Consider the following 72089-nt stretch of genomic DNA (forward strand, 5'->3'; position numbering starts at 1 on the left):
ATCGCCACCTCTATGACGGCTCGCGATGATTTGATAGCTCGACACCGAACCCCCGTGTGTTCATATAGGAAACGGTTCGCGCCTGCGCTGATTTGACAGAAGCGATCGCCCGCCTCGATGGTCGACCGTTAAATTTGGGGGGGACACTTTTGAATCACCACTGTCACGTCGGTTCGTCGGTGATAAAACCATATGCCATAAGTTTAATATACCATAGATGACCATAAATCAACAATACCACATACATTGTTCGTTTCCGTTCCAGATTTATTGTTCTACTGTTCTCTAACCATTTGCTATGCAGTGAATTGCTTGAAAAACGGGATAGTAAATTGACCGTATCCTTTACTGTTTTGCGAAAAAATTGTTCGAGAAAACGAGCCATTTTTTATGGTAACCTATCTTAACCGCCTATACCTCATACTGTAATTTGGCGGATTACCATTTGTCAAACTGGCAAATCTGTACGTGGTATGGTTAGCTTACTGTTATCTCGGACAGTTTGAAAAATGGTTAAATGACAATTGTTAATAGTCATCTACAATATGAGAAACGTTGCATTTACAGTTTGTGAATATGCGGGTTTTTTTTTAAGAAACTTTTGTAGAGATTCCTTGAGAAATTTCTAGAGAGCTTTCTTAAGATATTCCTTGATTAATTTCTCCAGGAATTCTTTTGAATAAATTTCTATGGGTTGCTTCTTAAACTCCAGCAAGAAAAACTTTACACTCTTTTTTTGTTTTTGTTTAAAAAACTATCGAAAATTTCTTGTCGACGGATAACTCCATCATTATATATCCCCACGGGTTCTTTGAGATATTCATTCAGAAATATTTCCAAAGAATTTCTACGGAAATTCCTTAAGAAATATCTGAAGAATTTTTTTTCTGGGACCTCTGCAAATGTTTTCTAATGCGTTCCACCAAGAATTTCCCGAAATGTTTCTTCAGTTATTTCCCCAGGAAGTTCTTGAGAAACTCCTTCTAGGATGTAAAAAAAGAAAATCGGGTTAAGTACTGTTCCTTTCAATTCCACTAAGAATTTGCATCCCTTGACAGATACGTATTTCGACCTTAACTGTAAGGTCGTCTTCAGTGTCTCGTACTTGACTCGACTGGACTTGACTGGAGTCGAGTCAAGTACGAGATACCGAAGATGACCTTACAGTTGAGGTCGAAATACGTATCTGTCAAAGGATGCAAATTCTGAGTGAAATTAAAAGGAACAGTACTTAACCCGATTTTCTTTTTTACTTACCACTAACTTTACTTCCTCTAACTCTTTCTTTCAAAATTTCCTGCTTAGATTTCTTCAAAAAATCGTATGTGAAGATATACCTATCTCCAGAGATTTTTTCAAAATAAAGATGCAACTTCATGGAGTTTTCCTAAGAAAAAAAATTCTGAAATTCTTCAAATAAATTATTCACAAATCCTAAAGGGATTTGTTGGAAAACTCTTCCCAGGGTTCTCCAAGATTTTTTTGAGAAATTCGTTCAGTGATTCCTGCAGAAACTCCTTCATGTTTTTTTAGAAAAAATGAAAAAAAAAAATATCTTGATAAACTTCTGGAATAACTCTATCAATGAAAGAATTCTTGAGAGATTTCAGAAAAGTGAATCCTGGAAAATCCGTGGAGTAATTTCTGGAGAAATCTCTTAAAAATGCAGACATTGCAGGCAAAGGTACTTGTGGATTTTTTGAGAAATTCTTCATTGATTTTTATTCATCGAAAAAAAAATTCTCTGCAGTTTATGAAGAGATTACTTGGAAGAATTCGTTAGAACCAATAAAGAAATTTAAAAAAAATAGAGAACCCTCCACAAACATTCTTTGAAACATTTCTAGAAAAAAAATCTTCAGAAATTGTTTATAAGTTGAAGTTCTACAGCAATTGTTGTGAGAATATATTGAAAAAAAAAAATCCTGAAGAAAGGTCTGAACAAACCCAAAGCAGTGCCTGGAGAAATACCTCAAGGAACTATTGGATAAACTCCTGTAGGAACTTTACAGAAAAATCTTTTGGGAATTTCTAGAGGAATTTCCAAAAAAGACCATAAACAAATGGAGAAATCCTTTAGGTAGAAATTTAAGCAATAATTTCTGGAATGGTTCATGAAGTTTATTTTTTGATAATCTTTCTATTTCTGTGTATTTTAAATTATGCAAGTTCTTCATACAAACTGGAAGTTTCTGAATTTCTAATAGAATCTCTGAATGTTTGTTAAAGGAAAATATCTCCTGGAATTGCATCTTTTCAAGATACGTGACAAGAAAATCTTGGCGAAACCCCTGGAGAAATTCATTGATAAATTTTCGGAGAAATGCTATAGAAAAACTCCTGAAAAAAAATTTGGAGGAATTTCTTTAAACATATTGAAAAAAGTATATTAAGAAATACAAACATAACTTACGTTGCAATCCCTGAAGGAATTTTCTCTTTAATTCTTTAAAGAATCCCATGAGGATTTTCGAAAGGAATTTCTGCGGAAACTCGTGAACCAACCTTGGTTGTAACAATAAAATTCATCGTATTTTTATGATATTTTTTATCAGGGTTTTTTATAATGCTAATATGAAATCAAATGGCCAAATATTGACCATAAATAGGCCGTATGAATAAAGTTGAGTAAAAACTCTTTACTAAATCTATGTGAAACCGTGGAACAAATCTCTGTGAAACTTCACAGAGGTCTGAGTAAAGAGTATTTACTCAGCTTTATTCATATGGCCTAATGTCTTTATGTTATCGTGCCCTCACCGACCAACCCGAGGTTGTCCGTGAGGGACTTTATTCTGTCATGCCCTCACCGACCAACCCGAGGTTGTTCGTGAGGGTCTTTATTGTCATGCCCTCACCGAGCAACCCGAGGTTGTCCGTGAGGGACTTTATAATGTCGTGCTCCAAAAAATGTTCCTATCTGACTTTACACGGTGAAAGGGTCTGTGTCAATGAACTACCTGCATCGGTTTCCGACACATTTCACCGCGAGAGGCGCTTCAAGCATACCATAACTCTATCGGAAACTAATGGAAACTACGACATGTTCCATTAAATTCCAACAGATGGCGACACGATAGTGTATACAAGTCTACAGTGATTGCACTAAACTAGGGACGATAGTATTTTAATGAATTTTTGTTACTTATTGAATTTTAAATGGAAATTTTAAAGACCTTTTAGTGCATTGTTTCCAATATCTATTGTATTTTTTTATAAAACACACCACATGTAATTATTTTTGTTAAAAATGAGCTTTTCAAATGATTAAATATTTTATTTTGTTCCGAAAATGGTGCAGTACGGTAAAGCTGCCGATGGAAAAAAATGACAGCTCATTTGTGTGGGCAGCGGGCAGCCGAACAACGTACTGTAAACACAAGAATCGTGAACAAACTGAAACGCAAGCATTTTGGTAGAGTTCCGCGGGTGATAAAAAGCATAAAAACATGTTTTATGGAAGAACGCGCGATGCGGAAATATGCAAATACTTTGCCATTGGTGTCCTGAAGGTGGAAAGCAGGTAAATCTTGTGATGCCGTCATTATTCATGGCCAAACAACACTAATTTTCAACATGACTTTTAGATCGATTAACAAGTGCCTCCGAGAATCCAAACAGTCTAAACTGACTGGAATCGAAACGATAGAACCGTTCAACCATCTTACAAGTACCAGGAACGTTGACCCAGGAGCGGCCCAAGTTCAAAGGAACGAGCAAAGTGGTAGTGAAGAACTTTAAGATCCGGAACTGATGCTGGTGTTTCCACCGACGTTGCTTCAATCTCTGGCTGTGGATAAGCTTGACATATTACCTGGATAGGGCTTACCGGTACAATCTGTGGCATGACGGACGTGTTCCAATCACACCGACAGTGTATAATAGAACTGTACGTGGTACGCTGAACCATTGCCCCTTCACATTTTGGACATCTACGAACCGGTTCATTCATCGACGACTGCTGGTAGTCCGACTGCTATTGAAAGCAAGTGAGCAGAAAATAAAACGATTCTTGTTGAAAAATGAATAAAATCAATATAAAAGTTATTGTAAATATACAATTCCAACTCCGCTGTAATGCAAATCCATATCACATTTCTCCAACTTTCATTGTACAATTTTTGCTTGTCATCGAATCCTCTCGTCTCGGGAAACCAGTTTACAGGCGGCAATCATATTAAGAACAGAAATTAGCTTCTGAAACAACTACAGAAATTTTTTGAAAGATCAGATCAAATCCAAAATCAAATGTTTTTGCATAACTTCGCAACTTGGGAGGTCTAAGTGAATCTAATTAGTGAAACAATTTATGATTAAGCGCAAAAAAGAATTACTTTTGAAATAATAAATGCGTCACCTCGCAGCCTGGGAGAACTTGGTGAACCTGGCTTGGCTATTTTGGTTAAATGCAAGAATCGCTTACACACCTTTTCAAAGTTTTAAGAAAGAATGTTTCAAACGTGCTTATTCTGCTCGGCGTGCGACGTGACAAAAGTCGTGTCGCATGTGTCACCCGATTCCCGTAGGCGGATGCGGTGACAAGAGTCGGTGTGGGTGAACACCGATGAACTCTCACCGCATTCCCACAGCCGTTTCAGATCGACAAATAGACGAGTGCACCGATGAACATTGAGTTCACTGAGCCTGAAAATTTTTGACAGCACAGCGGGGTCGACTCTCAACAACTTCTACTCAGAGATGCATCACCAAAATTTGTGATAATTTTTTTCTTCGATTTCTTACATGAATTTACATTTAAAGTTATGCATATGCATAGTGTTAATGCACTAGCCCATATTTTGCAACTTCATCGCGAAAACTAGATGCAATAAATTAAACAAATTTTCAGCTGGGTAGAAGTTGTTGAGAGTCGACCCCGCTGTGGTGTCAAAACTCGCGGCCCGAGTGAACTTTCAGCGGGCGGTGCACTCGTCTATGTCGCATTCAAGTGACGTTTGAATGTGAGATTTGTCGTAACCTCGGGAGGTGTCGACAGCTCAAACAAAACTAGTAAAACATAAATAAACGGACATAATCGGTAAGTATTTTTATAAATTTGGCTTAATCTTGTTATTTCTTTTGATATTTCATATATTTTTCAGATGGAACGGTGCATCGGCTAACCAACTGCTGGTGATCCAGTGGGCAGCAGGTGAAAACAGCGCATAATCATCCCACCATCGCGAAGGGAAGGAAAATCGTGAAGTTGCCCAGGAGCCTGTGCTGATCATCGTTTGGGATCAACTCGCAGAGGAACGTAAGGCGAGGAGCGATCATCGTCTGCAGCACAAAATGTGGAACTTTATAAGCATAAACGAATGGAAAACGCCGGAACACTGGAAGTGAACTCGCCAACGGAGGTGCGAACTCCTATCTGTCTCTTCCAACCATCAGTCTGTCTTCGCCTCGAGAAAATTGCCGGGAAGAGCAAATCCGTTCTACGCCGAGCAGTCTCCGAACGGATGTTTGGATTTCGCCAACAGGATCGCAGGATGCAACCAAACCTCGGAGATGTTGGGGATCGTTCCAAGGAGCAAACGGATGGCATTCGGGATCGGGTTTGCGTGCTGATCGATGGAAATAGGAGCTGCATGGCAGAAGATTCTCGATATCAGAAGAAGCTTTGTGCCAGAAGGAGCCTAGCAGAAATATATTTATACTGAGATGGTAGCGATAACACTCAGTGCCTGCGGAGGGGATAAAAGCCATTCTGTATAATTTGTCGTTTCAACAAGTTTTGTCTACCTTGTTGAAGCTACAATAGTATCTGGCTAAGTCACAAGATATTTTTCTCTATGGCTGTTTCTCTTTTGAAGAACATCGACTTTTATATATATTTAAATTTTTATAAATACGTGAATAAGGTCATCCTCATTTCCCATATTCTTGGCAAGTTGAGTCTAAACCCTAGTAGGATGTTCGGGTCAATATGGTCCAGACAGGCTCGCTGAACGTGCACTAACATCTTAGCAGGGTTAATGGTTTATGTTGGCAAAGTCAACCTTCTGGCAACCGAGCTGGCAACGACCATTTGAGATTTTTTTTTTGTCAAGAAGAAAATTCTTTTCGGGAATTCTTCAAAAATATTCATGGGATTTTTCTCCAAGAGCTTCTGCTGGGCTACGTCCAGACTCGTTTAACAGCTGATCTTGGTGTGTGCGGAAAATGCTTCAAACAACAACTTGAACCCATTTTTTTAGAGAACATAGATAATCTAAAATATTACCAAGATCTTGATTGAAACTAATAATCCAGGTCTAAAAAATCCTGAAAAATGATGGACGTCACATTTGAATTGTCCCCAGGGGGCACCTCTGGAAAACATTTGTTAAGGTCCGAACGCAATGCCGACCGAAACGGAACGGGAACGGAAGGTGGTTCGTACTAATTCCCTTAGCAGTGACTCAGAAAAACATGCAGAAATTCCTCGGATATTTTTCCGGCAGTTGATCCTCCAGGAATTTCTCGGGAGTACCTCCAGAAGCTCCACGGGAATTTCAGCAAAAGTTCCTCCAGGAGTTCGTCGGGAATTTCTCCAGTAACCCATCGGCATTTTTTAAGGAGTTCCTTTGGAATTCCTCCAGGACTTCCTCGAGAATTTCTCTAACAGTTCCTCGGCATTTTTTTCCAGAGGTTGCTCGGGAATTCATCCAAGAGTTTCCAGGAAATTCCTCTAGGATTTTACCGGATATTTCTGCAGGAGTTCCTCGGGAATTCCTCCAGGAGTTCATCGGGAATTCCTCCAGGAGTTCCTCCAGAAGGTTCTCGGGAATTCCTATAGGAGTTCCTCGGGAATTCCTCCAGTAGTACCTCGGAAATTCCTCCAAGAGTTCCTCGGGAATTCCTCCAGGGGTTCCTTGGGAATTCGTCCATGAGTTCCTTGGGAATTTCTCCAGAAGTTTCTTGGGAATTCCTATAAGAGTTTCTTGAAAATTCCTCCAGGAGTTCCTTGGGAATTCCTTCAGGAGTTCCTCGGGAATTTTTTCAAGAGTTCCTCGGGATTTCCTCCAGAAGATTATTGGAAATTCATCCAGGAGTTCCTTGGAAATTTCTCCAAGGGTTCCTTAGAAATTCTTCCAGGAGTATCCTAGAAATTCTTGTATGAGGTCCTTAGAAAATCCGCCAGGAATTTCTTGAAAATTCCTTCAGGAGTTCCTCGAGAATTTCTCCAGGAGTTCTTCCGGAATTCCCGAGGAACTTCTGGAAGAATTTCCGAGGAACTCTAGGAGCAATTTCCGAGGAATTCCTGAAGGAATTTTCAAGAAACTCCTGGCGGAATTTCTAAGGACCTCTTAAAAGAATTTCTAGGGAACTCCTGAAGGAATTTCTAAGGAACCCTTGGAGAAATTTTCAATAACCTTCTGGAGGAAATCCCGAGGAACTCCTGAAAAAATTCCCGAGGAACTCCTGAAGGAATTCCCAAGGAACTCCTGGAGGAATTTTCAAGGAACTCTTAGAGGAATTCCCAAGAAACTCCTGGAGAAATTCCCAAGGAACTCATGGACGAATTCCCAAGGAACCCCTGGAGGAATTCCCGAGGAACTCTTAGAGGAATTCCCAAGAAACTCCTGAAGAAATTCCCAAGGAACTCATGGACGAATTCCCAAGGAACCCCAGGAGGAATTCCCGAGGAACTCCTGGAGGAATTCCCGAGGAACTCCTGGAGGAATTCCCGAGGAACTCCTGGAGAAATTCCCGAGGAACTCCTGGAGGAATTCCCGAGGAACTCCTGGAGGAATTCCCGAGGAACTCCTGGAGGAATTCCCGAGGAACTCCTGGAGGGATTCCCGAGGAACTCCTGGAGGAATTCCCGAGGAACTCCTGGAGGAATTCCCGAGGAACTCCTGGAGGAATTCCCGAGGAACTCCTGGAGGAATTCCCGAGGAACTCCTGGAGGAATTCCCGAGGAACTCCTGGAGGAATTCCCGAGGAACTCCTGGAGGAATTCCCGAGGAACTCCTGGAGGAATTCCCGAGGAACTCCTGGAGGAATTCCCGAGGAAATCCTGGAGGAATGCTCGAGGAACTCCTGGAGGAATTCCCGAGGAACTCCTGGAGGAATTCCCGAGGAACTCCTGGAGGAATTCCCGAGGAACTCCTGGAGGAATTCCCGAGGAACTCCTGGAGGAATTCCCGAGGAACTCCTGGAGGAATTCCCGAGGAACTCCTGGAGGAATTCCCGAGGAACTCCTGGAGGAATTCCCGAGGAACTCCTGGAGGAATTCCCGAGGAACTACTGGAGGAATTCCAGAGGAACTCCTAGAGGAATTTTCGAGGAACTCCTGGAGTAATTTCTGCTTTTTGTATAAATCCCAGTGAAAATAGTATTGGATGGTTTTATGAATTCATTATAATCGATTTGAAGCTACATATCTGTAAGACGACGAAGCAACCCGGATGAATTGAGCAGAACGCTGGTTCAAAGCAGCCTAATAATAATTGGTGTGCCTGAACATTGGCAAAAAGTATCCTTTCATGAACACCAAATATATATATATATATTTTAAAACGATTTTGTGAATTTATTTTCATTAATTACAGTATCCACTCATGCGATGTTTTGTAATATGTTAAAGATGAATCATTTATCCTTCTTCAGTGCGGCCGTTCTTGCATTGCGTATTAAATACAATGCATGCACGACATGCAGGAACATTTGAGAGCCCATATTTGGGTCTGGTACCTCCAAACGATCTCCTAGTCATCAAGTACAGAACTAGTTGTGGAGCAGAAATCCGACTGCAAATCCTCCCGGGAGTGTTGCCTTGAAGTCCTCCTGCTTGTCGTGTATGTGGTGCTCACGATAAACGTGCATGCCAGCTCCGAATCGTCATTTCCCGGGGGCTATATTATAACATTCCGATGTGTTCTCCTATTATGTATTTAACTGCAAATTCCTCCGCAACACAACTGACTGCCGACTCGTTGAAAACTCTTCCTTTTCCATGGTGGCCACTTCCATCTGAGAATTAAATTTCACAGAAATCTAATGTAGGTAAATAATAATCATCAAATTGCGTACAATTTACGACTCACCTTAGCTTATTTAGATCCGTTTTCATGATCTGATGTTATTTTGTGCAATCTAAACTAAAAATCTTGCAAACTTTTCAAAATTGAAATCGTTTTCAACAAATCAAAACATAAAAACAAGACCACATTCGAAAACTGAATAAGGGCGAAGTGTCGTAACCGGTTGAGTTGTTGAAATGGTTATGAAAATTATAATACACTTTTATGAAACGGCCGTACGCACCTAATTAAGAGTTATTTGAAATTATTTGATAGTTTTCCATACATTTCAGCTGAAAATCTTCGAAATAAACGGTAATAAAACAAAACTGTTTTTCTTGTTTTCATTGAATTCGTCAAAATCTAAGCTTTCACCCGAAACACAGTCGGCCTGACAGTTCTTCGCATGAACTACACGCTTGTTGTGGTTCATCCCCTTTGTCGCATCAGAAATGAAGCTCTCACCTCACGCGACACGACAACCAGAATCGAGTGACAAGAGTCGTGTGACGACGAGGTGAGAATTGTCGTATCGTGTCACACGCCGCGCAGAATAAACGTGAAAAACTGGACCAGTAATGCGTCACCTCGCAGCCTGGGAGAACTTGGTGAACCTGGCTTGACTATTTTGGTTAAACGCAAGAATCGCTTACTCACCTTCAAAGTTTTAAGACAGAATTTGTTTCAAAAACTAGATCAGTAACGCGTCACCTCGCAATCTGGGAGAACTTGGTGAACCTGGCTTGGCTATTTTGGTTAAACGCAAGAATCGCTTACTCACCTTCAAAGTTTCAAGACAGAATTTGTTTCAAAAACTAGATCAGTTATACGTCACCTCGCAGCCTAGGAGAACTTGGTGAACCTGGCTTGACTTTTTTGGTTAAACGCAAGAATCGCTTATACACCTTTACAAAGTTTTAAGAAAGAATATGTTTCAAAAACTGGACCAGTAACGCGTCACCTCGCAGCCTAGGAGAACTTGGTGAACCTGGCTTGGCTATTTTGGTTAAATGCAAGAATCGCTTATACGCCTTTTCAAAGTTTTAAGACAGAATTTGTTTCAAAAACTGGACCAGTAATGCGTCACCTCGCAACCTGGGAGAACTTGGTGAACCTGGCTTAGCTATTTTGGTTAAACGCAAGAATCGCTTACACACCTTCAAAGTTTCAAGACAGAATTTGTTTCAAAAACTGGACCAGTAATGCGTCACCTCGCAATCTGGGAGAACTTGGTGAACCTGGCTTGGCTATTTTGGTTAAACGCAAGAATCGCTTATACAACATTTTTCATAATTTAATGATAGAATATGGTTCAATATCTGAGCAAGTAATGCGTCACCTCGCAACCTGGGAGAACTTGGTGAACCTGGCTTGGCTATTTTGGTTAAATGCAAGAATCGCTTATACGCCTTTTCAAAGTTTTAAGACAGAATTTGTTTCAAAAACTGAACCAGTAATGCGTCACCTCGCAACCTGGGAGAACTTGGTGAACCTGGCTTAGCTATTTTGGTTAAACGCAAAAATCGCTTACACACCTTCAAAGTTTCAAGACAGAATTTGTTTCAAAAACTGGACCAGTAATGCGTCACCTCGCAACCTGGGAGAACTTGGTGAACCTGGCTTGGCTATTTTGGTTAAATGCAAGAATCGCTTATACGCCTTTTCAAAGTTTTAAGACAGAATTTGTTTCAAAAACTGAACCAGTAATGCGTCACCTCGCAACCTGGGAGAACTTGGTGAACCTGGCTTAGCTATTTTGGTTAAACGCAAAAATCGCTTACACACCTTCAAAGTTTCAAGACAGAATTTGTTTCAAAAACTGGACCAGTAATGCGTCACCTCGCAATCTGGGAGAACTTGGTGAACCTGGCTTGGCTATTTTGGTTAAACGCAAGAATCGCTTACTCACCTTCAAAGTTTCAAGACAGAATTTGTTTCAAAAACTAGATCAGTTATACGTCACCTCGCAGCCTAGGAGAACTTGGTGAACCTGGCTTGACTTTTTTGGTTAAACGCAAGAATCGCTTATACAACATTTTTCATAATTTAATGATAGAATATGGTTCAATATCTGAGCAAGTAATGCGTCACCTCGCAACCTGGGAGAACTTGGTGAACCTGGCGTGGCTATTTTGGTTAAATGCAAGAATCGCTTATAGGCCTTTTCAAAGTTTTAAGACAGAATTTGTTTCAAAAACTGGACCAGTAATGCGTCACCTCGCAGCCTAGGAGAACTTGGTGAACCTGGCTTGGCTATTTTGGTTAAACGCAAGAATCGCTTACACACCTTCAAAGTTTCAAGACAGAATTTGTTTCAAAAACTGGACCAGTAATGCGTCACCTCGCAATCTGGGAGAACTTGGTGAACCTGGCTTGGCTATTTTGGTTAAACGCAAGAATCGCTTACTCACCTTCAAAGTTTTAAGACAGAATTTGTTTCAAAAACTAGATCAGTAACGCGTCACCTCGCAGCCTAGGAGAACTTGGTGAACCTGGCTTGACTTTTTTGGTTAAACGCAAGAATCGCTTATACACCTTTTCAAAGTTTTAAGAAAGAATATGTTTCAAAAACTGGACCAGTAATGCGTCACCTCGCAGCCTAGGAGAACTTGGTGAACCTGGCTTGACTTTCTTGGTTAAACGCAAGAATCGCTTATACACCTTTTCAAAGTTTTAAGAAAGAATATGTTTCAAAAACTGGACCAGTAACGCGTCACCTCGCAGCCTAGGAGAATTTGGTGAACCTGGCTTGACTTTTTTGGTTAAACGCAAGAATCGCTTATACAACATTTTTCATAATTTAATGATAGAATATGGTTCAATATCTGAGCAAGTAATGCGTCACCTCGCAACCTGGGAGAACTTGGTGAACCTGGCTTGGCTATTTTGGTTAAATGCAAGAATCGCTTATACGCCTTTTCAAAGTTTTAAGACAGAATTTGTTTCAAAAACTAGATCAGTAACGCGTCACCTCGCAATCTAGGAGAACTTGGTGAACCTGGCTTGGCTATTTTGGTTAAACGCAAGAATCGCTTACTCACCTTCAAAGTTTCAAGACAGAATTTGTTTCAAAAACTAGATCAGTTATACGTCACCTCGCAGCCTAGGAGAACTTGGTGAACCTGGCTTGACTTTTTTGGTTAAACGCAAGAATCGCTTATACACCTTTACAAAGTTTTAAGAAAGAATATGTTTCAAAAACTGGACCAGTAACGCGTCACCTCGCAGCCTAGGAGAACTTGGTGAACCTGGCTTGGCTATTTTGGTTAAATGCAAGAATCGCTTATACGCCTTTTCAAAGTTTTAAGACAGAATTTGTTTCAAAAACTGGACCAGTAATGCGTCACCTCGCAACCTGGGAGAACTTGGTGAACCTGGCTTAGCTATTTTGGTTAAACGCAAGAATCGCTTACACACCTTCAAAGTTTCAAGACAGAATTTGTTTCAAAAACTGGACCAGTAATGCGTCACCTCGCAATCTGGGAGAACTTGGTGAACCTGGCTTGGCTATTTTGGTTAAACGCAAGAATCGCTTACTCACCTTCAAAGTTTCAAGACAGAATTTGTTTCAAAAACTAGATCAGTTATACGTCACCTCTGTTCGGCGGAATCACGGCAGAGGCGCAAACGACGGGAATAATAGCGAAAAGGGAACACCATGCGAAATAAAGGAACACGAACACGGAGTACTTTTAACTACGTCTTTATTCGCGGAACACTTGTACAGTTGTGTCGGTCGATTGAAAACTTTTCTCTCTGCTGCGCAGCGGTGCGCTGGCTCTCCACGCAGTCGCCGCGTCGATGACGATTCTACACACAGTGAAAGGGGTGCGTTCGCGCACGATGAATGTCGTCAGGGTTGAACTCCCAACACTCCTCCTCGCGAACTCATCCCTGGAGTCCATCTTCGGTTAAACCCATTTCTGTAGCAAACTTTCTGACCTTGGTCGATCCTAAAGGCTTGGTCAAAACGTCCGCTAACATTTCGTCTGTAGGACAATAGCGTAACTCGATCTGCTTCTGCGTAACCAATTCCCTGGTGTAATGGTAACGCGTATCTACGTGCTTTGATCTCTTCCTCTGTTGATCCAATACAGCAAAGTCCAGGCAACTGCGGTTATCCTCGAAAATTACTGTCGGTTTTGTCTGCTCTTCGTTCAACTCCTTGAGCAAACCTCGTAGCCATACAGCTTCCTGAGCAGCCTCTGATAGGGCCACATATTCTGCCTCCATGGTAGACATAGTGACACAGGTTTGCTTCCTACTCGTCCAGCTTACAGTTGCTCCTCCTAAGCCAAACAAGAATCCGCTGCATGACTTCCGGTCATTTGCATCGCCCGCCCAATCAGCGTCACTATAACCCACAAGCTTCCATTCAGCAGTTCCTCCAAGCTTCAATTTATAGTGCCTTGTGAAAATTAAGTAACGCAGAATACGCTTAGCCTCCTTCCAATCCAGTTCCGTAGGGCAACTTAACTTCCGGCTCAGTATGCCAACACTGACAGCTATGTCCGGTCGGCTGTGTGACGCCAGATACAACAACGATCCGATGAGGCTGTGGTACTCAAAATTGTCCTTCAGCTGCTTACTGTCATTGCAAATTTTGAAATATCCAGGATCCAAGGGATACTTCGATCCTTTAGCTCCACCCATACCGAAACGCTCCACAATCCTATCGATGAACGCTTCTTGACTCATGGGTAGTACGGAGATCGCAAGAAATTTCTTGGCCTATCTCGATGCGTGGAAAATTCAGGCAAGGAATCGCTCAAGAAATAATAAAGCATCGCTTTATTCCGGATCCTAGTACGGAGCTGAAACGAAACGTCAAATCAAATAGGGCTTGCTGTGTTAAATTTCTTGACCATTCCGATCACGGAAAAATAATGCACTGAACGAAAATTACTTGAGTGATTCCGGTTGAAGTGCATACCTCGCATCAGGCTGTACCATCCTTTCGAATCCTTGCACACTTGTATCCCAAGAAAGTAGTTTATGTCTCCGAGCTTCACGATCTTGACTCTCTGTTGCAGCTCTGCTTCGATGGCATTTATCATCTCCTCCTGCTTGCACAACACCAGAATGTCATCTACGTAAATGAGCAGATACATCCATTCCGTACCGATTAGCTTCTTGTAGAGACAGGAATCAGACTTACACTGACTGAAGCCTAATTCCAAGAGTATAGCCGTAATTGTTTGATGCCAGACCCTAGCAGCCTGCTTTAACCCGTAGATACTTTTACGGAGTCTGCACACTTTCGTCGAGTTTCGGTGATCGATGAATCCCGGTGGCTGCCGCATGTATATTTCCTCGCTCAAGTTTCCATAAAGATAAGCGGTCTTTACGTCCAAATGTCTGACAATCATTTTACGCTGGCCCGCAATCGCAAGAAGCACTCGAAATGTCGCTTGCATCGCCACAGGGGCGAACACCTCGGTGAAGTCCGATCCAAACTTTTGGGTGTACCCCTGAGCGACAAGCCTTGCCTTGAATCTTTCCACCTTTCCTTCCGCATTCAGCTTTTTACGAAAAACCCACCTGCATCCTACAACGTTGTGTCCGGGCGGCGGATCCACTAGTTCCCACGTGTTGTTAGACATCAAGGACTCCAACTCTTCTCGCATCGCTTGTGACCACTCCTCCTTTTCGGCGCAACTGGTAGCTTCCTTGTATGTTGCAGGTTCAAACTGCTCCACCGCAACCAGTCCCAGCTCGTAATCTCTCAGCCGCGCTGGAACGACGCCTCTCGTTTCTCTGCGCGGAAGTACTCGCCGTCCTCCGCAAGCACCTTCCTCTTCACGGTCTATTTCTTCACTTTCTTCTTCATCTTCTTCTGTATTCACAATGGGCCTTACAGGTACCGGTTTTGCAAGTTCCTCCCCAACACTCTTCGGTTGTTCACCCAACACAATCTCACCCTGCATTTCCAGTTTTTCAATAAACTTAACATCCCGGCTTATGGTAATACGATCACTACTTTTGTCCAGAAAACGGAACGCTTTATGTTCATTTGAGTATCCCACAAACACTAACTTTCTTGCCTTCACTTCCATCTTCTTTCTCTTCTCCGCTGGTATTTGGACCCACGCCTCACATCCAAAAATCTTGAAATGCTCGTAGTTCGGTTTCTTGCCATACCACTTTTCAAACGGACTCACTTCGACGGACCGGGTCGGAAGACGGTTCTGTAGATATGTCGCCGTCAACACCGCTTCTCCCCAGTACCTTGGTTCCATGTCCGCATCCCGCAGCATGCACAGAGTCATCTCCTTCAGGTAGCGATTCTTTCTCTCGGCCACCCCATTTTGCTGCGGAGAGTAGGGGGCCGTGAATTGACTCACGATACCTTCTTTCCTGAGAAAATCCTATAGATCGCTGCAAACATATTCCCCTCCTCCATCGGACCTGATGATTCGGGGTGCCTTGCCGATTTGCGTCTTGCAAAATCTAACAAAATCCTTCACCTTTTCCGCCGCATCAGATTTCTTTCGCAGTAGATAAATGAAAGTCATCCGAGTGTAATCATCTATCAATGTGAGAAAGTATTTATTCCCACTAGGTGTTTCCTCCATTGGCCCACTCAAGTCGGTGTGGACCAGATCCAACTTTTCCTTCACCTCATGGTCAGCATGCTTTGGAAATGGAATCCGAGACATTTTCCCCTCCATACAGGAACTGCAGACTGTTCTCACGCCACAGTCCACGAGCTTCATCCCCTCAGCATAGCCCTTACTGGAAATCATCCGTACCACCTCTGGATCCCGATGTCCGAGCCGCCGATGCCAGGTATGTTGGCAATCAGCAGTGTGCGATGGGTGGACACTCACCATCGCCTGATTCGGTGTGCACAGCTTGTACAAACTGCCGTGACGCATAGCTAGCGCCGAAATTTCCCCCATTCGGTTTCGAATCTCGCAGCGGTTGTCGGAAAATACTACATCAAAACATTTGGAAGCCAGAGTACTCACCGATACTAATCCGCTCGTCAGCTTTGGAACAAAAAGGACATCGCTGAGCACAATGTCGACAGGATTACCTTTACCGTCGACACCAACGATACTTCCGGAGCCAGTTCCAGAAACTTCCGCTTTCTCTCCATCCGCCAGCATAACACTAACGCCAGCCGTTTCTTCTAGTGTCGAAAAGAATTTCTTGTCCCCGGTCATGTGGCGCGACGCCCCGCTGTCCACAAACCAGGCGGTCGGTTCTCCGTGACCAACCATCCAAGCAAGAGGTCCACTGTCAACACTAGCTTGTTTCACTTTTACTTCTTCTTTTTGCTTCACTTCTTCCACTCTTCGTCCATCAACTGAACCTTTCTTCAACAACCGGCAGTTTCGCTTTAAATGTCCCGGCTTTTTGCAATGGAAACATTCACGCGTTTCCATGCCACTGCCCGCACTAGCACCACCGCGATTTTTCTTGAAATCCGTACGCAATGCTTTTTCACTGTTTCCCGACGCAACACCAGCACGCTCGCGACGCTTCTCCGCTTCGGCCAGGAGCTTCGATTTCACCAAGTCCAAAGTTAGCTCCGCGATAGGCCGCTGCTCTAACGCCGTCGTCAATGGATCATACGATTCAGGCACCGAGCAAAGCAAAATTGCTACCTGCCACTTTGCGGGAATTCCGTCACCCGTATCCGCGATACGCTGCAGCAAGTCGGTAAAGTCCTGCAGATGTTGCTCCATGTCACCATTTTCGGAAAGTTCCAACCGCGTCAACTTTTTGAGCAAATACACTTCCGAACCTTTATCGTGATATTTCTTCAGCGCGTCCCAAGCTTCTTTCGCCGATGCACAATTCCGGATCAAACTTGTCTGACTGTCATCAACACACAACCCAATCGTTGCTCGCGCTTTCAAGTCAAGCTTTTCCCACGCGTTGGTCACCGGCACTGGCCTCGCACTGTCGATCACACACCACATTTCTTCACGGATGAGCAACATCTCCATTTTGAATTTCCATGATTGATAATTATGGTTACTCAACTTCGGGAGCGAGAAGCGTTGGTCCGCCATTTTCTTCTTCGCTCACGGAATCACTCTTCGCGATGAAAATTCCTCACCGCGGAATCACTATCGAATCTTCCTTTTCACTAATCACTTCTCTGGGCCAATAACCTGTTCGGCGGAATCACGGCAGAGGCGCAAACGACGGGAATAATAGCGAAAAGGGAACACCATGCGAAATAAAGGAACACGAACACGGAGTACTTTTAACTACGTCTTTATTCGCGGAACACTTGTACAGTTGTGTCGGTCGATTGAAAACTTTTCTCTCTGCTGCGCAGCGGTGCGCTGGCTCTCCACGCAGTCGCCGCGTCGATGACGATTCTACACACAGTGAAAGGGGTGCGTTCGCGCACGATGAATGTCGTCAGGGTTGAACTCCCAACAACCTCGCAGCCTAGGAGAACTTGGTGAACCTGGCTTGACTTTTTTGGTTAAACGCAAGAATCGCTTATACAACATTTTTCATAATTTAATGATAGAATATGGTTCAATATCTGAGCAAGTAATGCGTCACCTCGCAACCTGGGAGAACTTGGTGAACCTGGCGTGGCTATTTTGGTTAAATGCAAGAATCGCTTATAGGCCTTTTCAAAGTTTTAAGACAGAATTTGTTTCAAAAACTGGACCAGTAATGCGTCACCTCGCAGCCTAGGAGAACTTGGTGAACCTGGCTTGGCTATTTTGGTTAAACGCAAGAATCGCTTACTCACCTTCAAAGTTTCAAGACAGAATTTGTTTCAAAAACTAGATCAGTTATACGTCACCTCGCAGCCTAGGAGAACTTGGTGAACCTGGCTTGACTTTTTTGGTTAAACGCAAGAATCGCTTATACACCTTTACAAAGTTTTAAGAAAGAATATGTTTCAAAAACTGGACCAGTAACGCGTCACCTCGCAGCCTAGGAGAACTTGGTGAACCTGGCTTGGCTATTTTGGTTAAATGCAAGAATCGCTTATACGCCTTTTCAAAGTTTTAAGACAGAATTTGTTTCAAAAACTGGACCAGTAATGCGTCACCTCGCAACCTGGGAGAACTTGGTGAACCTGGCTTAGCTATTTTGGTTAAACGCAAGAATCGCTTACACACCTTCAAAGTTTCAAGACAGAATTTGTTTCAAAAACTGGACCAGTAATGCGTCACCTCGCAATCTGGGAGAACTTGGTGAACCTGGCTTGGCTATTTTGGTTAAACGCAAGAATCGCTTACTCACCTTCAAAGTTTTAAGACAGAATTTGTTTCAAAAACTAGATCAGTAACGCGTCACCTCGCAATCTGGGAGAACTTGGTGAACCTGGCTTGGCTATTTTGGTTAAACGCAAGAATCGCTTACTCACCTTCAAAGTTTCAAGACAGAATTTGTTTCAAAAACTAGATCAGTTATACGTCACCTCGCAGCCTAGGAGAACTTGGTGAACCTGGCTTGACTTTTTTGGTTAAACGCAAGAATCGCTTATACACCTTTTCAAAGTTTTAAGAAAGAATATGTTTCAAAAACTGGACCAGTAATGCGTCACCTCGCAGCCTAGGAGAACTTGGTGAACCTGGCTTGACTTTCTTGGTTAAACGCAAGAATCGCTTATACACCTTTTCAAAGTTTTAAGAAAGAATATGTTTCAAAAACTGGACCAGTAACGCGTCACCTCGCAGCCTAGGAGAATTTGGTGAACCTGGCTTGACTTTTTTGGTTAAACGCAAGAATCGCTTATACACCTTTTCACAGTTTTAAGAAAGAATATGTTTCAAAAAACTGGACCAGTAATGCGTCACCTCGCAGCCTAGGAGAACTTGGTGAACCTGGCTTGACTTTTTTGGTTAAACGCAAGAATCGCTTATACAACATTTTTCATAATTTAATGATAGAATATGGTTCAATATCTGAGCAAGTAATGCGTCACCTCGCAACCTGGGAGAACTTAGGAAACAGCCTGGAACATTTTTTGTTAAACACAATATTTTTTTTTTCTATGTGTTGCGTCACCTTGTACCTGTGATAATTTCTAAGTAACAGCAAGAATCCATTATGCACTATTTGAAAACTTCAACTTTGATGAAGTTTGTTAATTTACCCTCGGAGCTTCGGATATTTTAAAGAACCCAGCAGGACATTCTACCACCCCTCCCCCCCTAAAGTACGTTTAATTGCTTCTTAAAATTATAAATGGTATTATAAATTGATTAATATGAATCATTTCTGACTTGTCCAATAATGACGTTGACCAAGATGACGATATATGTGATGTTGCTTCGCGCCATGTACATCAGTAAGTCGGCTCCAGAGGCACGCCATGTACATAGTTTGGTGTCCGGATCTATAAATATTCAACAGCCATGATTGCCATAAGAAACAGAGAAAAAATGTATTTATATTGAACGGGAGCAAATTCTTCGCTTTAAAATAGGTTGTTAACTACATATAGTAAGGGGATTCACTAATTTTACAGAATAGCTTATCCTTACAAAACTGTTTTTAAAGGATTTTTTCCAGACTTCGAAAATAGTTTTTCCGACTTTTCACCGATTTTCCTCAACAGTCGAAAATTTTTTGGAAAACCATTTTCATTTTGTATTTTTTTTTTAATTGCTGCGAAAATTTGCTTATGATTTCACAAAGTAGGTAGTGTCTGTGGAAAATGTTTGTTTTCCAATGGAGTTTTCCGGGAAATTAGGTGAACCAGATGTTTTTCAATTAAGTTTTTGTTCATATATATATGAGAACTACTTATAAAATAAAAAAAAAATCATTAAGGCGGCACGGGACGACGTGTAATTTTTCCTATCTTCCCTCTCTTTCTAACAATTTGCCTCGCGATTCTTAAGAAGCAAATATCAATTTCCACTGCACTGACGTAGCTGAAACTTTAGTCGATTGTGCACCACAACTGAGCAAATGAACGATCAAATTTCTAGTCAATTATATGAAGTAGAAGTTGAGATTTGCATCTTACTAGCAACAGAGCAATGGCGGACGATTCAACCACCGTCCCGTTTGTAGGAACCAGGGCATTCAAGGATTATAATAATAACTGTTTCTTTACAAATTCACTTTATGTATTTATTCACCGCTCGCAGATTCACACACGTTCGACCTCTCGCTTCGTTCCTTACTCGATATCTCTCAACCTGACGTACACACGGCGCCTGCCTATCGATCTACCACTCGCAGGGTTGCCTAACCTGGTCTGTCTTCGCAAAGGGCCAATGCACGTTAAGACCCTACACCCCCCCTACACATTAAAGTCATCAACTTTGTTGATATGGTATTCATCCAAATAAGCTGGCCGACGATGCGCGCGAACTGATGGTTCTCGTTTGTTAGATTCCTCCGTTTGAACTTTTCTCCTCTCCTGGTATGGTTCCTGGATATGACCAGACACCTGCTGATCATCCTCGTTGTGATGACTCGATGAATCTTCGAGGAAATTTTCCGCGGCAGTGCTGCATGGCAGTGGCTTAAGATGGGCTACGTTTCGATGCATAACCCGATCGGATTCCCTTGATCGCAGTGTAGCATCCGCTCCATTGAGTTCAACGATTTCGTATTCTTCAGATCCAAATGTTCCACAAAGCTTGTTCGCCTTTTGCAACCGCTTAGCAACAACAGTATCTCCCACTCTCAGCTGCGATGGTTTTGCTAGACGGCGTGAATCTGAGTATTCGGCTCCCTTAAGCTTCCTCTCCCAATCTTTGTCGGGTATCTCTTCCACATCCGTGCGCACAGATGTCCCATTGAAATCCGGTAGCTTATCACGAAGGATCCGTCCAAACATGAGCGAAGAAGGTGCTACTCCAGTTGTACTATGTGGTGTCGAGTTGTACATGAGCAAAAAAGATCTCAAGTCCCAGATCCAATCAGGACTGTCAGATTCTTGACTAATTTGCAAATGCTTCAGGATTGTCTTGTTAGCCCGTTCCACTTCCCCATTTGCTTGGGGCCAATAAGGTGTAGTTTTAAGGAGCACGATGCCATATTCTTTACAATATCTCTTTATGTCTTCGCTGATAAACTGAGGACCATTATCCGACTTGATCGTTTCAGGGAATCCAAACCTACAGAACGTCTCGTGCAAGGCCTCAACCGTACGCTTGGCCGTTGTCTGTCGCATGACTACAGCTTCAGTAAACCTGCTGAAATAATCCACTAAAACAAAGAGAGAGTGTCCAGACGGTAACGGTCCCATGAAATCTACCGCAATATCTGTCCAGGGGCGTTCTGGCATTCGGGTTCTCTTCAACGGTTCTGGAGGCCCCAAATTTGAGACCAAAATACACTGTTTGCATCCCTTTACCCATGATTCCGCTTGTTTGTCGAGGCCTGGCCACCAGACTTTTTGTCTTAGTCTACGTTTCATTGCAGCTATACCTGGATGTGATTCGTGTGCTAGCTCCAGTACTTGGTTCTGCAAAATCGAAGGCATTATCAATCGATTACCTCTCAACAGAAGCCCGTCAACACTGTAAAGCTCATTGGAAAACGGCTTGAACTCCTTAGGCATGTCTTCTAACGATCCTGTCTGCAGAGATTCCTGAACCTTTTGAATTGTGTCATCTTTCTGTGATTACTTCCGAACTTCATCAATTGTCACCGCGGTAGGAACAGCTAACTCAACGATACTATGAATGTATCCCTCCATGGATTCATCAAATGGTTCCGGTGATGATTCACTCAGTCTAGACAGACTATCAGCAATGTTGGCACATCCTTGGATGTGCTCAATGTCATAAGTGTATGCTTGCAACCGCAGGACCCAGCGTTCGATCCGCGGGCAAGGCCTCGATCGGGGACCAAACAAAAACTTTAATGCCTTGCAATCCGTCACGAGCAAGGGGTCGGACAGCTCATTGATACTGGGATTAATATTGGTTGATATTTTTAATATTTATTAAAATCCATAATTTCATCAAAGTAGCTTTGGTTTTCTTTTCAATGAACATCTGTCATAAACCAGGATGTTGAAGACAACGAAAGTCAAACCGTAGACAAACATTGGCAAAGAATTGAAGTATTTGAAATCATATTTCATTTTTTCTATTTGTAGTTAGTACATCACACACAATTTTTACAGTTTCAGGAGCTGACGATACAAAGACCCACACCAAAGAGGATCCTTTGCTGAAGACGAAATCAGCTCTACTTGATGTTCCTTGAGATAACAAATCAAATACCAAGATCTCTTACATATAATCTTTCAATAAAACCTAATTCCTTTAAGGCAGATTCCATGCAAATATGTTCAACAAGCGTATGTGTATCATGCTCGATTTCCACGTAGCTGAGGGAGGTTTGGTAAATCAAACTCTCGGTACATAATTTAATAAATAATCTCTTATGCTAATATATACCTATCATAAGAGATTATTTATTAAATTATGTACCGACACGTAGAAGGCTCTCAGAATCTATGTGTCTATAAAAGTAGTGAAGTATTTCAGGGGAAAATAATTACGAAATGAGAACCATAGAGCTTGGGAGGGTAAAATTTTAGCCAGGGTTTCGGTTTTTTTGATGATTTGTTATGTTTCGAAAACAGTATGTTATTGGTATGATTTGGGTATCGCTTCCGAGGCAGGATAGTTTCATATTCAGGCCGCTTGATGCCACAAACTAAGCTGGCAGTACCAGCATACATTAAGCAGCATCTCATTGATAAACAAACGGTTGTTCTAACAAAAACCCAGGCTAACATAAATTTTGAATATACCCTGTGCACAAGATGAAGCTGTATGGTAGCGAGGACCGAGGAGTACGGAAATGGCCGGCGGTTTTTTATGTAAAACATCAGGCTGTTCACAAAATAAGATCTGTACTAACTTCTGTGGCATTCTTGTTTGACATGATAACAAACAAAAATAACCATCACGGCACACTTGATCATTTTTGTGATATTTGGATTAATATTTTTAATATTTTTTGATATTTCGATCCCAGATCAGGCTGTCCGACCCCTTGGTCACGAGCGTAAACTTGACTCCTTGCAAATAAAGTTTGAATTTCTCCACTCCCCATACCAATGACAACGCTTCTCGCTCTGTTTGAAAGTACTTTTTCTCCAAGGTTGTCAATGCTTTACTGGCGTACGCGATGATTCGACAGTTACCAGCAGAGCTGTCTTGTAAAAGAACGGCCCCTAGCCCGGTTGCACTAGCATCTGTTATCAGCTTCGTGTGCTCCTTGGGATTGAAGAAACCCAAATGATGAATCTGACACATTGCATCCTTGATTTCCTGGAAAGCAGCCCTTTCTTTATTTGTCCAGTTGAATTGAACGCCTGATCTAAGCAGTTGTCTTAGAGGGTCTGTTTTTGTCGCAAGGTGTGGCACAAATTTCCCAACATAACATACCAACCCCAGAAAGCTTCTGAGTTCTGATACGTTTTGCGGCTCTCGAAAAGTTCTGATCGCAGCAACCCGACTTTCAGTTGGACGAATCCCCTGCACTGAAAGCTGATGACCGAGAATCTCCAAACATTCAACATTATAAACACACTTCTGGTCATTCAACAGAACTCCGTATTCAGATAGTCTATGTAAAACAGCGGTGAGTCTCCTATCGTGTTCTGTTTGAGTTCTACCGTGGACAACAACGTCGTCCAAATATACAATGATTCCGTCCAAGTCTGCAAGGATCGACTCCATGACCTTCTGAAATAATTCAGGCGCACAGCTAACTCCAAACATTAATCGTTTATACCTAATAATATGGAATTGAAATAAAACAACAAAATATATCATTCATGTCTGTAATTTAAAATAAAAAAAAGGTTTATTGAGGTCAATCATCTACCTGAACAGGCCATGTTTCGTGATGAACGTTGTCACGGGTCGTGACCGCTCCGAGATCTCAACTTGGTGGTAGGCGTCTTTAATGTCAATCTTTGAGAACTTTACTGCCCCATTAACGGAACTCAAAAGCTCGTCAACGAGCGGCAGCGGGTGCGTCTCACGCAGTACCGCTTGATTCGCCCGTCGCATATCAATACACAGCCGTATTTCACCAGAGTCCTTAACAACTGGCACAACAGGAGATACCCATGGTGAAGGTCCTGGGGCCGGTTCGATGATGTCTCGTTCCAGCAGCGAGCGAAGCTTCTCTTCGATTTTGTCTTCCAAAGCTATTGGAGGGCGTCTGTATGGCTGTTGAACTGGCTGAATTTTGGGATCGATGGGAATTTCCACTACCACATCTCGAATTTTCGGGAACGGGTTGATTTCCTTCGCTTCTATTGAACCTACACCAAAACCAACCTTCAATACGTTGAGATCCTTCGCTGTCTGATCCCCCAGAAGGCAACGTTGTCCATTCTGCACCACGTAGAATGTAGCAGTGGCTTTGTTCTCAGCTGCTTCAATTTCCGCATTAAACATCCCAATGATCTTCATTGGATCCTTTGAAGCATACGCTAGAAGCGATCGATCAACCTCAGTACTCATGAACGACACATTGATACCGGCGTTCTTCAGTTCTTTCCATGCGCATTCTGTGACAATGTTTGCGTCAGCTCCAGAATCAATGGTCATTGGTATCTCCACTCCCCCCACCTTGAAGCTGAACACATTATTCCCCATCGCATAAAAAACATAATCCTTGGTGTTCCTCTTCTCCGATTCTTCCTCAACAGCTCGTATGCGCTTGACCGGCGGGGCCGATGTTTGGTCGTTCATCCGGCGCTTTGTGCCACCTCCTCTATTGTAGCAACGTTTGGCCCAGTGACCCATTTTACCACAGCTTGCGCATTTTGTTTGTTTTGCCGGGCATTCGAAACTTCCCTGAGTATGTCCTCGACGACCGCACCCATAACAAATGAACCGATCATTCGACGATGTCTGGGAACCGTTAGGAGCGATGTTCCTAACACCGCTTCGTTGATTTCCTTGGAAGATGCGTCGTGGGGGCCTAGCAACACTATTTACCTCGTGTTCTTGTCTGATCGGTACTGACGGTTTCCCAAATTTCTTGGATTGTTGGAGAGATTCTGCCAGACTTGTGCCCAGGGCGATTATTTCTTCCAAGCTCCGGTCCTTCTGCAGCAGCTTCGTACGCAAGTCCTCGGAGCTGCATCCCTGTGCAATTCTATCAGCGATTAACTCATCAACAACGCAGGGGTTGTAACTGCATCGAGCGATTTGCTTCCGCAGCCGCATAACAAAGTCAGTAAAGCGTTCATCCAGTCGTTGAATTATTTGATGGAAAAGATGTCTCTCGTAGGTTTTACGGCGAAACGGTTCGAAATAGTCGTCCAAGCATTTAATCGCAACGTCGTAATACGGAGGATCAGCCGCTACATGTGGAACTTGATTCACTCCGGGTAGGTAGCGCAGCAGCTCTTGCAGTCCTGGGCCTCCCAGGTAGGCAAGCTGAGCCCGTTTATCTTGCTGTGATTCCAAACGCTGAGCTAGAAAGAACGATTCTAAATCGTTTTTCCATGACTCCCACTCAGACGGCAGACGACTCGCTTCCAATGCTACATCAAATGGTTTGATCCGACTTGATGCAGCCATCCTGTAAACAATATTGGATGGTAACCTTATCTTATATAATTTCAACGCTGCTTTCCCAAAAAGAAAATCATGATATAAATAAAAATTAATATACACCAGTTATTTGCAGTTGTGGAAACGCTTATTTGAGTTAATAAAACACCGTTTTTTTCATAATGTTTATTTCCATATATTTTTCAATTATTGGTCAATGTAAATGGAATTCACAATCTAAGATGCAGTACTCCTTGTCCTTATGTACCAGCTTATTATACGCTTAACCATTTTTACCAATAGTGAATTGTGGCAATCAGCTATTAATGTTTGGTTACACAACAATTTCCTTTTTTTTTCAACCGCCTCAAATGTGGTACACAACCATTATCAATTTGGTACACAACCATTTCTATTTTGGTACCTAACCATTACCCCTTTGATACTCAACAATGTTCACGTTGGTACACAACCAGCTCACTTTTGGTACTTAACCATCCCTCTAGTGGTACATAACCATTTCTTATTTGACACACTTCTATGTTTGTAGTTAATTATTACTTATTTGATGCTTAAAAATGTTCACATTGGTACACAACCAGGTCACTATTGGTACCTAACCATCTCTATTCTGGTACACAACCATTTTCAATTTGGTACACAACCATTTCTGTTTACATACGCAGCTATAACAGGCAGCGTCACCAATACAATATTCCAAGTGAAAAATAAATACGTACGACCCCTTCACAATTACCTCATAAAATTGAACGATTGTTGATACACAATCCACTTAATTTCGGTACAACCCAGAACATTAATGTAGATGCACAATACCTCCATTCTAAAATCCGTCTTAATCTCTGTTATGGTACAAACCCATCTGCAAAACGACATAAACCCATTACACACTTCTTCTAGTTTTCAGATTGACACGTACATAACCACCCATAAACATTTATCTCAATTATTGTCACCTGAAAACAACACCAATACTCAATTTCATACCCAATAATTAGACGTAGCAAACAAAATTTCAAAAACCATTTCTGACGTTAAAAAACACATTTTGCCCCACTGTGATTTTTTCCACTGCATAACTGGTGTATGTTCCCCCCATAGATAATGCAGAGAAAACATCCACGAAAGAATCCAACAGCAACTGAAAAGGGTGATCTTCCCTTTCTATCCCTCACTTATAATTGTTGGGTACTCACATTGACGCTCCGGCAAATTCTAACCTCTCAGGTATCCACAGCAGCTGGCGCTACCGCTTGGCCCGCCGAACGCCAACAATCGGCTGAATTACAACCTCGCTTTCTTCTTCCACTAAAATCACTTGCACTCACGTTATCACTATATTTTCGTCCTCGTCGCCAAACTGTAGGAACCAGGGCATTCAAGGATTATAATAATAACTGTTTCTTTACAAATTCACTTTATGTATTTATTCACCGCTCGCAGATTCACACACGTTCGACCTCTCGCTTCGTTCCTTACTCGATATCTCTCAACCTGACGTACACACGGCGCCTGCCTATCGATCTACCACTCGCAGGGTTGCCTAACCTGGTCTGTCTTCGCAAAGGGCCAATGCACGTTAAGACCCTACACCGTTCAGCCTTAAACTCTGAGAACCTTCGTAACAATTTGTACGATAATAAAAAGATCCTTTTATGTATAATGAGTATGATTTGTAATACTCCAAATGTTTGAGCGATGGTTAAAATCAAAATGATAAAACACAGCATTCCCAACTAACAATTGCAAGTCACAAACAAGCAAGCTTACTGAATTGTTGCTTAATAATGGTAATGATAGCTGAACTAAAATTATGCTCTACACATTACAGTTCAAATGATTTTTCGATTGAGAAAATAGTCAATGCTCGACTTTCCTCACCGGTATCAACAATGATAAATTATAAGTTTAACAAGAAATTTATTCGACAAGCATTGATTCCTTAACAAAATAGTTTAACAAAACATTTGTCTGCACTTTATTAAGCTGATGTATCGATAAGCATATGCTCCTGAACAATGCACTTTTCACTTGTCAAATAAACGCCTTCAGCCCGTCATAGTTTGACTCGAAACTTTGTTCGGATTATGGGATAAATCATGGCTAAAACTGTTTAGACAACCAAGTTATCAATGAACCAAAATATTAAATGAATCACATAAAATAAAACGGATTAGAATTATGTAGTTTAACATTGAGTGCCAAGAGACGTAATCAACGTAAATATGAGGCATTTATTTATTATTATTAGTCAGCAGTTCGATTGTACGAGACGCTTGGATCGATGCATTTGACATTTCAGTGCTGTCGTGAATACCCACAGTCACCTAGATAACCAAACAGCATTCAGAAATCGTATCCCTAAACATCCTTATGCACTATTTATTGAACATAATATAAAGATTCCATGACAAAAGCATAAATGAAACAATTTCTTAACGGATCTTAGACTGAGCATGAGTATATTACCCGAACAGATGCTGTGAATGCACCATGTCCAAGACCATACAGCACCACTTATTGTCATACATTTTTAAAGATCGATATTTTTAAATAAAACTAAAAACATATTCATATCGCAATTAGTTCGTCTGGAAACAATATCTTCAATAAGGACCAACACTTTTTGGCCGCATTCGATACAAGTTTTCTCACCGTGCGATACAAATACTGACAGCGAAATCAGAATGGAAAACACGCGTTTTGAGTTGAACAGCTGTTAAGTATAAGGCGTTGTTCAGTTGATTACCACGTGCTGTGCTAATTCACCACTGCTGAACACAAGTTCAGCAGTGATCATTATTGAGTCATGGGAAGATTATGATTTGCTTTGGGTGCTGCATCTCACCATCTCTAGGATGGCGCAGATAGGAAGGCATGCGGCTGGCAATCGACAGGTCTCGAGTTCTAATCCGGATTTAGGTAAATTTATATGTAATTCTTATTTCATAATAGGTGTTCTCAACATGAGAGCAAATAATTACTCTCGTGAGAGTTTCAACATTTTTGCATTTTATTTATTTTCATTCATTTTTGCCAAAGCTTAATAACAACTTTCTTGTACATTTGTAAAACGCTTTGAACAACAAAAAAATAAGTTGGTGCACAACATGATGCTTTATAACTTCTCCAAATTTGTGTGAACAAAACCCGAACATAGGTTGTACGTGAAAGTAATTCAAATGTTATTAAACATTATGCTGAATTGATTCGTCATAATGGTGCCTGTTAAATGAGTGATTGTTAGTCGGGAATTGTTTCTAACACCTTGTGAAACGACCCACAATTTATGAATCCGTAAAAATTACCATAGTTTATGGATCACTCGTCTGATCAATAGGTAGTACGCAGATCACAAAATATTTCATGGGCTATCTCGATGCGTGTAAAAATTCAGTCAAGGAATCGCTCAAGAAATGAGCAAACGTCGCTTAATTCTGGATCCTAATACGGTGATTCATAAATAGTGGTCAAAATTAAGGTAATTCATCGGTGTTGGGTCATTGTTTGTGACCGCATAAATTGGTGGCCCTTTGTCATCACTATATCAAACACACCATGTGCATACTAAAAAGAGTCGTTGAAAAAAAGAAACGTTTTTTAGAGGTTTGCACTACTGATTAATTAAGTTAAACGTATCAATTAAATATTTAGTTTACCGTTTTAGCCCAAAACACGGTATTTGGAACATAAAAATAACCATGCCTTAATACCGTGCATTGGTACTGTGGTGAGTGTAATTCTGTCAATATTTTTATTTACTTGTGTTTGTAAATATATGCCAAATTTATTAGTTAAGACGGTTTAATATTATAACGTTTGAGCATTGGCGTAAAAAGGGATGGCCTAGTCTCCTCCAGTCCAGAATAATCCATTTCGGAAAAACATGAGATTCAGGCTATAAGTATTCTTGGAGCAGTACTTGAGTATAAAAACATCTATTTCAACCTAATATCAACATAGCCGTGGCCCCCTAGACCTATGACCTAGTTATGCTTATGCGTTTGAACTAGTTATTCAGTAACTGATCGTGTCTCAAAAATCAAGTCAATCGGTTTAAAATTGACTGCGTTATAGATGCAAGTGCCCAAAATAGATGCTCCTGCCCAAATGGTCGCAGACCCTACCTACCTATTATTATTATCTCCGTATTTCCGTTCCGGTTACAAGATGCCTATAGGAAAGGAATGCAACAAGGTCAATATCAATGGTAAAGATAGCTTTCAACTAACAACTTAAACAGAATACTATCATGTAGCAGAATAATATTTAAATCATTAAATTAAATTACATTGGTCGATTTGAATTTCATACTAATAAGATATTAAAAATCTGTCAACTAGACTGGTATAGTTTATTGCATTGCTAACTGGACTGCGACAAAGTGCGGAGTCTCAAATAAAAGTGCGATATTGCATCAAATCGTTCCAGTGTCTTCACCGCACTTATTCATCACGAGCTAATGAATAAGTGCGGTGAAGACACCGGAACGATCTGACGCAAAATCGCACTTTTATTTGAGATTCCGCACTTCATCGTCGCACTTATAACCGCGCAATCCAGAAACTGCACCGTACTCGTGCCCATAAGTTACATCACGAGAAAATATACCCTTTTCAGCTTCCCCATCCATATTTGTAACACTTTTTGTAATGGGATCTGACACTTTGCTGAACCCCCTCTCCTACGTAAAGCGTGACGTTATTTTTGGACGTTCCCATGCTTATAATAACGGCACGCATTCTAAAAGGTCAAGAGGCAGTCCGATTTACGATAAGCGAAGTTCTCTATTTTCAGATACCCCATCCCTCCTTGTACGTTTTTTTTTATGAAAACCAAAATATGGCGCGAATGTTTTGTCAAAGGGTCTGCCCATAAACTAAGTTGACTCGTATGGTGGGAGAAGGGGGTCTAGCCGAAGTCTACGCTCCATACAAATAAAAAAAATGTATAAACAAAAGTCTACGAGGGGGAGGGGGATTGGGGTTGATTCTGAGGATACCAAAAATGAGTCTACGTAGTTTATGGACAGCGCCAAATCTTATCAAACCAATCCCTCCTCTCACCCATCCCTTCTCCCAAGAATCCTTATGTTATTAATGGACGGCCCGGAACCTGAAAGAAAAGCTGCAGAGCAAATATTCCTACCTTGATGCTCTTGATTTACACCATTCTGGTCCGACTCAACCAACCGACCTCTCCATTCACCACAATTCTATTGACGCTGGGATTGTTCCGCGAAAGTCTCATAAACTTTGGAGGCAGTTTGCAACCCGGAAGAGTTGTTCCAGACTGAGAGCTTGCGAATTGCAGCAAATACACGTTCTACTTAAAACTTGAGCTGGGATTGCTGCTATTCGACTATCAGGAAGCAAGTTGGAAATGTAGATACTCCGTTTCATATTGATCTGCAGACTGTCGTAGTTTTCTGTGCTGTCCACTGCAACTTGAAAGGTAACGGTTACGCATGAGGCCTATGTTATCCGTCAGGTCGGAAGATTGCAGAGAAAAATCATTTGGCGTAGTGGCCAACGTTGGCGGCTCAGCGTTGTTGCTTTTGGCGTGACCTCTGTTCTTCTCCATTTTCTCCAATTTGATGTGCCGCTGATGTTTCATCACTTTTCTGGACCACGTACGTAACACTAGTTCAAACTTGAACAGCACAACCGCTCGGAAGTTTGGACCATCTCGATGTACCGCACAAGGTCCGCCGCATCGGCAATGGATCGAGATCCGGGTGAATATTTTGGCGCCGGCGATGAAGATTCTGTTACTCCGCAGCTACTCTATTAGGAAATGCTGTTCAGGAACGCACTGCTTATAATTTTATTTCTTCGTTGCATCTAAAATGATGTATATTTTATTTAATTTAACTCTTATTTCAAATGAAATTTGTACTTACTTTTCCGTTGCCGCTCCAACTTTTATTTTTATTTATTTTTTTATTGCAAGTCATTTGACAGATGAGTAAACATGGATCCATGTATATTTTTGATGCCATGTATAGGCAAACGAAGATCAACCGGAATTCAAGCAGAAGTTTTCGGTTGAAATAATGTATGGAGATTTGAACATTTTTCCAAATATTTCAATTATTTCGATATTTTGGCAAAAAATATTTGGTAACGCAGATTGCTATCATTGTGACCTACAACCTGTACCAAATATTTTTTTTGGAAAAATGTTAATTAAATCAAAAAACTAGTTTTTATGAATTTCTCCATACATTTTAAAAGTAAAAAACTCCTGCTCACTAGCGCCATCTCTTGTAATTTCGGCCAAAGCGGGTAATCCATTGACGAATCAAAATTAATTTTTACTTAAATTTGACAGTTCAACACTTAAACTTGACAGTTCTCCTAAGGAAATAATTATCGAACTGCCAAGTTTAAGTGAAAATTAATTTTAATTCGCCAATTGACACAGACCCTTAGTATGTATTATAACACAGACAAACAGACGTAACACTCTGATAATTGCCATCGTTCATCGATTTAACGGTTTATTTGAAAATTTAAGGGTTAACCAACTGCCAATCCGCGGCGCTCGCATAGTTTGTTGGCCAAATTCCGTCCTTTTAGAATTGAGCGAACCTGTTTCCGAGACTAAAATATTAATTGAAAAATGTTCGAAGTGTTACCATAGACTAATTGGGTTTTTAAATTAAGAAAAATGTATTGATTTTTTGATGTTAAATATACGAAAGAGCACCTTTTTCTGAACCACCATGATTTTTTTCAGATTTTTAGAACTTCGTGTTGGTACCTAAAATCGCTTTCGAAAAGATTTTTCGAAATCACCTTTTGACAGCTGGCCAACTGCTTGACAGCTCCGCCCAGTACAAAATGCGACGAGGGGTGATTCGACAAATCGCTCCCATACAAACTTCAAACTGATTTTAAAATAGGTTCTCGGGCACCAAAATTCATGAAAATTTGGATTTCGGCTCAGTTTTGCATGCTGATTCTGAATATGGAATTTCGTCGGTGATGGAATTATCTCAACACCGCTAAAGAAGCCAATTTCAAGACCTCGATGTACCAAAGAAAACGATCAAATTTTCGATGACCAGTCCGGTACCCAATAAATATTCATAACCGTGTATTTTTTTCCGTGTAAATTGCCTTTTGTGCAAATTTTATTTAGCGTGTTACATTGATCTGACGCATCAGCTCTGACAGTAAGGGACTAAACATAAATTACGTTAAGTGAGTACCGAGGATTGTTCACAATCTGCGAACTTGACTGCGGAAAAAATCGTGACCATGACGCCGCTGGTGTTACGTCTGTTTGTCTGTGGTTATAAGCTAGGGGTGCGCCATAGGGACAAAATATTTAAAAATATCAAAGTTGAATATTTTCAACCACGGCCAATAAAAACGTCATAAAATGAGTAAATATGTACTCTTGAACCATATTTTGGAGTTTAAAACAAGAATCTAGATGCGACTTTAGGAGCCTATTTAAAACTGAATCGAAAAAGCACACTTTAGAGTAGTTTTGAACGAAAGCGTACATGTTTTTTTAAGCGTGCCAGCACTCACTCATGTGCATAGGAGTGCCCTATATCCATGCTGTTCCAGATAATCGAAAATTAAATATTCTCCACAAGCTTATGAATACTCTCAAGGAGAACGATGAAAATATGTTTATAAATAAGGAGCAATAAAAGTCGTATGACTTGGACTATAAATAAAGGCCCGTTTAGACTATCTGATTTTTCGGTCTGATTCGAGCGATTTGAGTGACCTTTGTTTACGATTTCATACATTTTTTTCGAGCAGTCACTCAAATCAGACCGACAAATCAGATAGTCTAAACGGGCCTTAACTAAGCATATTTAATAATTTGAAACACTCAATTTGGCTGAACAAAAGTGAAGTAGTTTAAATTATTTTTTGTTTTTTTTTTGCTACCCATCACTGATTTTTCAATGTTTAAAACGTTTATGTAACAAATAAAAATGAAATCTAAAAATTTTGTTTAACTATTTTCCATCGATTTCCACACAGATTTTTGCATCCCTAGTTCTCTACTTACCTCCACGCTAAAAACAATACATACTCTTATTGTACAGAGAGATTTTCCTCTGCTGTAAAATGTGTTATCAAGTGACGACGATCATAAAGACCGCATCAAAGACGCAACATTCATTGTTAAACTCGTCAAAAAGTGCATTTTTAAAAAAAATAATGCTAACACAATGTTATAATAAAAATATTGCTTTGCAAACACTACGCACAATCGTGTGTAGTAGTTTTTAAGCGTTATCACGTCTCGTTTGCGATCAGCTGTTTTGATGCACCGTGAGTTCCATTTTCGTCGGCGTGCACGCTCGTTCAAAACTACTCTAAAGTGAGTCGTTTTCGACTCACTTTGGTAGAAAGTGGAACAGCTCAAAAGAGAGTAATTCGGCTTCACTCACTTTAGAGTAAACTTGGATTTGTCAAAACTGAGTAGAAACTGAGTAACTTTAAAATCGCGATTTTGTAAAGTGAGTAGAAATAGTTTTTCAATTTTTCCTTTACTAGAATACAATTAAATAAGGACAAAATTAACGAAAACAAAAATAAATATTTATTCAAAATAATTGTACATACAGAGTTCGATACATATTTGCAACGATGATGCGGGGTTATTCTCTGGTTCCATCTACGGTAATCTGACGTTCCGATGGGATACTCCGGCCTCGACTCTGGCACTTTGATGCATTCTGGTCTCGATTCTGCATAATTTAAGATTGTTTTCATGACTTTAGACTTACTTACTTTATTTGACTTACTTACTTGTCTACGTGCTTAATTGTTTGCTATATGAAGCACGGAACCTGTATGGCGAACTTTGTATTAACTTTTAATGAAAATGCCGTCTACCTTTCCGCCTCTTTGCACGAATTCCTGAAATAATTAATTGTTAGTTGTGGAGAATAGAGGAACAAACGAAGAAAAACTTACCAGCTAAGCAACAGGGGATATTTATTCTCCATAATTAAATGAAATTACTTCGCGATTCTTAAATTTTAGCAGACCCAGGATTTAACTTAGCAATAAAAGATGACGGTTAGCGGTCCGAAATTTGAATGTTGCTACTCAAAAAACGATTCTGTCCTAATTTCAAGCCACTGAGTGAAAAACAACTCACTTTGGAAAAAAATAAAGCCACTCAGAAGAGAGTAAAGTTCCAATTTTAAAAGTGTGAGTGAAAAATTACTCTGTTTAGAAAAATACTGTCACTCAGTTTCGGCAATTTTCAATGAAGTTCAAAAGTGAGTAGAAAACGACTCACTTTAGAGTAGTTTTGAACGAGCGTGTGAGTTCCGATTTATTTTGACAGCAGTTTATATCCAGAAAAAAACAACAACAAAAGCTTTCGAACAAAATAGATTTTTACGTGTCCTTTAAAAAGTTATAGAATTTTCACCTTGTTTGGTTCAGTTTCGCAGTGAAATCCAGTGAATTAGCAACGTTATTGTGTCGTTTTCGAGGGGGCAGTAAATTTGCGCATCGAATCACGATGGGCAACCAGCTGGTTGGTGTAGCCCCGTCGCAGATTTTTCCCGTCGAACACTATCTCACGGGATCGTTCGAGTCGGATTTGCAGTATGAATCAGGGTGAGTTTGCGATTTATATATTTTGTGCTTAAAAAGGGGAATTAAATTGTCATGCATGTTTACAGAATGGGGAGCACCCGGTTCCTTAAAGTGGCCCGAGCCAAAAGCGACGAAGGGCTGGTTGTGGTGAAAGTTTTCGTCAAACATGATCCGTCGCTGCCGCTGGAGCAGCACGTCGACAAGATTGAATACATCAAGAAGAGCCTGGCAAATGCGGTAAACTGTTTGCCGTTTCAGCGAGTTTTAGTAAGCTAAACAAGTTTCCGCTTTGAGAGGACAGCTACATATGTGGCAATGAATGATTCAGAAATCCTTCCGAGGAGTTATACAGATGATAATCCTTCCGTGATTCCTCCAGACATCGTGCCTTTATTATTTACTTTTCATTTGCAGACAACAGACCGAGCTTGCCTCATCATAAGAGAATACGTGAAGCACAGCTTGTACGACAGAGTCTCGACGCGTCCATTTCTAACGTTGATCGAGAAGAAATGGATTACCTTCCAAATCCTGTGCGCCATGCATCAATGCCACAAGCAGAAGATCTGCCACGGGGACATCAAGCTGGAGAACATAATGATCACGTCGTGGAACTGGATCTTACTGTCGGATTTTGCTTCCTTCAAACCGACGTACCTGCCGGAGGACAATCCGGCCGATTACAGCTTCTTCTTCGATACCAGCAGACGGCGAACGTGCTACATTGCTCCGGAGCGCTTCGTCAAATCGGCCAGCGGGGAATCGAAACCGGACGGCCCACTGGTGGGCGACGGCCCCTGCTATACCGGGAATCTCCAGCCGGAAATGGACATATTCTCGGCTGGATGTGCGCTGCTCGAACTTTGGACCGAGGGAGCTGCGCCGTTTGAGTTCTCGCAGCTTTTGGCTTACCGTCGCGGAGAAGTGGAAATGGTCAACAAACATCTGGAATGTATCGAAAACGATCGGCTCAAAGCCCTGCTTCAGTCGATGCTGAGCTTAAATTCGAAAGATCGCAAATCGGCGGAAATCTATTTGGACCAGGAGAGGGGGAAATTGTTCCCGGAGTATTTTTACTCGTTTTTGCAGTCGTACCTGCAAATGTTTTCAACGATCCCGATCGTGCCGGCCGATGAGAAGATAACGCGGCTATATTCGGATATCGAGCAGATCATCAAGATCGTTACCGGGCGGGATGAGCACGAAGGCGTGGATGACGTTGATTGCGGAAATGAGGATCAGGATTGCTCCAAGGCGCAATCGGACAACGATGGGCTGATCTTGATAACAGCGGTGGTTACTTCCTGCATTCGAGGTATGTTTAAAACTTGCTATACTGGAATTCGCACACGTATTTTTGATTACTTCGCTTATCAGGATGTCTACTCACTGAGAAAAACAAACTGGATTATCTTGAGTTATTATAATTCAAAAGTTAATCAGGGAATTTTTACGGCTCACTCAAAATCTACAAGAACTTTTGCACGCCCCCCACCATTGATTTGATAGGTCGGGTTTCTGTTGGGCCTGATTGATTTTTAATACAATTGAGGATGATATGTTCCGCAGTGTTTGGTTTTTCGCATAGTTCGTAGCATCGGTCGTCTTTGATTCGCATGATACTCAACCAGTATGGTGAGAAATCATGACCCGCGATTAATCGGTTAAGCGTTCTGACTTCAGAGTTGATAAGAGGCACGTTGTGATACCAAAACTTGGGGTTGATTCCAGTTTGGTATTGAAAGAATTGTCGTCCTTTCCCTTGTTCCTGGGTGTAGCTAACATACCACATTTGTACTTCGTCCATGATTGCGTCCTTGCATCTGGATATAGCATCATGAGGGAACATCTTGTTAACCACTGCTTCCGTTTGGTCCAGTCCTAGCTTTGCAAGTCTATCCGCCGTTTCGTTGCCCTGCACATTTACATGACCAGGGATCCATTGGATTCTGGTCATCATCCCGGCAGCCTTCCGTATTATGCTGAAGATCACTTCGTCCTGCTCATTGTTGTTTATCTGGCTTCTTATCAACTCGCATCCCGATTTGGAGTCGGTAAGTATTATGGCGTTGTAGATTTGTCTTTTCTCGAGGTATTGTAGTGCCACATATATCGCTTCCAGTTCTGTCGACATGATACAGACCGTGTTTTGTAGTTTTACATAGTTTAAGCATGAAATTGTTAGTCTGATCATACACGCCAATCCCACATCTGTCTTCAATTTTTGAAGCATCTGTGAAAATTTTAGTGCATTTTTCGTAATTACTGGCAAGTAGTCCCAGCGTTGCTTGCTTCAGTACTCTGTCGGAAGTAGGTTTCTTCTTCCAATTGTCTACTTCTGTTTCTACCTCGATCATTACCTTCTCCTTCACACGAACTGTTCTGAATACTTGTTGGAATACATCCTTGTATTTGATGAATACGGACTCCAAGTACGTTGGTGGTTTATCCTGTGTGTCGTCGAGCTCCATCTAGAATGATTGCTGTTTACATTTTTACTGATTGCTCTCAGTTGGCGCCAGCAGCGAAAAGTGCGGACAAGAATCTTTATAGCATATAGTTTCCAGTGCTGACAGCCCGGTGGCGACACCATAGCCTGTATTCAATGCATCGTCTGTGCTACTCTCGGTTGTCAACTTTCTCAAATTCTCACCTCAAGCTCACGGAAGCATGGTAGTCAAGAACTGTCAAATCGTATGGAAAAATCACTAAAAACGTTAATTGTTAGAAAACAGGATAGTTTTGTGAAAGTTAATGATTAGAAATCAACACTGGTTCGAATTGGCAACTTTTAGTGTTTACTTCATGTTCCGAAAAAACTTCTTCACCGAGAAAAATCGATTTTATTACCACACAAAAAAGTGCCATCTGTTATATTTTTAGTTTGGAATGTCAACCTATTGGTCCCAGACTGGAGAATCAAATTGTACATGTCTAATTATTTCTTTTGCTGCAACCAGCTCTCTTCTGTATTCCAGCGGTGGTTGGCTCGCTATAGCAATATATTGCACAGAGGGTGTTGATTGGAGTGGTCTTGGTCACCTTTCTCAGTCCTGCATTATTTGCTACCGTTAAAGCTTGTAAGTTAGTCTTGCTGGCGTTTGCGTATATCGATGATGCGTAATCGAGGTATCCTCGTATTATGGCGTTGTATATCAGCCCCATGGTTTGAGGATGACCGCCCGTTCTGTTGCTACTAATTACCTTCAACATGTTCATTCTGTCCATCGCATTCCTTTTGGTTTCTCTGACGTGTGTTCCGAATTTGAAGCCTCTGACAAAGTTCAACCCGAAGTATCGGTGTACATTGACGGTTTCGATCTCCATCTCGTTGATCTTGATTTAAAGCTTTTTATTGCACATTTGCAAAAGCATTGCTTTGGTTTTATCCGGATTTATCTTCAGGTTGAGTTCCTTGGCTTTCGTTGACAACTTATCGATGAAATTTTGCGCTCTTTGATTGACCATCTCTATTGATTCTTCTTGTACGATTATAGAGAAGTCGTTTGCGAATTGCACGAGTTCTACTCCTACCACATGTATTTCGTATAATGCGGTCGTATATATGTTAAATAGCGTAGGTGACATTACATCGCCCTGAGGCAACCCGTCGTTCACCGTGCGTGTTTCCGTTCCTGATAGGATTTGAACCTGTACCTGTCTGTCCGTTAGGAACGCATATACCCAAGCGCAAAATACTGGAGGCATATCTTTCTTGTAGAGAATGCTTTCTAGGGTGCTTGTAATAACGGAGTTGTACGCATTGCTCAAGTCAATGAATACAATTTCAGCGATCTTCCTTTTTCGTTTGATATCTGATATCTTATTGGTTATGTTTATGTAGCTCAGTGCTCTGGACGTCGATCTATGTTTCCGAAATCTTAACGATGTCTTTGGTAGAATCTGGTTGTCGCTGAGATGGTATTCAATTTCGTTTAAGACCGCTGTGTTGATGACCTTGAGTAGGCAGTTGAGCATCGCTATTGGCCTCAGATTATCGACGATTTCTGGATCCCGTCCTGGTTTTGGTACCGGCACGACCTTGATCGTCTTGAGTGATTGGTTTATTCGTCCTGATCTCCACATACCATTCAATTCCGCTATAACCATGTCTCGTATGTCCGGTTTCACATTTTTCAGCATTTCGTATGTGATACCGTCTATGCCTGGGGCCGATATTCTTTTCCTGCGTTCCAGAATTTGGTTCCATTTCTCTATACAGTCAGGTTTTTTTTACGCGGGGGATACGTACCGCGTAAAATAAAAACTCAGTTCACAATTCAAAAAACCGCGTAAAAAAAGTCTCACCATTTCTCGACGAATCACGCAAAAATAAGACGATGAATTTTTTTTTTTGTATGGAGTTTTTTTTACGCGGCCGCGTAAATGAAAACCGCGTAAAAAAAGACCTGACTGTATCCAGAATTTCCCCTGTTGTAAAGCCTGGTTGTTGCACTGGATGTTTATCTCCCCTGGGGAAATGTTTATCCAGAAACTGTTCCGCCATTTCTCGGTCCTGGATGCCCGTAGTATTGCTGCTTCTTTTTCTTCTTCCTGTGAGCGTTCCAATTTTCTGCCATAGGACTTTGGAACTTGTGCTGGGGTCTATAGGGTTCGTTCAAATATTACGTAACGCAGAGGGGGGCGGGAGGGGGTCTAGCACTGTTACGCTTCATACAAAATTTCTAAATTTCCCATACAAAAGCTGTTACGTGGGGGAGGGAGGGGGTCTGAAGTTGTCAAATTTTGCGTTACGTAATATTTGAATGAACCCATATCTGCTGCGAATTCCAGGAACTTCTCCTTCATAAGCTGTCGTTTCTTATTGTTGAAAATGCATTCCCTCTTCTTCATTTCGACAAGGTCCTGTAGGTTACCGGTACGAATGGACCTTTTCCGGGCCTCGTTTTTGCTTTTCCATGCTTCCTCAACTTCTTAACTCTACCAGTACTTCGGTTGATATTTGTATTTCTGCTTACTATTTTTTTATGATTTTTTTAGTCTCGTTCTGTAGTTCTCCCAAGTTGCTTATTGCCGTTGTATCCAATTGTCGAATTTCCTCCAACAGCTTTCTTTTGTTAATTATTTTTCTCCGCGTTCTGGCCAATTCTAACGATGGTAGTTTTGATTGCCGTGTGTCTGCTTCCGATCCCGAAGTCCAATATCTACATTTCAGTATCTTGTTAGATTGTGGATGAGCAAAGAACCAAGTCTATGATCGATGCCCGCTTATTCAGCTCCGCTGGGATGTATGTCGGTTGTCCATCGTTCACAAGGATGATGTTCTCATTCGTGATGATCTGGTACAGTGCCTCTCCTTTATTGTCCGCGTGATACGAATCCCAGATTCTGCTATGTGCGTTCATGTCCCCGCCGACGACGAAGTTCTTGATTGCACTTACCGCTTGAATGATCTCCTGCATGCCTTCTTTGAACTCGCCAATACTGGTTCCTGCAGATGCGTAGATGGAAACTACTGCCAAATCCAAGTCTGTCACATATCGTCCTACTGCCTGGATGTTCTTTGTATTCTTCAACTGAAGGCTTCTGCTTCTGAGCGATCTGTGTAGGATCGCCATCGCCCCTCCGTAACCGGCCTCTCGTGAGCTGTAGAAGTTGTTGTAGTTTGGTATCCGGTATTTACTGTCCTCTAACTCTTGTTTAGTCCAACATTCTGATATTAACGCTATTTCATATTCATCCTGTATTAACACTCTTATTAATTTATTTTTGTTTTTTGAGATGCTTTGTATATTACATTGAAAGATGTTTACTGTTTTCATAGGCTAACTATTTATTACTTTCATGCTTTTATCGTAATCTTTTCTTATTCTTGTAGTGACAACTGACTGGCTTACCTGCGCTCGGCTCCATTTCTGGTTGCTCCATTCCCTGCTGCACCTGTCCGTCTCTTTGATGCATTTGGTTGAGCTTCCATTGTAGTTTCTCCAACTCGTTCACTCGATAGCGGTTGAAGTGTGCTGTTCCGTTTTCTTCTTGCTGGTTCTTGCGCTTCTTGGAGTCTTTGTAGACAGGGACCATCTCTCCGATGTTCACATCATCCGATGTGCGCTTGCTGGTTTGGTATACCTACCTTGCCTTTGTTGCTTTGTTTGGGTTTCGTCCAGTTGGTGTTCACACTCGAGCTCACATTTGCGTAGGACTCCGGCAGTGTTGGGTATTCCTCAATGTTTTCCAGCAGTGCGTACTGGTTTTCCGTGTAGATCGGGTATGCTTCTCGAGCTTCCATCATGGTCAGGTTGGTTTTTGACAGAATGATTTTGAGGTTGCTCTGTCGCTTTCGTTCCGGGCAGGAGAAGTCTCCGGTTGGATGATTTCCTTCCGTTTTGCAGTGAAAACATTTGACAGTCCTCTGGCATTGCTGATACCCTTTTTCTTCGTGCGACAAGGTGTACTTATCGCATCGCTGTCGTGATCGGCAATTTTGTGTACGGTGATTGTACCGTAGGCATTTCTGGCAGAATACTGCCTTGGTGACAAATGGCTGCACTGTGTTCGTGCAACAGAACATCCGTACTTCCTTCGGTATTTGGTGCTGCGGAACGTTACTCCGATGCGCGTGGCTGGTATTTTTACTCCGTTGTCGTAGCGATGTAGTCTGGTCACTCCCAGTATTGGGACCGTGCTGCTGACGTTGGCCATGATTTCTTCGGGTGTCATTTCTAGGGGCTCTAGATCACTCCGGAGACCGTGAGGAAATGTTTTGGTATGTACGCTGTGTAGTTTTGTTGCTTCAGTGCCTGATCTTCCTGGAGCTGATTCGCCGTTTGTGCTGTCTTGGTTAGTACCATTAGCTTCTTGCGACCTAGTGGCCTGGCGTTGATGACATTTTGCTTGTATTCCTACCAATACTCGGTAGGGCCCAGCATCCGTGTTGTTGTATGTGTAGACTATTCTGGGGTTCGGATTCGACCCTCCGCCGGGCAGGCTTGATAATCCTCCTCGAAATCAAAAGAGTTTTGCAACAAGCTCTAGAGCGGTGTTTTGCTTCTGCCTCGTCGCGAGGGAGCGAACGAACCCCAAACAGAGAGGCAATAAAAACTGAGCGAGGAAGAGGGGAACGAAAAAAGAGCCGATGATTTTTTCGGGTTTTTGAGTGCGATTTTCGCCTCGAGAGTCTTTCTTTATATGGGAGTGGAACTCGCGAGAGCTTTTTGTGTGTGAGTGGACGTGAGAAACACAACAAACAATTATGAGTGTTGGGCGAACTCCTCGCTGCGCGGCAAGCTCGCGCTCGGTGCTGTTGAGGATTTGCGTTGTGATTTTTGAGTTTTATTTTACCTCCTCAGAAAATCGCCGAAATCGCTTCCTCATTTTCTCGCGAGGGAGTTTCTGTCAAGCCTGCCGCCGGGGTCTTCTCCGGCATCGCATTTTGCTATCCGCTACCGTTTCTCGCTTCCAGTAACTTTGCTTTTTTCTTTACAAGTTGTACGATAATTTTCCACTGTTTTTTCACGGTTTTTTTTTTTTTGAAAACTTTCGAGAGCTTATACAAACAACGTGTACTCTTTCCAAGATGGCTACCACTTTTTTCTCGTTGGTAAACTCACTCTCAAAGCTGGCCTATGAACCGCTCCTGCGTGAGCAAACTCGCGCGCGATTCTGAATCGTTTTCTCACGCGCGAAAATTTCATGCAAAATCTCGCTCTCACTAGTCAAGCGATGAAATCTCGTTCACTTGTAAAACGATTCCAAATCAATTTGGATGACATCCGATGGTGTTGTACGTTAGATTTGTTTTTGTTCTTTCATACAATCATAAAAACTTTAATGCAAATATTAAGAACGCCAAAAAATAAAGCAATGAGTGAAATCATGAGTCAACTCATACATGATTTTTTTGGCGGTGAGTTTGGCGAGTCAAGAATCGCGCGTGAAACAACTCAACCACGAGATTTAAGAATTTGAGTTTTTACCAACACTGTTCAGTATTATACTTATTTTTACTGCTTCTTTTCTCGATCAGCCTAGATGTAGCTGCGTGGTGTGGTGTCAGTAGCGATTGTCTCAATCGGCTAATATTACTACGGACCGCCTGTTCCGGTGGTAAGAGTCCACTAAGCAGGTGACCCCTAATTCATGGTGTGATGCGGCTTTATGCTTACCGTACCTTGGAATGCATGGTTAGTGGAGTTTAATAAAAGCCTAACCACTAACGGGGCTTGTGGAGTATTGATTGATGCACCAAGCGAAAAGAAGAAGAAGTTTTGACATCCAAGCGGTGTGCCGTCGATTAGATCCTCGTCGCTGATTGGTCGATGGATGTAAACGGCACACCGCTTGGATGTCAAAATTCTTCTTCTTACCGCTTGGTGCATCAATCAATTAGGGTGCCCTTCACAGTATTTTGCCATTACTGCGCTAACCGGAGCAATTGTCCGAGACAAGCAACTGTCCTTCTTTAGTCTCAAACTTTGGGCTAAATAGGGGCGGGATTATGAAGATGTTGTTGATTGGTTAAATTCTCACCTATATGGTTTCGCATGATGCGATTTACACAGTGTATTCTGTGTATCCTCCAATGTATTTTCCAATCAATTTTGATCTGGTTTTATTGTTGTTCTTTGTTGTGTTGTGATTGTAAAGAGTTTAGTCCTGTCAAGTTTGGGTAGTGGGTGGCTACGGTTAGTATAATTCAGATCAATCTTTAGCATAAAAGAACAGCAATGATCAATATTTGCAGGCAGACTTATGCACAGCCCAAGTGGCCTTATCTGAGAAACCTTGTAAACTTGGTGTATGCTACTTTCAGTACAAATGAAATGGCAAACTCGCAAGTTATGCCTCGAACATGTGTGCTTGTCAACAACGCAATCGTTGCTACCCTCATCTCTGAATTAACCACCAGAGATGTATGTGCTGTCACAATTGATGTATCTGTTGGAAATACGTCTATTGTTCGATTTATTTGCCGCATGATGAACCATCTCTTACGCATGCTTTCGTACAAACGATCGCTTACTGCATTTCAAAAGGCCTTCCGCTAATTGTTGACAGTGATACTAATGCTCACCATATCATCTGGGGCAGCTAAGACATTAACTTGAGAGGCTCCAGTTTGATGGAATACTTAAGTAGTACAGATCTTGGATTACTTAACATAGGCAACCACTCAACCTTCATGGTATCTGCTAGGAAGGAAGTGTTGGGCATAACGCTTTGCTCTAGTAGCATTAGTCACGAGCTGATCAATTGGCATGTGTCAGATGAAGAATCTTTATCTGACCATCGCTACACTTTTTTGAACATTTAAATGTTACTTCACAAACTTTACGTTTCAGGAACCCCCGATCAACCAACTGGGATCTCTTCACTGATTTGGTTGCGGCCAATTTTCATGGATACTCACCAACCATTGACACTCCAAGTGATTTAGATGATGCCTTTTGAAGAAGCTTGCCCTCTAGGGTCTGTGAAGATCACAAGAGGAACACCTTAGTGGAACTCTGATCTGGTCAAGCTCAGGAAACAATGTAGAATGAGTTGGAACAGACGACGTTCGGCTGGATCGGAGGCTTTCAGGACAGCTCGCTAGGCCTACCAGAAAGCTTTTGGGTCTGCTGATCGATCCGGCTGGAAAAACCTTTGTACAAATTTTTCCAGTTTGAGTGAAGTCAGTCGGTTGAACAAAATCCTTGCAAAATCTAAGGATTTCCAAGTAAACGAACTTCGTTTGCCAAATGGCAATTCCACATTCTTTGATGAGGAAGTTTTGGAATGATTATTCAGCACACATTCCCTGGATGTGAGGACATTACATCTTCGGATAAACCTGAAGTCTTTTCTTGTTGTTATGATTCACTGGCTTCGGCGCGAAGTATTATGGAATCGAATGAGTAGACCTGGGCACTTCTTAGCTTTACTAGCACCGCATAGCTGGATATATCCTGTTTTGCTTAAGAAGGGATTTGATTATTTCAAACATGTTTTGAAAAAACTACTTGTTTGCAGTTTTGCTACAGGGTCCTATAATCCCAAATTCTGGCGATATAATAATGTAAAGTTTATGCCGAAACTGAATCGTGCGTCGTATGAAGAAGCAAAGAGTTTCAGACCTATCAGTTTGACCTCTTTTCTGAAATGCTTAGATCGCATTGGGGATCATCACATCCGTGATGTTCATCCCGCCAATGTGCCTCTTCATGTGAACCAACATGCTTAGCAATCTGGTAAGTCCACTGTGACTCTTTTACACAAAGCTGTTAAGATTCGACCTTTGCGTCTCTTTGATTCTGAAATCAATGTGACTGAACAGGTAAAGTACGTTGGAGTCATTCTTGATTCCAAGCATTCCTGGACACCTCACATTGAGTTCAGAATCAAGAAAACTTGTATGGCCTTCGGACAATGCCAAGTATATCAAATGGATCTACACAACTGTTGTTCGGCCAATATTGGCCTATGGATGCCTTGTGTGGTGGCAATAGGGCGAAGTTAGAACGATCCAATCAAATTTGGGCCATATCCAAAGGATGTGCCTAATGGCGATGTCTGGAGCGTTCTCTCCAACTTCTACGGCAGCGCTCGAAGTTCTCTTTGACGTTACCCCACTACAACTCCTGTGAACCGCAGTTCAAAACACACCTCGTTGTTTCTACTTTTGGTGAATTGGGACAAACTGGTTCTTGCTTCAAGTGATCTTACAATTGCTTGTAATTTTCCATATAGGACATTTTCCACGAAATTCCCTTCTCGGGAAGAGTGGACATCTGGTTATCTGGAGAGAAGTATTTCAGACGGCACCGTATGTTACACTGATAGCTCCGTTCTCGAAATTCGAGCAGGTGCTGGTGGCCACTCTTGTGAGCTAAGGACATCACTCTTACTTACTTGGTAGACACTGCACCGTTTTTCAGGCTGAAATCTTTGCTCTTATGTGCGGAGTGCAATCAGCACTTCAGCAGCGTGCAATGGGCAAAGCCATATACTTCTGTTCAGATAGCCAGAATGAACATGGGAACATAGGCTGGAGAAGGGTGCTCATATACTATTTGGAATGGACCCGGAATTATTTTCCAGTATATGTAAAACAATCAGACCAGAATAAATAGAATCATTTGCTTTTGTAAACGATAAGATACCCTGATTATTTTTGCCGAGTGTTCCACCGATTCCACCACTAGAATGTTTGATATTTGTAACAGACTTCAGTGAAGTATCTTACTCCAATAATTGTAAAAAATACTATTTCCTTGTAGGTCTCAAGTTTTGTGAATCCAAACTTGCCACTCTGGAAATCCTCCAGAAGCTTGCAGAAAACACCACATCCGAAACCATTCTAGATCGTATCCTACCGTATATCCTTCACCTAGCCCAGGACGCCAAACCCCGAGTGCGGGTCAGCTCCCTGGACACTCTGACCGTTTGTCTTAGCATGGTGAAGAACCTTTCGAGGAGCGATGCCAACGTGTTCCCGGATTACATCCTCCCGGCAATTGCACCGCTGGCAACCGACAGTTCCACCATGGTACGGGTAGCTTACGCCAAGAACATAGCGTCCCTGGCGGAGACTGCCGTCGGATTCCTCGAGCAGTCCCAGTTTAGCTGCAGTTCCGAAAACCATCCGGCGCCGCACTACGAAACCGAGCTCAGTGCCCTGCATGAAATGCTTCATCAATCGGTTCTGTCGCTGCTGACCGATCCGCAGCCCATCGTCAAGCAGATGCTCATGGAATCGGGCATCACCAAACTTTGCGTATTTTTCGGCCGGCAGAAGGCGAACGACGTCATTCTGTCGCACATGATCACATTCCTGAACGACAAGGAGGACAAAAGTCTGCGGGGGTCCTTCTTCGACTGCATCATCGGAGTGGCCGCCTTCGTCGGGTGGCACTGTTCGCCGATGTTGATTCCTCTGCTGCAGCAAGGGCTCACCGATCCGGAGGAGTTTGTCATAGCCAAAGCGATCCGGGCGACCACTTCGTTGATTGAGCTGGGTCTCATCCAGAAATCCGGAATCATCGAGTTCATAGCCGAGTGCGCATGCTATCTAAATCATCCGAATCTCTGGATTCGGCACGAAATTGTCGGTCTGATTTCGACCGCAGCCAGAGTGCTGAACGCGTTGGATGTCCAGTGTAAGATCATGCCGTCGATAGCGAATCACCTGAAGAGTCCGCTGATACAAGTGGAAAAGCCGGAACTGTTGATGGACAGTTTGCTAGCGCCGATTCCCAGGAGTATCTACGATGCGGTGGTTAAGTGTCACGATATCAACCAGCTGATTGAAGTGCTTCGGGAGCGACGGCAGGCCCGGAGTAGATGTGGCGATGGATTCATTCCGCAGTACGGGGAGATGACCACGCAGATGAAAAATGTAAGTACTTAGGTAGTAAATTTGTTGACTGATTTTGAACATGGTTAATGGTCAAACGATGGCTATCTTATTGACAAACGCACGTGCTCGAACCATAACACACAATCTATAGGCATTTGCTTATTTTGTTTATATTTTTCCAGCTATTCCGGCGCCTTTCGACCGAGGGCCTCACCGATCTGATAGAGTCCCAACTGCTCTCGATGAGTGCACATCTTATCAAACTCCATCGCTATAAGCTGGCCGACACTCGTTTGCCACACAACAACGGACGGATATCGCTCGATTTCAAGCCGGATTTGGTACGAGAAGTGCAACTCTGCGATCGCACCAAATCGGATCCGGCTTCGAAGCACAAACAGCATCGCAAAAGCGAATCGGACGTTACCCAAGAGTGGCAGCACATGTTCACGGCCATCGATTCACATTCCCCATCGCCAACGTCGCCGTCTAATGACTCGGTCACGTCGGTTCTGACGGTGACCAACTTGGCTCCGCCAACTCAACCGACGCCTACGTCGAGTCTGGTGGAATACAGTATGCCGGAGCGAACCGCTATGCAAGAGCGATCCGCCGAATGTCGAGTGGAGTTTGAAGGTAAGTTTCGTGTGGCGATGTCCTCAGTCTACTAACAAAAACCAATCCACAGGTCTTGTGACTAAGATGAAAACAAGGTATGCATCGTTCGCGCTCAACAGAGATCTACGAGACCCAGCGACGAATGCTCATCCGCTGCATTCCGGATGGAAGATGAACGGAACAATCGTCGCCCATTTGCATGAGCACAAGGCGGCTGTAAGCCGAATGACCACGCTGAAGCCGTATGGATCGCTTTTCGCGACTGCTTCGATTGATTCCACGGTGCGCCTTTGGGATTGCAACAAACTCGATGGGCAACAGTCGATCAACCGATCCAGGCAGTCTTACCACGCAAATACTCCACTGCATGCCATCGCAGCATGCGACGCCGGTCAATCGTTAGCAATCGCTGGCAAAGATGGCGCTTTGCTATTGCTGAAGATCGACACCAACTCGAGCAAGATGGCTCTCCAGCAGGCGCGACATCTCGATTCGAACACTCGAGTTGATCGAGTTGGCGGAGAACCGCAAGATGACGGTCCTGTGGTCGAGATGCAGCCTCTGGATCAGGGGGCCCAAAGTGTGATAGTCTATGCTACCTTATATGGAGCACTGGTGGGATGGGACATCCGCATGCCGGGTTATGCATGGCGGCTAGAAAGCGATCTCAGAAAAGGCGTAATAACCACTTTTTGCATAGATCCTACCAGCTCATGGCTAACGGTCGGGACGAGTAGTGGCAGGCACATTTGCTGGGACTTACGTTTCCGACTGCCGATAGCGGAGATCAAACATCCTCACGATTCCAGAATACGACGCGTTTCGCATCACCCTACGGAGCCGTCGTGGCTAGTGTCGGCCTCCCAAGGGAACAACGAAGTCTACGTGTGGAACATCGAAACCGGTCATCGGCAGCAAGCTTTCTGGGCAAGTCCCAATCCGCCGCTTTCGAACGCTAACGTATCGTCACATTCCGTGTGTGCTCTGTTGCCCGGCGTAGTCGATGGCAATGGGTTTCTGCTTACCGGAGGAACTGATCAACGGATTCGGTATTGGGATCCGATTAACGTCGACAATTGTTCCTTGGTTGTTCCTGCGCCTAGGGATTACCTTTCTACGTCTAACATTTCATACGAGTAAGTAGCTAATAATAAGATATCTATCACCTGCAACATGGTAGGTACTGATGAATCAAAGATCGTGCCTTTCTCGTGCCGTGTAGCCAACCTTATCTAACTTTTTACTTTTTTACATAGATCTCGTTTGATCGACGGAACGCGAGTAATTTCCGAGATTCACTACAACAGCGGCGGCGGCGGTGGAGGCGGAGGAACCGGAGTACCGGATCGTAGCACGCGAGCGGGCTCGGAGGATGCACCACGTTCGGGACCGGAAATGCCCGCCCCAGGACATCACGACGTGATCAGCGATATGCTGATGTGTCGCACGTCGAAGCAGACGTTCATCGTTTCCAGTAGCCGTGATGGCGTGGTCAAATTGTGGAAGTAAGTGATATATATATATAACTTTAAATTAAAATATTCGAACGCTACGAGATTGACGTAATATAATTATCGCATTCTTAAAATTATCTCAAATCGATGTAAAAAGACTTTTCACTGATCCGAAAACGCACTACTTAGGACAGAAGACCTTTCCTTTACCGGAAGATGAAGTTTTACACATTTTATTGAAGTTACCCACTTCGTCCAATGATGTTTGGGCTTTTATCAGCGGTAATGCACAAAGCAGTACCACTAGTAAAAAGGGAATCATGAATATCGATTTCATATTGAACAAGCTTTAGATTGTAAGTATAGCACCTGAACCTGTTGTATTTATAGACTTACAAGCACATCGTAATCTGCCGCCGTTTTGCATTTACATTCGTGCCGGTCACAATCAGAAGCGAACAAGAATTTCGCTACAGTTTCGGACAAATGTTTTCAATTGAAGAATTGTTCAAGGTTGCAGGTTATTTATCGATTTTATTCCATTAATCATCTATCGTTTTCCAGTTAGGGGACAGAAAACTCCAGACCATTTAGTTACACCGCATATCCGGCTAAAGCTATCACCCGGTGCCGCTCTTGGTAGCGTCTCACCGATGCTCACGAAGCTCATCAATGCGATGAGGACACAGAGAAGGAAACTCAGAAGCTGCATTGTAACTGTCTACACGGTTTTGACACGTACGGTGTGAACGTTTTCTAAATATTTATACGGCTTTTAGAATATTACTGCGGAATATCAGAAATTAACTTCTACCGTCTGAAATCAATTAGTTCTAGAGGATTTGCTTTAATTTGAATTTGAAACTCATTACAAGATCCCATAACACCGGCTCAAACACAGTACTAGCTGAGCTTAAATACCCATCTGATTCGGCTCAAGCCGAAACAGCAATCGCTCGGGTATTCAGCAAGACCATACAAGACATTTCAGTTCAGGTCGGATAGGAAGTTTTCGTAATGGAAATTTTCTTGACTTTCATAGGCATAAAATATCTTAGTATAGTACCTGCCACACGATATACACATTTAAAATGGTTATTGGCGGAGGAAGCTCTCAGACAAACACTGCGAAAGTGTTCATAGAATACTAAGGTGGCGAGCAGTCGGTGTCCCAGTTGGGGCGTTACGTCCAGAATAAGCAAAAGACTACATAATTGGATACGTGGTATACAACAACGTATCAGCACGTCAGAAAATCGTATCGCGGAGATTTGTTTTCATTTTTCTAGGGAATAATTTCTAATTAAGACCTATGGAACCCTAAGGTAACTAAGGTATAGTGTATACCGCTCCGCATTTGCATGCAGAAGGTCCTGAGTTTGATCCCTAGTCCGCCCTTCCTTCTAATCTGTATCCTAATCCAGTGTTGGTAAAAACTCAAATTCTCGAATCTCATGGTTGAGTTGTTTCACGCGCGATTCTTGACTCGCCAAACTCACCGCCGAAAAAATCATGCATGAGTTGACTCGGTTTTACTCATTGCTTTATTTCTTGGTGTTCTTATTATTTAAAACGAAGTTTTTAGGATTGAATGATAGAAAAGAACCAAAACTTGCATACAACAACAGAGAACGTCTATTAAATTGATTTAGATTTGTTTTACAAGCGAATGAAATTTCGGCGTTTGACTCGTGAGAGCGAGATTTTGCATGAAAATATCGCGCGTGTGAAAATAATTAAAATCGCGCGTGAGTTTGCTCACGCAGGAGTGGCTCATGAGCGAGCTTTGAGTGTGAGTTTACCGACACTGATCATATCTGTACGATCTGTACAAACAGTCTATATCACCATTAGCTTACCGAACGGTATCCACTCACCAGCATGAACGTTTACCAAGCAGTCACCAAAAACTTCCGCGAGTAAAGTCCTAAGGATCTTAAAGCATGGTTCTGTAGAGATCTAATTTTCATTTTTTTTTCTTGGTTATCCTAGAACTCTCGCGAGTAAGCGCTTTAAAATCAACAAGCATAATCAATGGATTGTTACATTACTGATACGGTGCAACATTCTACAGGTCCATAAAGTATTTTTCTGCAAAGAACTATAGCTTCCTAAGAGTTTCTAGTTCCTCCAAGAACGTCCGCGAGAAAAGACCTTAAGATCATACTTACTTCATCGGTCTAAGGTCTAAGTGCCCTCTGTTGTATACAATACGTAGCTAACGTCTCCATTCTACTCGGTCCATGATAGAAATCCTCTACATAGAGATGAGCGGAAGTTACATACGTCGATTCGGCAACGCTGTTTGTTTTGGTTTACAACAGTTGCCAACACTTGCTACAAAGCTAGATGTTCAAACTTTATGCGTGACTTCGTTGTGGTTCAAGTTGTTTTGTTTGCATTTTCTAATTATGGTAGAATTTTTTTTTTCAATTTTTTGTTGAAATAGCGGAGCAATCGAAGAAATCTGAAATTCAATGCAAAAGTGTTACGTTAATCATATCGGCAGAAGTGAAGCAAGAAGCAGCAATGGAAGTTTTTTCGACAAGTGCCGCAACAAAAGTGTCGTCATAAGCATGAGCGTTTGAAAGCAGAATCAATAAATTTTTATCTTTCACACTCAGTTGAGCTCGGCTAATTTCAATTCTTTTGCCGAGATTTGCACAGCCGAGTGCTCGGCAACCGAAATTTAACTGAGATATCAGCTAAAAGATGAGTTTATTCATAGCAGCACCCATGGGTGCCGCTATCATCAAACATTAAACGTCAAGCGTTTAGCCGAGATTTCAGCAATTGAACTTTAACCGAGATTCGCACAGCCGATCTCGGCATTCTGTTTTAAGTGTGTTTTACTAAACATACATATGCCGCCAATATCTCGATATTAAAAATAAATTATTTTATTTTATTTAGTCCCGATTGCAATACCGTTCAATCGACGCCTTCCTACGAACGATAAGCATGTTCATTTGGCTTACACTTTGACAGTGCTCTCTGCACGATTGGCTCACAATGGCCGCCTCCGCAGATCTCTATAATGTAGGATTCGCATTCTGCTGATGGAGCTCGTGATTCATTCGCCTTCTCCAATTCCTGTTTTCCATCTGCAATCCACCGTAAATGGTACGCAACACCTTCGTTCGAAAACTCCAAGGGCGCGTTGGTCCCCTGCACGTAGAGTCCTTGTTTCGTGCCCATAGAGAACTACCGGTCTAATCAGCGTTGTGTGATGTCGTTGTCGGCGGTCACCAGTGAGTTCAAGTAGGGTAGAAGCTTCAGTTTTGGTCAGCCCGGAGTTTTGGCCATAGTGCGGTAGTCAGCCTGTTACGATCTCAATCGGCATAAATTTATTTTTTACTAGTAGATTGTAATATAATATGATGATTACAGCTGTGAAAACCATACATTTTGATTAAAAAATGAAAGAAAAAAATATGTTTTCTTAAAAAATCAGCTCCCATATATCTATTTCGGCCAGGGTGCTTCTAATTTGGCCACTTCCATAAGAAATACACGCGATTGGCCAAAATAGAAACCAAAGCTGAGAATATGGCCAAAACTGCGGCAATGCTTCTATTTTGGCCAGCGCCACTTTTAATACGAAAATCATGTATTAGCTTGATTTCTGCATTTTTCTAATAAAGTATAGACTGAAACCTTTCATTTAACACATTGATAGTTTTCATTGGATTATTGGTTATTTTTATAAAAATGATTTCCCTTAGACTGGCCAAAACCGGTGCCCGCACCCTACATGAATTCTTCAACCGCCTCGATTTAATCACCGTCGATAGGAATTCGGGGTGGCGATCGCATTAATTCCTCCCCAGAGCCCGTTGCCATCATGTACCTACTTTGTCTTCCACGCATTAATAACTTATTCGATTCGCCTGGCTTCATTCTTTAGTCTCAGGTACGTTTCCGCCATCGTCTCAAATTTGCGAGCTATAATATCAATATCATCAGCGAAACCAAGCAGCTGAACGGACTTCGTGAAAATCATCCCACTCGTGTATTTTCTCTCTCTGCTTATTACACCTTCTAAGGCGATGTTCAACAGCAAGCACGAAAGACTATCACCTTGCCGTAACCCTCTGCGAGATTCGAAGGGACTCGAGAGTGTCCCTGATACTCGAACTACGCACATCACTCGATCCATCGTCGCCTTGATCAATCGTATCAGTTTATCCGGGAATCCGTTTTCGTGCATAATCTGCCATAGCTGTTGTCGATCGATTGTATCATACGCCGATTTGAAATCGATGAACAAGTGATGTGTGGGCACGTTGTATTCGCGGCATTTCTGCAACACCTGGCGGATGGCGAACATCTGGTCCGTTGTAGCGCGTTCACCCATAAATCCAGCCTGATATTGCCCCAAGAACTCTCTTGCAATCGGTGATAGACGGCGGCATAAAATTTGAGAGAGTATCTTGTAGACAGCGCTCAGTAATGTGATCGCGCGGTAGTTCCCGCAATCCAACTTGTCGCCCTTTTTTTAGATGGGACACACGATACATTCCATCCATTGCTCCGGTAATACTTCCTCATCCCAAATCTTGGTAATGACCCAGTGTAGTGCTCTCACCAGTGCTTTTCCACCGTATTTTAGAAGCTCGCTTGGTACACACTTGGAAAAAATCACCGACTTCGGTAATTTTTTTTTACCGAAATCGCAACCGTTAAGTTTTTTACCGGAAAAAATTCGGTAACGTTACCGAACTTCGTTAAATTTTAACAAAAAACGAGGACATTTTACCGATATTTGGTAATTTTTACAGGATTTCGGTAAAAACCCATTACCGATCGCTCAGCTGTTGAGATTTCGGTAAAAATTACCGAACGCGACTATCTGTGTAGTTGATCTGATCCAACGGCTTTGTTGTTTTTCAACCGGCCAACCTCCTCAATCTCTTGGAGGTCAGGGGCCGGAAGTCTTTCGTCCTGTGCACATACTCCTAGATCTGTTACCACTTGCAACGTCGCCATTGAGGTGCTCATCGTAATGCTGCCGCCACCTGTCGACCACCTCACGCTCGCTCGTGAGAATATTGTTGTGATATCTCGGCACATGTCGGCTTGTGGCACAAAGCATCTGCGCGAGCGGTTCAGCTCCTCGTAGAACTTTCGTGTGTCCTTAGCGCGATACAGCTCTTCCATCGCTTCGCGATCTCGTTCTTCCTGCTGGCACTTCTTCATCCGGAAGACTGAGTTCTGCCTGTTCCGCGCCTGTTTGTAACGTGCCTCATTCGCTCTCGTACGGTGTTGCAGCATTCTCGCCCATGCCGCATTCTTCTCGTTTTTCAACTGCTCACATGCGCCGTCGTACCAGTCGTTTCTGTGATTCGGAGTTGCTAAGCCTAGTGCTGTAGCCGAGGTACTACCTATGGCGGATCGGATGTCTCTCCAGCCATCTTCAAGTGTAGCTGCGCCAAGCTGCTCTTCCGTTGGTAGGGCCACTGCTAACTGCTGCGCGTAGTCTTGAGCCACTTCTACGTTACGCAGCTGCTCGATGTTGAGTCGCGGCGTTCGACTTCGTCGCGTGTTGATAACTTTCAAAAGTTTTGAGCGCATGCATACAGCGACTAAGTATTGATCCGAATCTATATTCGCACTGCGATATGTGCGGACATTGGTTATATCCGAGAAGAATTTACCATCGATTAGAACGTGGTCGATTTGGTTTTCTGTTTGATGGTCGGGTGATCTCCAGGTGGCTTTGTGGATATCTTTGCGGGGGAAGAAGGTGCTTCGGACTACCATACCACGGGAGGCTGCAAAGTTTACGCATCGCTGGCCGTTATCATTCGATACGGCGTGCAGGCTGTTTCGCCCGATTACCGGTCTGTACATTTCCTCCCTTCATACCTGCGCGTTCATGTCGCCGACAACGATTTTCACGTCACGCGGCGGGCAACCATCGTATGTTTACTCTAACTGCGCGTAGAACGCTTCTTTCTCGTCATCGGGTCTCCCTTCGTGTGGGCAGTGGACGTTGATGATGCTGTAGTTGAAGAAACGGCCCTTAACTCTCAACACGCACATCCTTGCGTTGATCGGCTGCCACCCGATCACACGTTGTCGCATCTTGCTCAACACTATAAATCCTGTTCCCAGTTCATTGGTGGTGCCACAGCTTTGGTAGAAGGTAGCCGCTCGATGCCCGCTTTTCCACACTTTCTGTCCAGTCCAGCAAAGTTCCTGCAACGCCACGATGTCGAAGTTGCGGGGATGTAGTTCGTCGTAGATTATCCTGTCACATCCTGCGAAACCTTGTGACTTGCAATTCCATGTTCCAAGTTTCCAATCGTAGTCCTTATTTCGTCGCGTGGGTCTTTGCCGATTATATCGAGTCGTATTTTCTCCTATGTTATTCGCAATGGGGATTTTTACGGGTGGCTTATTGGGCCTACGCCAACACTCCTGTCTCGCCGGAGGGCCATCGTGCCAGTTCTGTTTAACGTCCCCACTAACACAGGGACGACCACGCTGATGGGGCTACCACCTTGGATCTAGCTGGGCGTGGTGCAGCGTTTCTTACTCAGCCGCTGGATGCCAGAACAGACGCTGTTTGAGCCGCACCTCCTTGGTGAACAGACACTCGGATCGTACCTCCTCAATCTAGCTGAAGTCAGAAGGACAACAGTGCCCAGGCTGCACTACCAGCTAAGCACACAACTCTTAGCTGGCGGTCTTTGTCATCGCTTGACCCGTGGAAGCATGAGGTAGGAACTTGTGGGGACCAGAGCTATATTGGACGCTCTCCTTATCGACTCACCGTTTTGCAGCCCTCATAACTGGCTTATATGGCAATCATAAACGCTGACCAATCATAAACCATATATTGAAGCTCCATTAGTAAAAGTTTGAGCGAGATTGAATAAGTTTTCTGAAAGATATAGTACTTTAAGTAAAGCTTAGTGGTTTATTAAACAAAATATTAGTGTAGAATTAGCTCTAAGTTAAAATACACATAAATAAAAACAAAAAAAAAACAAAATATTAATACTCTATATCTCAAAAGAATATTGGATGAAATATGTTCAAACTTTTTTGAGGACACTCTAACACATGAGCCTTTAATACGTTATCTTGTTGGGGTTAATTTGTTAACTACAAAAAATATGAAAATCTGCTTATGTAGTTGACGATGTTCATAAATTTATCATATTTTACACATATAATCTGCCAAAAGTTTTCACTAATAAAAGTGCATTAATTGAATGAAAAATGCATAGGACCTACTCTGCGTAGTAGGTCCTGTATAAAAATATTACATTAAGAAAGTTTAAAGAAGTTGAAAACATTTGGCACTTTTATTGATCAAAATATGATAAATTTCCAAATAATACTCCGAACATATACAGAATTTTTCATATTTTTTGTAGTGAATATAAAACATATTAATATATAACAGTTATAAACGTTTCAATGAAAAATGATTTTGACGAAAAATTTCTGCATGGACAATTGTTTGATACACTGTACGCATCCTTTTTGCCCCGGTAGGGTGGCTTTCTTTCCCCGACACATGTTTGAATGAAAAAAAAAAACATTGAAATAAATGTTCATATGTTGTTCACTTTTTGATATGATTTTGTTTCATATCAACATCGATTTAATTTTGTAGATAGTAATCAATATAAAACACTTCACTGGTGTTTTTACCATGTAATAGTTCAAAATGCTTAAGGCGATCTTCTTGCCCCGAGTTTCCCTACATCAGCACTGTTGTACCTGAGCACTACTTAATTTTTACCGGGAAGCGGAAAGCTTGGATCCACAATGACAACTATGTCGCCGAATTCAATGGGCTTTGTTGGGTTAAGCCATTTGGATCGACGAGTGATCGACGGCAGGTAATCTCGCAACCATTGGGTCCAGAACTGATTGGTCAGGATCTGAGAGAGCTGCCAGCAGTTCTTGAGCACAGCGGGGCTGTCGTCAAACGGTACCCACGACTTCGAACCGTTAGACGATCCAAGTAGAAAATTGTTTGGGGTGAGCACCGGGGTTCATCATCTTCAACCGGGATACTGGTGAGTGGTCTGGACCTGGAGTTTACCACATTTTCCACTACGATGAGAAGATTCTCAAGAAATTCGTAGGACAATGTACGGTTTGGAAGTAGCTTATTGAAAAATAAAAAGAAAATCGCGTTAAGTACTGTTCCTTTGAATTCCACTAAGAATTTGCATCCTTTGACAGATACGTATTTCGACCTCAACTGTAAGGTCGTCTTCAGTGTCTTGTACTTGACTCGACTTCGATCAGCACCTCGAGTCATGTACAAGACACTGAAAACGACCTTACAGTTGAGGTCGAAATACGTATCTGTCAAAAGATGCATATTCTTAGTGGAATTCAAAGGAACAGTACTTAACGCGATTTTCTTTTTATTTACAGATATTCCCCTAACAAGCCCAGGTTAATCATCATCAGCTTATTGAAGTTTTGCTTGACTGTGCGGATAAGACGCTCCCATGCTCCGCCCATGTGCGGAGAGGCTGGTGGGTTGAAGATCCAAGTGGTGTGCGGAGTAGTAAACTCAGCTTTTTGTCGCTCCTGGTCAAGACTTTTCACAACGGCATTCAACTCCTTGCTAAATAGCACCACGGAAATTGGTACCTTGGTCGCTATAGATAACTGCCGGCGTACCCCTCCTACCAAAGACGTTTCGCAGGGCCATGATGCAGGAATCGGTACTGAGAGTGTGTGCAACTTGCAAGTGGATGGCGCGGATGGTTAGGCAGGTAGCTATTAGAACCCAGCGTTTTTCAGTTTTTCGGTTAGCAGTGACTAATATGGGGCCAAAGTATTCCACCCCCATGTGCGTAAACGGACGAGAAAAGGCGGCCAGACGGGACGGTGGCAGGTCACTCATAATTGGGGGCTGTGGCATTGCGCTAGCATTCATGTATCGTTGGCGAATCTCGTTGAGAACAGTGTTGTGGTTTTGGTGGTGATATTTGCGGTGATATTGGAGAAGGATCAAATGTGTGACACGATGGTTACGAGGGAGTATGATGGGGTTAACTGCATCGTAGTTGATCATCGGGCAGGCACCGGTTCGGCCCCGAACCCTTAATACGTCGGTTTCATCGAGAAAAGGGCAGAAATAAGCAATAGAGCTACTTTTGGGTATAGCTTGCTTATCCGTTCCGTTCAAGCGATTTCCAAATAGGATAGCCATTTCATCTGCGTACTCGTCGCTCTGGGCAAGACGATGCAGAAAGTTCTCTGCTCTTTTCAACTCCTGCTGCGTCAACGGCCCTCCAGTTCGTTGTTTTGTCTTCGGTCTAGAGTTGTATATAAACCGGAACACGAACGCTGTTGTACGTAGTATCGTGGTCCACTTCGAGAAGTTTTGAGGATTAATGATGGATTCCACCGTAGAAACGTGCGTCATCAGATGTGCTCGGAGCTCCGTGTTCGTTGCTCCATACCGGGAGGTACTTGGCCACTCTTCTTGTGGTTCATGTAGGAATTCTGGTCCTTTAAACCAACGGCTAGAAGCGCTGAGATCAGGATGACGCGTCCACTTAGTTCCTTCGTCGGCCACGTTCAGCTTCGTTGGAACCCCACGCCATTCCCTTACATCTGTCATCTCCAGGATCTCGCTTACTTGGAATGCCACAAACTGACTGTATCTTCGATGGTCGGAGTTCAACCAGCAAATGACATCTCTGGAGTCAGTCCAGAAGAAGCGCTTGCTCACTATAATGGATAATGATTGGGCAACGTTGTTTGCTAGTCGAACACCGAGAATGCTAGCTTGTAGTTCTGAGCGAGGAATGGATAGAAATTTCATTGGAGATTCCCATGCTGTCAAGCGCGAAATAGTTCTTCATTGCTGTGTGGAGATTTTCATCGGAAGCGTCATTACACTCACACACTTGTACCGCATGGTAGTTGACGTAACTTTCAGAGTGGTTAACTGATGAACAACTTCCATACACGATCCACCCTAAACGTGTTTTGACGGCTATGGGTTCAGATGACTTGCCTTCTCGACTTTTTAATGCATGTCCTAGTTGTGCCTTGTCTAGACCGATCAGGATACGCGGACACACATCAATATAGGAATCGAAAGGTATGCCGACGACAAGATGACTGTAGCGCCTTTGCATTTCAGAGGCTATCAGGGTCTGTGGTCTTAGCTTCAGCTGCTGAACAGTTCGAACAGTTCGAGTTTATGCCTTTGGAATGTATTCCTGGCGTAAGAAATAGCCACCTCAACCTTTTGAGAATCGTTCTCCATTCTGCTGGTATCCCCTGTCCATTTCAAGCAGAGGGCCATCTGAGATCCTTGCAGTCCAAGCTCCAGCGCAAGTGATTTTTCCATGAGCGTGAGTTCGGATCCGACATCGATGAAGGCGTACGTCCGCACCGTCTTCGCAGGACCGTGTAGTACTATTGGAATAATCCGAAACAATACATCGCTGGTTTGAGTTTGATGGATGTTGCAACTGGAATTCGTTTCCGCTACTTCTCCATGCTCGCTTCCAGTTTTCTCATTATGCAGCAAAGGGTGGTGCAAATAAGTGCACCCGTTGATTCCGCATTTGTTTTGTTGCCGACATGTACCGTTATGTTTACGTAGGCATTTACGGCACAGCTTCGCTTCTCGTATTACTGACCACTTCGACTCGTAGCTCAGTTCACCGAACCGTTTGCACTTTGTGATTACTGGACAAGAACCTTTGCAAACGAAGCATTCTTTGAATGGTTCTCGCGTTCAGTCTCGCGTATTTTTGGTAGACTAGGAGTGTACGTTGACAAACGCGTCTCCCTTATTACTGCGAATTCGCGGAGCAGTGGAGCATGTCTGCATAATCGCGCTCGCATCTTCCGCCATAGAGTACAGCCAAGAACTGAGGTCCAAGAGATTTGGGGCCGAATTTCTTCGGGTATACTTCGCCCAGTCCAATCTAAGCGTCGGTGGTAATCTTTCAACCAGTTCGAATTTGAGCGAAGCATTATACACAAAGCCTTGTACACCGCATATTTCTATTGGTGCCACAAGGTTTTCGACAGTGAGCGCAAAATTTACCAGACTCTCTAGTCGATCTATTTCCGGGGCTGGAAGTGAACGAATTTTTCTAATAGCAGCTTGGACGATGGCTTCTGGCCTGCCGTAAAGCATCTTAAGCGTCGACAGAACGCCAGAAACATTAGAAGGATGAAGCAGGATGCTGCAAAAGAACAGAGGCCAGTCCTCAGGGTTACCTGCGAACTCCGGAAGGTCTTTTGAGACCGCTTGTCTGGCGGCCAGCTGACTCCGATTGAGAATACAAACGGTCTCTTCCGCAGGGATCGGTTCTGCTTGTAGTGCCGGTCCGGTCAGCCGTGGACGCGTGATAGACTGCGGTCTCTCTGAAGGAATTGGGAAACATTGCGATGCTGGGTTGGTTGCACGAATCGCCGGCTGCGTCTGTGGCGTAGAGCACTGCTCGGGAGCGAAATCCGGAATGTGAAATGTGTTTCGCTGTCCACCTTGCGAAAAATGTAGCTGGCCTGGCTGTCGTTGTTCGACTAGTATTGACTGTTCAGTAGGTTGTAGCCGACACTGGCCGATCCGGGAATAAATCATGCGGCTTAAGGCGAAACTGGAAGCATTTTCTCATTTTTTCGGTTTTTGATTTTTTATTAAATAACAAAGCAATATTTTCAAAATCGGATTTCGTGCACATGTAGAGTATAGATCAAGGTATCTTCTGAATTTTTTTGAGGTGGAAAATGTTTTCCGTTTTCGCAGAAACCATTTTTTGTGAAATTTTGTTCAAAAATGGTTTCTGCAAAAACGAAAAACATTTTCCACTACAACAAAAATTTAGAAGATACCTTGATTCATACTCTACATGTGCACAAAAACCGATTTTGAAAATATTGCTTCGTTATTTGATAAAAAATCAAAAACCAAAAAGTGAGGAAATGCTTCCAGTTTCGCCTTAAACGCCACTCCGTAAGGAGACCGCACGACAAGTTCTAAGTTTGCCCGGTTGAGACTCTTCAGGGCGAGTCCATTTAAAATTCCCAAAGAAAGTAGGATCGATCCAGCGCATCTACTACCTACACCTGAACTGGGGTGTTTACCCTACCAGCAACATAACCCGCTACACTACAAAACCATTCCTCCAAAGAACGCAGTAAGACGACACCCATACCTAAATGCCACGCGACATCAGTTATCGCGAGCTATTTATCATCACTGGCGGTTCCACTACTTCTCGCTAGAGGCGCTATAGTAACACAACTTGTTATATAACTGTTAATATTTCACATATCATACTAGTTCTGTTTTATTTTTCTTGCATTATTTACTTAATATGGAACACTTATATAATCAAAACAGCGCAAAAAATGGCGGCTTATACAACATCTTACAACAAGTTATATAAGATGTATGCTAGTACACTTATAGTATACTTAACATATTTATCACTTGAATGATAATTAGTTGTAATGAAGTTGATTGTAGTAAATGACAAGCTGCAAATACTTATATAATACATCCTCTTTAGCTTGTTGTAATAAGGCAATTTTCAAGTAATACAGCTGGCAGAATACTGTTATATTACATGCCATATGCATTAGTTTGAACTAAGCAATATGACGGTATTATAACTTTAGATTCCCACCAATCATACACAATGCCAAACGGACTACATGAAAAGGTACTGTATGTAAGAACTAGTAAAAAAAAACAATACATGACTTGTCAAGCTGAAAAATGATTTCAAAGTCAAAAAGATTATTTTCGGGTATAATAGCTAATAAACTATTTGGGAAATGGGTTATACTCAGGGGCAGTAGTTTTGTTTCACCTGCGCTGCTATATTTATGGTGAAACTTTTGGTTTTAGTCCATCAAAATTGAACCGCCTCACAGCCGAACTAAAAATGTCACTATAAATATTGAAATTTAGAGAATTTATTTACAAATCCACTCCAAAAGCAATATGGCAGCTTGTATGGCAGATTTTCAGGAGAATTACAGTATCGTTCAAAAATATTACTAATATTAAATTTTGAACCATAATTATAATTTGATCAATAGCACTGTTCTGGTTATGCCACAAGTAAGATTGAAATATTTTACAACTAAGGAAAATATTGTTTTTAGAATTATAAACAAACGAAGAGAAATAAGACTGTCTTTTTATATCAAATTTTTATTTGTGTCTTCATATTTTTGGCCAGTACTGTCATCTGACTTATGTTTTTTGTGGAACACAGAAAATTTCTTCACACCTTAAGCACAGGTTGTAAATAAGTTGAATTTACGCAAAAATTACATCCCACGAAAAACTCGATATAAATTTGAGGATCCATTTGTAGTGAACGGTAAAAATACATCTGTATAGCGTTTTTTCAACATACTGAAACTTCATTCATATTTTTGTTATTTTGAAAGTAATTCCGACACCAAAATAACTTATATACAGCTAAACTTTTGACAAAGGTAGCTGTCAAATGTCAAAATATTTTCACTAATAGGGTGGGTGTACCAATTATGGCAATACATAAGGAAAGCTATTTATACAAAAATAACGAGAAGACCAACGAATGTCATCAATAAGTTAAAAGGCAGCTTAGTTTCCATACATTACAGGAAAAATATAGAAACGGAGCCAAAACTACTTTTAGTATTGATTACAGCGTGTGCCAATGATAGGAACCCTGTACCAGTTATGGATACATTTTTTAACTTCGGTTTCTTTTCGCACTATTTACATGCATTCCTTATGGGGTTAGCCATAACTGGTACACTATGGCGAAAAAGGGTGCAAGGAAGCCGAAATTTTAAGGAAAATGATTTATTTCTACCATGATTTGAGGAAGTTTAAATGAGTTTAAATGAGTGCAACTATCTTTTGTGAACGTGATCTGTTGTTCACACAATTTTTCTTGGTGATTTACATCGTTAAAGGGTGAAAATTAACTATGACGAATAATTGGTACTACAGCCATAATTGATACACTTACCCTAATCGTGCTGCTCATGTTCTTGACCGCGGCGGTCGGCGGATTGTAGTTTTCTTGAGATCCCGGGAGGCTGAAAATGAATCCGACGCAGCATGCCGAATCTGTGAGACAGGATCCAGGTAAGACATCCACCTGCAGGGAGTTGCATCAACCGTCAGCAGCCATAAGCAGTGCCGGTATTCACGGTGGCGCCTAGACAGCACCGTGTGGAAGAAGCTCACATTTCCACGGCGGCCAGAATGCAGGTTCCGCAGTTTTGCTCCAAAAAATAGGACCTGGATAGCAAACACAGTGCTACACTTTATGAATTAATGTTGGTAAGTTTGATGTTGGTGCACCCAAGATGCTGCTGTTTTGACGTCAGTCTGTGAATGTTTTGTTTGGGAAGAGATCGTCGTCTATCAAAAGGAGGCTTTATGATAAACGCCGTATGAACCTAGAAATTTAGAAGAAAGCGACCAAATGTGTTCGCTTGTAGTGCGTTCTATTGATTTTAGCTAGTTCTTCTCAAAAACTGTGCTGGTACTTGATCTTAGTAGAGGTCGGTCAGGCAAGTCAACTTGAACCGCTTACCGCTTAAATTAAGATTGACATCGTGAGCAAATCCTATTCTTTTTCATGTTAAAACTATGATTTTTAAAAGGAGATTCAACACATTCCATACGGAATAAAGACAAATAAAAATTTCATTCTGTTTGTTTTTGACCGACTAATTTACAACTTTTGAATGACATAAGAAGTTTTCTGATCCACCAATAGTACAATTATAATACATCTTGTGCAGTTTTTATTTTGGAAGATGTTTTCTGTGTTACTTGGGTACCAGTGTGGAAGGGAATACGCAAGACCCAACAGTCAAATTGCGCCACGCAAACAACATCTACTACAAATACGCGAAGCAACGGGACAACATTTCAATAATCTAAAGAACTTTCACACAACGGAATTGTAATCTACAAACACACTATTATGGTAGAAACTAAACACATTTATTCGGTAATAACCCACAACGAACTATTTATTCTATAATCCTATTCATTTTCCGTATTCTCAGGTATTCCTTCTTCAATCCTGCTCTCCTGTGCCTGTGCGTTTGTATTCCATTCCTATCTACCTATCTCTGTCATGTGCTCTATTCAGGGCCGGATCTAAGGAAGGGCTGGGGGGGGGGCGGGCCCCGGGCCCCCACATTTTAGGGGCCCCACAAAAACCATTTTTGGTTGCTAACATTAGCTTTATTTTTCATATTCCTCAAGTACTCTTCGAAAGTAAGGAAAAACATTTTTGGTCATCTCTCCCAGGGGCCTCCACATTCGCTCGGGCCCCGGGCCCCCACAATCCTTAATCCGGGCCTGGCTCTATTCGTGAAATTACTCCATTCACTTTTTCTCCTCCTCGATGATGCGACAAGCAGCAGCGGCAAGCTTGCTACACCCGGGTGTCTCACACAATAGGGTTGGGTGGGTCGATCTTAAATTACGTGCGCACGATTTTGTATGATTGTTGCCACCCAACCTTACATCAACGGACGCTGTAGTGACTAGACGTCCAAATTAATCTCGACCTTATGGTCGGCAAAAACTGTCCTTCGAGGCGTCCTCACCGGACGCCCCACTCCATAAAAAAGACGATGCAAAAAGGAGATGACTCACCGCGCAGCTACGGGTGACCTGCTGGTTGTTTCTGCGCTCCTGCTGTGTCGCGTCGATGAAGGCGATCGTTCGACGCTTGGTGACACGTGTACCTCCGATCACCACGTGGAAGGGGGGGGGTGCGAATCCTCGGCTGACCTTCTAAACGGGCCTGGCAAGTGGCAGTTGACGACCACGGAAATTCGCTCTAAACGGCGTGTTGACGAGCCGCTTCTTTCGGCGGGGTTTATTCGCCGGCAAGTTCCGTACCGAACAGCAGGAAGTGTCGCTGGGAAAGAAAATAGCCGCGGGCTATTCAAGCACCATTAGCACATGCACGAGGTTTCTTCAACGAGCACAATGACAATAAACACATTACCTGATGATCCTATTGAGGTAAACGCACAAACCCTAAGCACTTTCTCTCCTAATTCGAACGTGAAACTAGGAACTAACAAAAGAACTATTAAATTACAGAAATATAACCACGTTACTGTTACCTACAATTAACGACCTTTTCAACGAACTACCAAACGACACTTCAACACTAATCTGCGGATCGAACGAAAGTAAAATGGAACCGTGATCCTCAGATTAGGGAAGGTGCCATCGAACGAACTCACGAAAGTTCGATATTTCCTACGAACTTCTTCGAAATAGTTCGGTAGTGTAACGGCCTACGTTGAAGGCTCGCTCAGTTTTGGGTTGGATCGCGACTCTTTCTTCCCCGACTTTCTCCGGAAATTCCAAATGTACTTGACCTTCTGTAATCTCCTTCGCGGCCGATTGAAGGCCGATTGACGTCACTTGAAGCTTTTAAACGTCAAGCTTATTATCTAACCTCCGGCGCACTATTGAAGGTAAGATTAGATCAGTTTGAGTGGTATTTCTGGTCAATTTCTATAATTCTGTTAAGCAGCATGGAGCGAAGGCTACAAGGTACAGACGGATGTCTATCCTCTTCCTGCAGGTCCTCCTCGACGACACCGGAATCTTGGACTGCTTCCAGCCTTCTGTGTCTCTGATCCATTGCGAAATGTTGGACATTTTCTCTTCGCATTCCTCCAGGATTTTGAACTTCTCCTTCAAGAACATCTGCTCCAACTTCTTCTGTTCCTAAAGTTTCTGCAACCGCAAATCTAGCTTCCGTTTTTCGCTTCGTTTGCTGCTCTTTTTTCCGCATGATTTTGTTTCGCCGCTGTCCATTGGGGGTGGATTATCTGCCTGCAACACTACTCGGACGTATTTGGGAGGGATTAACTGTTCCGTCTAGTACTGTGCGGCCGGGCACACTGGACAAACCCAACTGATTTCGGCTATCCCTTCGGTGACTTCCACGCATGTAAAGTGGAACCATCTCTCGCAACCATCACACTGCACCATTCTGCTATTGTCACTATCTGCACACAACTCACAACTTCTTTACCGATTTGGACGCGCGCGACGGAACGGATTACGTTTGACAACGACCTTTCTGCGTAGATTTGACAGAGATTCTCTTTTTCCCTGCTCGGCAATCAAAGCCGCTTGCTTCGGAATCGCTCCTTTAGAACTAAGTTTATTGGCTACGTCAGCTACCTGCGTGGTAGGAGGGGGGTTTCCTGCCTTTACCAGATCCGTTGAATTGTTGACCGCTACCGCTGCAGTGCGCAGTGCACCGACTCCAAGGTTCGTTATGCCCATTGCTTCGCTCGTCGCGACCGCTGCTGCACTTGCAGCGACAATAGAGATGTTTCCTGGAGAACTTGCTGCGGTCATTGGTACGATCACTCAAGTTGAGATTACCGCTGCCGCGCCTGTTACGCTCGTTCCACCTTCCCGGTGGTTGTTGAACGTTCCGGCAGAACTGTTCTTGCCGGATCCAGTCTTCGAGCTCTTTCCGAACATCATACAAGAGCCGCAAAAGAATTGTGTATGAATGAAATATAACAAGTCTTGAGTGTTTTGTCCAAACGCTCATTCGCCAACATCATAGCGTGGAACCCTTCACATTGCTCGATTTCGGGCAATAAGAAAGCGGACTTCACGACTTTTACCGACACACGCGTTACTGTTTACCTCGTCGCCTGTATGACGGAGGAAATAAGAGACGACACCATACAGCATACATACCATACACCATAACTTGCCTATGTACGGTATTGCACAATTATGGGTCACTCTGTCATAATTATTAGTCAGCTCACCATGCCATTCAAATGCAATTGAAGCATAATTGTTGGTGACCCATAATTTTGGGTGACCCAAAATTTTGCTATGACTGTAGTTTATGTTGTGAAGCAGGCTATTTATAAGTTTATTTTCAGAAATCCATAGGTGGATGAGCAATAGGCAATATAATTATTTACAATCAAAATATACAGCTACTACTCCTCTGCCGTAATTCTGCAAAGTGACGTAAGCGCCATTCAAAATATCGATATTTTTTGGTACATTATATATTATATCTGTTGTAAAAATAACACTGTGGCATGCCTGCTGTATTAGAATGCAAGATCTAGTCGTAATCTATCATCTATGGAAAGAAGCTTAGAGGATGAACAAGAGTTTTATGCATAATATCCAAAAAATGGGCCAAAACTATCAATGTCGCTTACGTCACTTTGTAGAATTACGGCAGTCCTGGCATCTATTGCTCATTTTATAATGTCGTAATTATAACTATAAAGGTGGGTAGTTCAATATACAACAATATATGGCCCCTTCGGCAATAAGGATAAAGTCAAACCACCAAGCATGATCATTTTGCGTCAAAATCGATCTTTGCGTGCATTCAGTCTAGTTCTATGCATATTCATGCCAATGTCAATAACCTCAATGACCGACCGATCACTTTCTAAATAATGTCAATGAGTTTCAGCATCAGAAGCAATCACAAAGTTGTACGTCCCGCCCCGGCCTGCATGTTCGATCACCAGATGTTGTTTTGATATGCAAAACGTTAACATTTAATTGTAAACTCCGCACTTGGGCAGATAACATGACAAATTACTCATAAACCATAAGTTAACATGTTCTGGTGGTCTACTTGTTGCTGCATGTCATTCACCTCCAATAAAGTAGCACCGTGCCGCCACCGAATGCGCCAAGCCAGAACGACATACTAATCATGAAACAAGTTTGTCATGTTCGGTAGCAGCATGCTGCTAAATCGGTTCTGTCATCGTGCGCACCGCTGAAGAGCGCGGAACCAACCCCCGTAATAAGAACCTACCTTTCCTACCCATCGTACCTAGATGCCAACGAGAGCACCGGAGTGACCGGAATATGACTTTAATGATTAACGACAAGTTGTAATTGCCGTCCCAAACGACCTGATGCCGCGATTCTAAACTGCTGAAGCTAAGGACTTCCCACGTAGTATGTATGTACCTAGATGGCTTGGGGCGTTAATAAAAAGTTATCCGAGTTCTAGATTTACTGTTGCGAATTTGATGGTCAGCCGGATTCATCACCAGGTCGAAATGACTTCTCCGTATGATTCCCGCGGAATAATGCATATACCTAGTCAGAGACAATCATTTGAATTCCAGGAAGCTATTGTTATGCTTATCATTATATAATAAAGATGAACAATGAAGATAGGACACACCTACCGGGATGAAATATAGTCACGTTTTCTTGCCTTGACTCGATTAGTTTCACTTTCTTCTTTTGATTTTAGGTGGTTTAAGATGTGTTCAAGGTGTAATCATTCTTTTGACTTCTTAATGGTCATATGTGTAGCCATTTCTCTTACAAATTGTCGTCTTAAGTACCGACATTTCTACGACACCAAATAAATTGCACGCATCAACAACATATCTACACCGACACACGCCGTCGAATGATTAACCACTTGATTCTGCCCAGAATATTAAATTACCAACCAGGCTCTAGGGGATTTATTCTAGGGATCGCGTATCCGATTGCATACCAAGAGCGTATAGAACGTCGCTATTAAATACGTGATCGTGATCCTAATCTCTGTTTGTTAGCCAACCGTCGCATCAGGAGAAATTTTGTACTTGAGATGGGATTATATAAATCCCCTTAACCCAGAGCCGTTGATGGTCTGCCTCATAATAGGTCGTTAAACCACGCATGATTCATTGATTCATGTGCTTGGAAAGTGGCATTCTTCTTGGCGGATCGTCGTCTGAGCTATGGTTAGCGAGCATTCATGTGCGATTTATGCGTTCCAAAGCGCGGTGTCTAGATTTACTTATTGGTCTTTGCAGAAATGGACTCTACCATAAAAATGTCACTGTCATATTTGTTTCGCACTTGATTCGTTATTTTTTTGCAAGTCATGTTTGTTAATTTTGCGTGTTAGATCTGCATCTTCTTACTGATGTCAGGGCCTAACGTGGAGCTAACATTGATTATGATCTCTATATATGATAATGGTGAAGCTGCGTCCAAAACTCTCCCTTATCAATGATTGTTGTAGGTAGCGATGATCGCTTCGTTCGATATGACATTAGGGCGATTGAAGCAAACGAATGTCGCATAGTGGTTTCGCAGCGCGGTGTCACGAACACTAATGCAAATCTACTGGTTGAAAATATGCCCATTTGATTTTGCTGGGAACAGCTGATCTTTGTTTACTATTTTCCACCAGTAACTCAAGTGGTGTTCGTGTAATGCAGCGTGTTCGTACACGCAACACTACTAAAAGCAGAAACCACTATTATATGCATGCGCGCAATACCTCTAGACATCGATAAGGATCCTCTAGACTCTAGAATACTGATTGTAGACTATTAGGGCAGCCATAAGAGGTAGTTCAGGGGCCTAACGAACACCAACCTCGCCTCCATCCTTCTGCGAGTCAGCCATGTATTTACTGGCTAAGAATAGGAACTAACCTCAATTCAAGGTTAACAGCAGAAGGGCATACCTTACAAATACTATGCGAAGAGCAACATGTGCTCTAATACCTGAAATTGTTATTGCAGCGTTATTCTACGAAATGTTATGAGAACATCACAATAACAATTGGAGGTATTTGAGCAAAATTTGGTATTGATGTAGTATTTGTTGGTTTAGCAGTGAAAATAACCGAAGAACAAGATTTGTTATTACATCATGAAGTCATCGAACAAATGAAACATTTAATAACAAGAAATGTTATTAGTTTGTTATTCAATAACTTTGGGAAAACAAATACAGCACTTGAAATTTTAGGTATGCATTCATTATTGAAATAACAAGACTTGTTATTTTCTAGGTGTTATTTATACAAAAATATGGTACATATTCGTTTTTGTTATTTTGCCTCTTATTACCACCTAATGAAGGGCATGTCAAGGTATGGTAGTATTTATATAAATACCTTGATATGTTATTCACTTGTTATTTTATTCTGCTCGCGGACCCATACCGAGTACCGCCGACAACAGCAATTGGGGCGTGGATGGATCGGGAAAAATGGCAGCGATATGGACGACGGATAAATACCCCGTCCAGGAGTTGGTGTATACTACCTATGAGGGCTTCGTGGTCGCCAAAGTAAATGGGATCTGCGATCTTTTTCTGTAGCTGTTATGCGCCTCCGCGGTCAACCGAGCAGCTCACGCAGATGCTGGACTGTGTGACGACCGTGCTGACAGCTGACAAGTCGAAGGCCGGTGGTAATAGTGGGTGACTTCAACGCCTGGGCCGTAGAGTGGGAAAACCGTTTCACGAACCAGCGGGGTCAGATCCAGCTGCAGAGTTGCTCTCTGTCACTATCAATGGTAGGCAAACCGCCGATTTTGATAGGCTGACTGCGATCCAAGTCAGCGTGTGCTCTGTTGAATCACCGGGTCACCGTCACTTTTCTTTTCCCATCATAACTGGACTGATTGCGATGGCGGGTAGATATCACTGATAGGCCATCTTTAAAATTCATTTGAAAATCAGAATAAACACCTAAAGTGATGAAATCTCGGATACTTTTTCAAAACGACGTATAATACATGCAAATCCTATGTTGGTACGTCGTTTTGAATAAGTATCCGAGAAATTTGAATATGTGGTACAGAATAACAAGTTTTGTATGTCGGTCATTAAACATTTTGAGTTTTGGCTACAATCGTTAAAATATCAGTTCAGTTGCTATGATAGTGCTCTGGAGTGCGAGTCAATATCAAGCCGTTGCCGGTCACTATCGTTTTGATATTGATCGGCCTACAGTGATAGTGACGGTGGTACAAAATCAGTAGTCAACTGACATGACTGATATCTCACTGTACTACTGATGTACTACTAGATTTAGACCTGGATAATGTCGGTACCAAGAGTACCTTTGGTCGGACTGGCGCGGAGTTCCTTTTTGTAGCCCTGAACTAACAAGTAGTTCGAACTGGAGAGTAGACGATAGCTACACTCAGCGATCATCTGGCGGTTCGCTACAGTATCGACTACAACAACAAACAGTGGGTAGAGAAAGAAGCGGCTAGGCCGAGGCCAAGCCCTCTCCGGTGGAATCATACTTCGACCCCTTTAGGAAGACGCTCCGCTGTGAGCGAAACCTACTTGGTTATACGATACGGCGACGATCTGGTAGCGGTGCTTTCGCGTGTGTGCGATGTGACCTAGGCGAGTTCACCCTAGAAATTGTAACGGTTCGTAGTACCCCCTCAGCAGGTTTGTAAGATTTTGTCGCGGTCTAGTGTAGTTTTCATCTATGTGTTCAATTAAAATTCATGAAAGTGTTTGTGTTGTTCGTTACCACTCTTTGTGTTTGCTGGTCACCCGAAAAGGACGCAGCCATAAAAAGAAGCTACCATCACCCTTCAACATTAGTCACCAGAGGACTCTGCCTTGCCTGATGGCGGTAGCGAAAGGAGGCCATTAGGATCGTGCAGATCCTCAATTTGCCCAAGTGATCGACACTAGTGAAGTTCGTTGTGAAGTGTCCCCTGTGTATCTATTGTTTGTGTAGGAATTTATGGACACATAGATAAGGACCAGGGTACACTCACTTGCAAAGAGTTACACTCACTTGCTATTTTCTCAGCTCAGA

At 42.5% G+C, this 72089-nt stretch overlaps 3 protein-coding genes and 1 long non-coding RNA gene across 6 annotated transcripts; 2 read left to right on the forward strand and 2 right to left on the reverse strand.

Annotated features, from left to right (window-relative positions):
* Positions 1 to 2737: 2737 nt before the first annotated feature.
* LOC109403294 (uncharacterized) lies at positions 2738 to 4062 on the forward strand. Its single transcript, XR_002128382.3, has 2 exons — positions 2738 to 3523; positions 3588 to 4062. It is a non-coding gene; the product is annotated as an uncharacterized LOC109403294 (long non-coding RNA).
* Positions 4063 to 18306: 14244 nt separating this feature from the next.
* LOC115270376 (uncharacterized) lies at positions 18307 to 31786 on the reverse strand. 3 transcript variants are annotated; one of them, XM_062845298.1, is made up of 3 exons: positions 31422 to 31786; positions 30668 to 31362; positions 22053 to 29693 (listed from the first exon to the last, which is right to left on the reverse strand). In XM_062845298.1, exon 3 carries the CDS (start codon positions 25523 to 25525, stop codon positions 23807 to 23809), a length of 1719 nt encoding a protein of 572 aa, XP_062701282.1. In that variant the 5' UTR covers positions 25526 to 29693; positions 30668 to 31362; positions 31422 to 31786; the 3' UTR covers positions 22053 to 23806. The 3 variants fall into 3 exon arrangements, 2 of the variants coding, with proteins under 2 accessions (XP_062701282.1, XP_062701281.1); XR_009996175.1 differs by lacking the exon at positions 22053 to 29693 and adding an exon at positions 18307 to 19338 and having other exon boundaries at positions 30668 to 31786; XM_062845297.1 differs by having other exon boundaries at positions 30668 to 31786.
* Positions 31787 to 34883: 3097 nt separating this feature from the next.
* On the forward strand, positions 34884 to 49627 carry LOC109422874 (phosphoinositide 3-kinase regulatory subunit 4). Its single transcript, XM_062845299.1, has 7 exons — positions 34884 to 35130; positions 35196 to 35376; positions 35524 to 36424; positions 46329 to 47446; positions 47590 to 48043; positions 48096 to 49161; positions 49282 to 49627. Exons 1-7 carry the CDS (start codon positions 35033 to 35035, stop codon positions 49532 to 49534), a joined length of 4071 nt encoding a protein of 1356 aa, XP_062701283.1. The 5' UTR covers positions 34884 to 35032; the 3' UTR covers positions 49535 to 49627.
* Positions 49628 to 58081: 8454 nt separating this feature from the next.
* Positions 58082 to 59086, reverse strand: LOC134289361 (uncharacterized). The gene has a single exon (XM_062855117.1). It carries the CDS (start codon positions 59084 to 59086, stop codon positions 58082 to 58084), a length of 1005 nt encoding a protein of 334 aa, XP_062711101.1.
* Positions 59087 to 72089: the final 13003 nt, after the last annotated feature.

The sequence above is a fragment of the Aedes albopictus genome, chromosome 1 (assembly GCF_035046485.1).
Source record: "Aedes albopictus strain Foshan chromosome 1, AalbF5, whole genome shotgun sequence".
Classification (NCBI taxonomy): Eukaryota; Metazoa; Arthropoda; class Insecta; order Diptera; family Culicidae; genus Aedes; species Aedes albopictus.

Excerpts from the sequence above, each read along its gene's own strand:
- LOC115270376 (XM_062845298.1), bottom strand. The coding sequence starts at position 25,525 with ATGGCTGCATCAAGTCGGATCAAACCATTTGATGTAGCATTGGAAGCG.
- LOC134289361 (XM_062855117.1), bottom strand. The coding sequence starts at position 59,086 with ATGACAGATGTAAGGGAATGGCGTGGGGTTCCAACGAAGCTGAACGTG.
- LOC109422874 (XM_062845299.1), top strand. The coding sequence starts at position 35,033 with ATGGGCAACCAGCTGGTTGGTGTAGCCCCGTCGCAGATTTTTCCCGTC. Across the intron at positions 35,131-35,195 it reads GATTTGCAGTATGAATCAGG|AATGGGGAGCACCCGGTTCC; the intron begins GTGAGTTTGCGA and ends GCATGTTTACAG. Across the intron at positions 48,044-48,095 it reads ATGTCGAGTGGAGTTTGAAG|GTCTTGTGACTAAGATGAAA; the intron begins GTAAGTTTCGTG and ends ACCAATCCACAG.